The sequence below is a fragment of the Danio rerio genome, chromosome 3, assembly GCF_049306965.1.
Source record: "Danio rerio strain Tuebingen ecotype United States chromosome 3, GRCz12tu, whole genome shotgun sequence".
Lineage (NCBI taxonomy): Eukaryota > Metazoa > Chordata > Actinopteri > Cypriniformes > Danionidae > Danio > Danio rerio.
Window position 1 is genome coordinate 43,436,612 of NC_133178.1, and position 72,089 is coordinate 43,508,700.

The 72,089-nt window shown below is 34.4% G+C and overlaps 2 long non-coding RNA genes across 3 annotated transcripts; both read right to left on the reverse strand.

Moving 5' to 3' along the window:
* Nucleotides 1–42,734: 42,734 nt before the first annotated feature.
* LOC141381270 (uncharacterized) lies at nt 42,735–45,542 on the reverse strand. The gene is made up of 3 exons (XR_012401181.1): nt 45,437–45,542; nt 44,107–44,273; nt 42,735–43,107 (listed from the first exon to the last, which is right to left on the reverse strand). It is a non-coding gene; the product is annotated as an uncharacterized lncRNA (long non-coding RNA).
* A 3,674-nt stretch (nt 45,543–49,216) lies between these two features.
* On the reverse strand, nt 49,217–54,225 carry LOC137490744 (uncharacterized). Of its 2 annotated transcripts, none has more exons than XR_012401179.1 (6): nt 52,746–54,225; nt 52,386–52,441; nt 51,840–51,899; nt 50,928–51,042; nt 50,552–50,663; nt 49,217–49,450 (listed from the first exon to the last, which is right to left on the reverse strand). It is a non-coding gene; the product is annotated as an uncharacterized lncRNA (long non-coding RNA). The 2 variants fall into 2 exon arrangements; XR_012401180.1 differs by lacking the exon at nt 52,746–54,225 and adding an exon at nt 52,540–52,627.
* Between the last annotated feature and the right edge of the window lie 17,864 nt (nt 54,226–72,089).

Sequence of the window (72,089 nt, forward strand, 5' to 3'; positions counted from 1 at the left end):
AGTACCTGTTTCTACCGGCAGGTGGGAGTGTCACTGTTGTCACTGTTGTCACATGGTGTTAAAAAAATCCCGCACTACACTGTCTTCATTCATTATTTTGAGGAGCTGTAGCTAATGAGGTAATAACACTACAACTGTTTCAAATAACTGAATAGTACTCATGAAGCTTAATATTTGTTTTCACAGTATAAAATGTGTGTAGTTTTGGTGAAATAAAATAACTGTAATCAATAAATGTGTGTCATATAAATGTAAATACATGCAAATTAGTCAGAAAAACGCAAATTGTACTAGCTTTCTAGATACAGATATCTAGACATATTTATCTAGATATGATATAGAGATATCTAGACATATTTATCTAGATATGATATAGCCCCTTATCCCTTTCGACCCTAGCAGCGCTCCTGCATCGTGTACTTTAAGATTTAAAAAGAGCTGTTACACACTGCATTAAATTAAATTTTCCACAATTCATAATAGAGGCAATTCAAGTTTTAATTGCTTACTGACCCTTTTAGTATTGTAAAACAAAGGTTGACAACATCTTAAACGGTTCTTAAAGACATTAAAAGACAAAATCAAGCAAAAAATAACATTCAGTATTGATAATGTATTGGTGCTTTTTGAATAAGGGATTCATAAAGATAAACAACAAAATCATAAATCCAAGGCACTCGAAATGTAGTGAAAACATTAAAAAGCCTCTGTAGAATTAACATGGCTATTAGGGTGACCTGACGAAGGCAATTTTGCTGAAACCCATATAGGTTCAGTGCACAAAACTGCCCTTTTTAAAATAATAGACATGTCAATAAATACTTTCCCATTTTTTCACATACTTCTTAAGTGATTTGGATTTATGATTTTGTTGTTAACATTTAAATACAGTCCAGAGTAATTCATTAGGGAGTTAAACAGAAATAGTTGCTCAGTGGAAAGAATGTGGATAACAGAATTAAACTTGCACAAGAATTAGAATTAAACAAAAACCTGCATAAAAAAGTTGTTTCAGACTAAATGCAATTTATTGTCTTTTAGTTGTTATAATAAATCTTCTGCCTTGTTTTGCTTATCTTATAAGCTTTCTTATTAAGCTTATTTTGATTGGTCTCCAGCCAAATGACAAACCATTCATTATTGAAGGAGAGATTTTAGAAAAAGGCCCCATTTTTACAAGACCGTTATGACTTGTTTAACAGTCATCAAAGTTTGTAATATTTAGATGTAAAAAAAAAAAAAGTATGTATAACTACATGCATTTACGTATGTACTTTAAGAAATTTGCATAAAATTACAAAAAAATTCATCACTGATTGTGCAAGGTGTTTCCAATGCAGCATCTATAAGGGAGGACACTAAATGGCTGCCATTATCAGTCTCAAACATTTTTTATTTCTCTTGACAACATCATTGTGTTTTTTTATTATTATTATTTCAGCAAATGGGATTGTAAAAAAAAAAATAATAATAAAATAATTGTCATGCTCTCCCATTCACTGTGCTTTAAGTTTACCCAACTATGACAACTTTCTACGGAGAAACCCAGAAGAGGGTCTATCAGCTTGCTAAGTGTGACGTCACGTGGAGCGGTTTATAAACGTTTACAAAGCGATTTAATACTTTCCAATGGCCATATACTAAATATCCAATGGCCAGAAAGTGATTCATTGTTTTATAAATTGTTAAAACTTTGGTATTTGTTATGCAGCAAGCCCAGAGATTGTTGTGTACACTATGAGTTTATGTAAAATTAACTTTAATGTGTGATAGGAATAAAACGTGATCATAAAGAAATGATTTCTCCACTCAAATGAATGGCGGCTTGGACCCGGAAACAGTATTACATACGTCACAAACACGTCACCACTTAACAAGCGGATAGTAGGTTTTTGGTCTTGTGGTTTAAGTTTGATGTGTTCTGTTGTGTCATAAAATAATTATTTCATTCGATAAATCAAAATGGCAGCTGTACAAAAGTATACAGTACAGTAGACAGGAATGTTCGCACAATTATTCACATCTTATTTGTGATGCCCCTGGAATAGGTCCGGTACCACAGGAAAATGTGATCAAGACATGGATTCTGCTTTTAATAACTGTGTGAACATTGCCTCTGTTGCCTTCTGCCTCTGTTGACAACAATCACTCAATGAAATGACAAATCCCAGCTCTAGATCATCACCTATCATAAACACACTGAATGAAATGAAATATCCTCCTCAACAATCGCAGATGTTTTCTTTCTGGTAGACACCCACTTGCTATGACTATTTCATTAATTGGCTGTGGTAAAAATGGTAGTACTTCTCCAGCATAAATCTTTTATTCTCATAGATCTTGTCCTGAGTGCAAAGCACGTCTGTGGCCTTTTTTATCTGCCCTTTCCAACAAGGTCTTCACAACATAGTCCTTCACAACCCAGGGGCATGAGACGAATGAAGTTCTTCTGCCCACGTTTTCTACTGCGATGCAGCTCATATGTGCCACGCGCTTCCACGGTTTTCTTCTAAAGCTTTCTTCATTATGAAAATAGCCATTGTTTAAATCTTTTATTTTCTCTGCGCACTCAGCGCTGTTCATTGACTGTGGCACATAGTGAATCAATACTGTTTATTATTAATGGCTGTCTTCACAGTGCTGCTGAGGATTATTTCATATGAAGCGGTTTCCTGGAGTCTGTGCTCAATAATTCAGGGCTCGATTCTAATGGGTGGCCAGCTCAAACATCAATTAAACACACACATACTTGTATATGTGGCTTACGAGGACCATATGCATAATGTGTTTTATTAATTAAATACTGCCTATTGTGGTCTTTTACCCCTAAATAACACCCTCACAGAAAATGTGTCAAAATCTGAATGTCAAAAGACTTCAAGTATGATTTTTAAGCATTTTGATTTACGGGGACACATGTATGTCCTCATAAACCAACTTAACAAAGTAACCCCAAGCTTAAACCCATATCATTATACAATGTTGTGTCCTTGTAAAACACAAACATATGAACAGACACACACTGCTACAAAGCACTGGGATGCAACTATGGCGTGTTCATTAGGCTCCACTCTAAACTAACAAGCACAGCACATGTTCAAGCGGACTTCAAAACTAAATCTCTCTGATCTCTAATGAAACATCCTGTGGTTAAATCTCCAGCATTGATATTCGTCACTGCCTAATCTTTAGAGATGGAAGGCCTGACCTCAGCTCGTGGACGACTCATGGTTGATAGCCATGGATAAAAGCATGGTCATTGTAATACTCTGTTGATCTGTTTGAAATGCAATTAAAGCTTCAGAGTGTGTGTGTTTTTTGTGTTTAACCACAGCACATTATCTGTGGGGAAATTAAGAGGGCCAATTTTTAATTGCATTTGCTTTCTAGTTTGTTCCTCTAACTAACCAATTAATGCTTGTAATCATTCAAATTAACCCTGAAATGCATACTATCGATTTCTTGTTATATTTTTCACAGGAAGTGATGCTTTCATCTAGTAATCTAGGAACTGCTCAAGGCATCTTTAATCATGTGTTGACATTTATATGAAATTAATTTATAATTAATGTTTTGTGTGTGTGTGTGTGCTTGTGCTGACCTCCCATTAGTTTTGAAAGTATTCCTTATGTTGTTACAGTTTACTTGTGTCCCCACACAAGTAAGGCTGCGCAGAGCAAGTAGCTAGAGCAGTCGAAAACATTTACTTAATACTTAATCGTAAAAGATTCTCAATGCCTCGTTTCTGTTGCACGGAACAAAACTGCTGCAACTAAACATTGTTACGCCACCTGTAAGCCAGTTTAAAGTTCCGAGCTTATACACCACGGCTAATACGCGCAAACACTGAACTAAATATTTCAGTGGGCCATTTACATATTGCGCCTTTTCCACACTCGAGTTTGTTATTTTCAATGTAGGAAAATATGCCAATATGTCGGCTCAAATGAAGCAATGCGCTCACTCCTTCCAGACGCTCTGAGTAGAAAACATTTCATGCCCTAGTGGTAAAAGTTGTGCGTGGCTTCCAGTGCAATGTAAACAAAAGATATGTCTTCCTCCAGCTTGCAAAAGTAACTCCCGTATTGATTCAGGAGTTTAAAAAGTTTCAATTCAGCATTTGATTTTGCCGCGACCGTGACAGTCTTGTGTGCATGTGTCATGAACGTGCAATGCTCATCTAGGCGTGCACTCGCTACGCTTATGGCAGATATTCGTGAACAGAGATGCAAGCCCAAATCTGCATTTGTTGACAGACAGTTTGAGCTACTTATCGGAATTATGGGAGATGTCAGCACGACAATATTTAATTGGATGAACATTTTTTAGTTTTATGCCTTATCTAGAACATAAAAATATTATTAATCGCACAACCAAAATCTATAATCGTTGCATCCCTAATAGTTATGCAGTTCAAAACATAACACATGAACGTGTCTGAATGTAAAAGAAGCCTACTCAAGCAATGCACTGCTTTTGTTGTACAACATTTGAATGTTTGTAAAAATCCTATTGTACAATGTACTGATATTATGTAGTTTCAAAAGACAATTTAATAACATTTCAATGTAGAAAGATACAACGTGGGAGTCTTAAGGAGCAAAAATACAACATACAGGCTCTTATATTGCTGTATCTCCGGCCCCTCATTTGGGACGCTTTTCATGAACTGGCATCATGACAAAGTAATTAAATAGCCCTGCTTTATCCAGTAAAAAATAAAAATAAAACTACGTTTATGGGAAGTCGCCATAAAAAATAGCTGCACAAGTGTGTCTCTATGTGCATGTGTAACAGGTGGCTCTTTGTCCTGGACAAAAATTGCTGGCTTATCAGACAAATAAACACAGGTAAGAAACCACAGGTTGCTGAAGGAGCTTTTGATAAAAAAAAAAAAATAATAATAATAATAATAATAATAATAATAAAAAATAAATAATAATAATGATAATAATAATAATAATAATTGCATTCACTCCATCATGTACTGTGGCTTTACATGTAAAAACACCTTACATCCAAATTAATTTTGATTTGATCAATTTTATGTTTCAAATATTTTATTGGCTTGGCCATTCTCCACATTGATTTCCTTTCTCTGAAAGCCTTTGAGAGTTTTCTCGGCTGTGTTTTGGGTCATTGTCTTGCTTGAATGTCCACCTTGGTTTTATCTTTATCCTCCTGATAATGTAAATATTGTACAAGAGCAGCTAATATTAAATTTACAATGATAATGGACAGAGGGTTGCTGAATAACTACTGAGAGATTTCAGGTGCTGTCTGAGCTTTTCATTCCTTTTTATATATGCCTTCCTTCATGTGTTCAACACTTTTCCCTGTGTTCATTTCATTATACATCACTTAATTTGTTAACTAATTAATTTAGCTATTTTTAAAATATATGGATTTGTTTGGCTGTTATCAACATCTGGTGAACATTTCAAATCAACAGCACATTTAAAATGTTTTCTGAGGAAAATGGTGACATGTTCAATACTTATTTCTCTCACTGTATGGACTAAGTAATGACCTCAAAGTGCAGGAAAGTTAGTGTATATTATTTATTCATTTTCTTTTCGGCTTAGTCCCTTTATTAATCTGTGATCGCCACAGCAGAATGAACCGCCAACCTATCCAGCATATGATTTACTCAGCAGATGCCCTTCCAGCTACAAACCATCACTGGGAAACATCCATACTCATTCACACACACACACACACACACACACACACACACACACACACACACACACACACACACACACACACACACACACACATACACACTATGGACAATTTAACTTACCCAATTTACCTATACTATGTTTTTGGACTTGTGGGGGTAACCAGAGCACCCTGAGGAAACCCATGTGAACACAAGCAGAACATGCAAACTCCACACAGAAATGCCAACTGACCCAGCCGAGGCTTTAACCAGCAACCTTCTTGCTAAGAGAGGAACGTGCAAACCACTGCGCCACCGTACAGCCAGTATACATTATATTAAATGAAAAAAAAAAAAGATTAATAAATCACGATTTATTCAAAATCATGTTTTTAACTTTTACTTTTCTGTGGTTGACACTTTTGTTGTCTGTTAATTATAGTGATATTTTACGATGAATGATGTGTCCTCATTTATAAGTAAACATGTAAATGTGTTTCTAACCTCAGGTTACTCCAGTGGGAGTGCAATGTTGTAATAAGTACTCTGTAAATTGTTTTAGATAAAAGCATCTGCTTAATGGCAGCTTGCTATTCAACTTCTCATAAATAGGAATCTGAATATGAACACAGTATTTACCGTTGCCTTTATAATTACATAAAGAGAAAGCTGACCAAAACTAACATTATAAAATGAGAGCTTATTTTAAAGTGGTGTCACTTTTTTATTCATTTGTTTGCTTATTTTTAATTTCCCATTAATTTATATAGCTTTTTGTACGCTGCTCATTTTTATCTGAGCCTGCAAACTGAACCCTCACACCAGCCATTCGGCATTTTTAGATTTTCATTAAAGAAATAAATAATTTAGCATATTTATTATGCTTTTGTCTTCACTGGGACTGTAGGCCAGACCCCAGAATGAAAACAACCGGAAATGTCCACCTTTCCACCTACAAACACTCAATATAAAGATCCCTGTTTATTTTCATCAACTAAACAAGGTTTATTATTATTATATAAAAGCACAAAAAAGAAGTGTCTATGCTATATTCTTGGGGGTAAATGTAGCGGTGTGTTCTAGGGTTAAGTATCCTATTAAAAGGCCTGATACTGAATTCTTTTGAAAAGTACACGGGAGAGCACTTGGTATCAGCTACAATTACTGTAGGTTCATTTTCCCCAGCACTGAGCGCCTCAAAGGAAACCTGTTAAATAGCGCAGCACATACTAATTCTGTGTAATAGACACACCCTGCACAAAACAAATGAGAAGAGATTGCTTTGTGAATATGCAATTTTCTGAGTGCAACGTGTTTTCAGCTTGAATGCTTCAGTGGCAACATGTCACATATCTCATTTGTAAATCATCTAATAGCAGAAAAACATGCTAGAATAAACATAAACATAGCCATGGTATGGTAATAGCTTATTGTGTGGATGGCTAGTTCTTGGAAGTGGACTTTTTCCCCACATATTCTATCACATGTTCATGTTAATGCGTTTTTTTTTTTTTGCCCTGTTTGCAGTTTGACAAATAACTGTTGACACATGCTGACAATGTTGACATGATCACATGATCTCGTCTAGTTGAGTGGAGAAGTATTGGCCATCAGCACTGTAGATCTAAAGCGGAACAACAGGGATTGTCATTGATTGGCTTAGAGCTGTATAATTTCATTAGCTCTGGAAAATCAATGGCAGTCGCTTCAGACTGCTTAGGTGCTAGGATAAAATAAATACCTGCTCGTGGATTCATTTTGTGGTTCTGCTGCCAGTCTGGTTGAAATGGAAGCCAGGGCTAAATCGCTTATGTGCAGGTGCTGCTATTTTTTATTTTTGTTCATTTATGTATTTCACAGCAGGGTGCTAAGTAATGTTTTTAAATAATTTGTTTCTTTGAACCCGTGCCAGATTGGACCGGTAATGTCTAGTGGCTGCCAGTGGCTAGCGGGGTTGACCATATCAAACATGAATGGCAAAAAACCTGCTGAATATTTTAATACTATTTTAAATGTTGTGAATCTACTGCAGGATATGAATCAATTAAATGCAACATGACATGAATGAAAACAAAAAAGAATGAATAAATGAGTCATGTTAACCTGTATGCCCACAAGTCTGCTATATCTGGTAATGTTAAATATTTTCATTTTAGAGACAGTATTTGAAGAGTTCAGATGCAAAAATCTCTAGGTGCCATCAGAAATTGTCAATAAATCAAATTTTTCTCAGCCTTCTTTGTTTATGTTAAGTTATTTAACTTTAAACACAATGAAAATAAGTTATTCTTTGCCATTAAAGTGAAATTACTGAACCTACATACAGGAGCCTAAAAAAAACTGCTCATTCAAAAAGAAAAATCCAGACAGCATTTACAGGCTTTTGCATCAGAACTCCTCATTTCTTGCTAATTTACACATTTTTTGCTCTAAACTGTTCAAAACCAGAGTATAGGCAAGTTTGGCTCTGAAAAGTCAGAGTCCTGCAGATCTTTAATTTAGTCTTGATTAAAAAAAAAAAAAAAAAAAAAAAAAACATGCCTGCAACTTTCTAGAAACACGCAGACCTTGATTCGAATTTAACCATTTGAAAGACAATTTACAGTCTATGCAGGTTATAAATTTAACAATGCTTGAACATGATAGTTGTACTAGTATAATTCAGCCCAGACTAATTGGAAATATGTGGCTCAACCTTTAGCAAAATGTAAAATCTGCTGTGTTGTTGCACATTTCAGATGTCAAATCCACTAGTGGGCGCCGTTTGCATTTTTGCAAATCTGATGTGTTACTAGGGGTACATTTTGCTGTACGTTTTAGATCTTTGTTGAATATATTTAGTGTTGTAGAAAGAAACACTGCACAGAAATATATATTTTTTAATAATGTCACTGTTGATATTGTTAGTGTGAAAAGGAACAAAAGATTTTGTCATCATTTTCCTAGAAAATGCATGTTCAATTAAATTTGTTTTTGCAGTTTCACAAAAAAAAAAGCATAAATAAATAAAAATAGCTGAAGAGCATTTTCAATGATTTGCATAATGGAATGCTCTAAATCATGCTGCACAAATCCATAATGGTATGTAGATGAAAGTGCACAATTTATTATGTCTTACTTGAAACAGGGGAACTAGTTTAGCACAGACCCCTATAGGTTATCTTTCATGAAAATGATTAATGACCTTTACGGTCATATAGGCTGGAGTAGAGGTTGATCTGGTGTGTTCTGTTTTAGAACTCATGTTGGATTTCTTTTCTGTGCAGTAGCAGTTTCCTTTGTTCCCACTGGGAATTTGTTTCTATGGTTACTAATTGGTAAATTATTATGCTCACCTATGTCTGGTTTGGTTCCTCATTTAGCAGTGTATTTAAGCTGGTAAATGGACGTGGGTTTGAATAACCTTTTTTGTCTTTATAGATCCTCTTTTTCTTTCCTGCATCATTATAGTTCCTCAATAATCTTTATTTTATCCATTTCAGATATATTTTTAAAGAGTACGTGTTTAACAGTTGAATTTTCATGAAACTACACTTATTCTACAATACATGTGTGATTTTTACAGTTATATCATTCAGAGAAATACAGTATATTTTCCAACTAACTGTTTAAATATAGCTATCAGTAATTAGTGAATCACTGACTCTTAATTAAGATATTGTTTTATTCCTAAACTAGTCAATAGGGGCTTTCACATATGGTAGTTTAGGTACTTAGTTATAGGAGCCAACCACCTAGCCCTAAGAATTAAAAATGTTCTCCAAAGCTTTTTGCCTGGTTGCAGTCGCACAAAGACAAGGAACTTTGAAGTAAATTAAAAGAGATGGGGTGTACGTTATGATTTAAAAGAGGGCTGAGAGAAGAAATCACCTACAATGACAGTTATCGCTGAGGCTGGGAACATAAGAACATAACACCTCGGACTCTGTGACATTGCTTTCTGTAGGTTTATGTCTTATAACATTGTAAAATGCTGTGCCAGGGTTTCTTATAGCTTTCACATTGGCCAGTCGGTGTTATGTGCTAATTTAGGGTGTACTCACACTATGTACAGTTGTCTTGAACCAGGCCAAAGCACGCTTGTCCCCTCTCCGGTCTCCCCCTCACATTATATTCGGGCCTGGGCACGCTTACGTCATCGATGCTGTGCTGTTCAGTAAGCGCTTTCACTCAGCACAGTGGAGATTACTTTAGTTATATCGTTTAAGCCGTTTGATATGCAGTGACACGCAGTCAAATGTTTTCGCCAAACAGACACTTTTGATGCTCATAAACAATTATAAAGTCCTCGTGCAGCAGGAATTATGAGGTTTGCTGAAGGTGCGTAGCTGTCGTGCACTGAGCGGTTTGCATCTTTAATAATCTACAACAGTTTCCGTTCACTGAACAGTAAGAATGATCAATTAATCCATATGAAACAGACTCTTAAAAGTCACGTCTCACTTTCAGTTTCGGGCTTAGGCACATTTTACACTCACACACAAGCGTACCACTCCAAAGCCAGAGAACCGCGCTCAGGCACACCTCATCCAACCGAGCCAGGGCCGGCAAAGTGAACCAATTCAGAGCACTCACACTTCTCAAAAAATCTGGAAAATGGGCCTGGGCACTGTTCGGATAGCATAGTGTGAGTAGGCCCTTAGTTTCTACAGAATAACAAAAAGAGTTTATATTAATAAAATCAGTGCAAATATGCTAAAAAAAGTCACATCCTAATTTAACATGTGAAAAACTGATTTCAGTATGATTTATGTAATACAAAAACTGTCCTTATTTACATATCATACTCATGAAAATAGCATTCAAAATATAACTTTTTAATATCCACAATAAATGTTTATATGTGGATTCTAAAGTTACTTGCATGGTTTAATATTCATCCATTAATTTTCTTTTTGTCTTAGTCCCTTTATTAATCTGTGGTTGTCACAGCGGAATGAACTGCCAATTTATCTAGCATATGTTTTACACAGCGGATGCCATTCCATCTGCACCCCATCACTGGGAAACATCTAGACACACCCATTCACCATGGACAATTTAGCATAACCAATCCACCTACAGCGCATGTCTTTGGACTTGTGGACTTGAAAATGCACATTGAAAATCGATAAAATCATGTCACAACATAATAGTAGCACAAAATCCACTTAATCTACTGGAATCAAACTATAAGAACCAAATCAAACTTTACATAGTGTTGAGCTTGAGAGCTCTTTACAACGGGCCGGTCTGGATACAGACTAGAGACCAGAGACATTTCGTCCTTCTTTTTAACAACCCAGGCTCATTCTGAAAATGTTTTTGTTTTCACCAATCCACTAAAGGCCACTGTGTATGCTTTTTGAGATCTCAAATTTCTTGTGAGTCCCATTTGTGCCTGCTGTTCTCGCATAAACCCACCAGAGGCCGCTATTGACTGACTGAATGACTGACTGACTGACTGACCAATCAACTGGCCCACACTCCTCCTTCCCTAAACCCAACCAATTTTCTTGATTGACCCGCACACCCACTTTCCAAATCCCAACCAACAATTTTCAAAAGTAATCCAGAAAAAAAGTCCTCGTCAGATTTTTACCACATTTTTAGATCTTACCACCATTATTTATTTATTTATCTAGTTTATTTTTTGGATTCTGTTTTTGTCTTACCTGCTTTCTGGAACCATTTTTCACCAGACTCAAACCCCATCATCATGGTCAACTCCTCTCTGCATTTCAAGTCCTGTGACCTACAACTCAAGCTCACAGACAAACTGGTTACAGTGGGAAAGCTGTTCAGACAGAGATGAGCGGTCAGCTGGTGAGCACGAAAAGGAACAGTGTCATACCGCCCTGTAGCTTTGTTTAAAAAATTAAATGCAGCCATACGTACCCTTAGCTTCATAATTTGCGGTCTTCAGAAACGTATATAGGACTACGTTTTCAGAATAAGCCTATGTTGCTTTTTAAATACCCTGTGAGAGCAATGAATGGTTCTTTTGTCAAAGTTAACCAGAGACAAAGATTTACTCATCTGTTGGAATTTAATCAAAATTTATAAAAGATAATGAATAAAAAAATTGTGTCACCAGTCACATCTGAGTATTTATCAATACCAGAGAGAAAGGAAAGTTCAAGAAAGAGGGCAAAAGGTGTCAAAGTCTAGCCTGGGCCTTTTTTTCAGACTCCAGAGCTTTTTTTTTTTTTTTTTGCTTTATTACATGGCTCATTTAAGTCTGAGTGAAATTCATCCCTACATTCCGTTACATCTATTTGCTTTTCATTTTAAAAAAAAATTTCAGAGTTTATCAAAGTCACCAATTAGACTTAAAGGGTTAATATAATTTGCGTTGAATTTGTTGAAACGCGAAAGGCACCTGGTTGTTTTCTATTTGCTTGCTGGTGGTGTGAAAGGCACAGTGGGCAGATCTTCATGATGAGGTCCCAACTTCAAGAGGCACAAATCAATTTGTGTTCTGACAGTTTGAAGAATAGCAGCTGGCTGTGACCTTAAAATTACCTCAGGTCTGTTCTTCTCCAATCGATCTGCAGTTATCTGTGTAGAATATTTAATTGGCCATGCACATTCCCAGCAGAGAGCTGCATGTGTAAAATCCTTAATTTTGAGCCAGCTTCCAACCATGAGATCATTAAACGCTATGGAGGCTTTTTTCTCTCTCACTTTTTTGATGGACAACCCTGATACCTGACAGCTGTATGCATACATATTATTAATTTAGTGTGAGAATAATGGCTCAGTGTTTACTGACCCCTTGTATAAAACCAATACCATTTTGTGCCAAACGTGCACAGCTCTAATTTTGGGCTTTGGGGTCTTGTGTAAGCACCTGAATAATTTAAATGCAAAACCATTTGATGAAGTGCCATAGGTCATTATAGCACATGGTGCAATGGCACTCAGGACTGGAGCAAACAAATGGGGAAACAATATAAACTGACTGTGAATATTCAGCAGATTAACAAGCTCTATGCTGATGTATGTCCTCTACGCTCTACATCCACACACTAGTTGCATTATGTATCTTGATTATACATCTTAATTAAGGTTGCAAAGGGGATAGAATTTTCCAGTAAATTTGATTTACTGAAAAAAACTTTCTTCCACAAGAATTTCTGGGGAATTTATGTAAATATACAGGAATGTATTGGTAATGCATGCCAATGGTGTCAATAGATACATTTTGTTTGGTCATACAGCAAGTTATAAATATTTTCTGCATCTGTATTTGGTTCTCCATTTTCAATAAAACATATTCAGGCTTAATGATCATAAATGTGTCCACACATCTGTCGAGTACTGTACTTCATTATTATATAACAGTAAACTCCATAAAAAAAAAAGAAAATAAAAAAAAAAAACATTGTTAACTCTTTTGAAGTTAAAACATTGCCATGGTGGTATTGTGCTGCCTAAAATTTTACACTCTAAGTGAAGTTTGAGAGGATCACATGATGTGATTGATCACGACTGGCCTCCTGTCCGTAATTAGTAAGCTCATTAGTAAGCTAATCAGATTAATCCAAACTCACTATAAATAGCCCATCTAGTATTACTCCCTTATCTTTGTTTTTTGAAGAATGCCCTCATCCACCCCATCTCCCCTCTTTTCCTCTTTTACCAGGGGGAGCTCTCGAGAACTACCTGTTCTTGTACCCCATTACATGCTCATCGACCAGGCGGGAGCCCTGGGCTCAATTGTTTCCAAGCTCAGGGTTCTCTCCCGGGACAGCATGCCAGACCTGCTAATATTATCAAGCAATATCTAAGAGCAAACCCTTGATAAAATTATGTTTGCTGTTTGTTCAGACTCTCTAAATCAGCTGAAACAACACAAATGGGGATTTTTTTTTTATCACAACTTATTTTTTTTATATTTGATCCACTTAAATTTGTAAAAACTAACAAATTAACTTAATTCCTTTATATCGTCCCAACACAAATCAATTTTGTGGAACCCAACTTTTTTTGCAGTGTACGCTGAAAACAATGCTGAGTTTCGAACAATTATTATCTGATCCCAACACAAATAGATTAGTTTCACTTTATTGTTTTTACAAGCTAAGGGGATTGAACATAACACAATTAAGTGTTCCCAAAAAACCTTAAACAATGTGTTGTATCAACTCATTTTAAATGAGTAAATTACTGTGAATTTTTAATTGGTCTCTTACCTTTTTCATATCTTTCTGCACTGCATTAGACAAAGTAGTTGTCATAGTGTCAACATATTGTTTGTTGCTTGATTACTTCAATTGTCCTCATTTGTAAGTCACTTTGGATAAAAGTGATGATTGATTATAGATGCACTTTTTTAAGAGACAATATTGTTTTCAAAAGCTTGCACTTTCAAATCTATTGTCAAAACTTACACTGAAAAAATTATTAATTGGATTTACAAAAAAAAAAAAATAAATAAATAAATAAATAATAATAATAATAATAATAAGTAATAATGATAATAATTAATAATAAGGTAAGTGGTAGCAAACACTTTACACGGGCTGAATTTAAACAACAAATAATTAAGTTAAACATTACTAAATTTAATTTGTCTGTTCAAATTCAGCCCATATAAATTGTTTGCAACCATTCATTTAATCATTTTTCTTCGGCTTAGTCCCTTCATTCATCAGGGATTGCCACAGCAGATTGAACCGCCAACTATTCCAGCATTTGTTTTACACAGCAGATGCTCTTCCAGCTACAACCCAGTACTGGGTAACATCCACACACACTCTAATTCACACACATACACTACAGCCAATTTAGTTTATTCAATTCACCTATAGCGCATGTCTTTGGACTGTGGGGGAAACCGGAGCACTCGGAGGAAACTCACACGAACCCGCACGATGATCTTGTTGTGAGGTAGCAGTGATAACCCCTGAGCTACCATGTCAACCTGTTTGTAACCAGTTACGTTTAAAAAATGTAAATCTAAAGAATATTTGTTTTTATCTGTGTATCATTAAAACCTGTGAGGAAATCAGATGTCATGGTTTATGGGTCTGTGTGTTCTTCCTGTATGTTATGTGTTATGATGTGTGTTGTGGTGTGCGAGTGTGTGTGTCTTTTTACCTTTTCATAGTAGTGTGCGTTCTTATCAGCTGACCTAATCAGAGGCTTTCAGCTCATGCCTGTTTTGCAGGCTATACAAACTGTCCGTGTTACACTGCTGGTTATCAGTCCGTTGTTGTTTTCATGTTCCTGTCTGAGTAATGTCTAGGTTTTCTCTTTAGTCTAGACCATCAGATGACATATTCATTTGGACCTGTAGAAGCTCTCTGTTCTGGACATTCTGCTAGTCTCTCTATTCTTTTAGCACTTTAAGACTTAAATTCACTGTTACACTTTATTAAACTGTTCTTCACTCGCAGTTGGATTCTCCCTGTTTCATTCTTGAAGTAAACTCGACTTGACTCTATATGTCTGCTAAATGTAATGTAGTCTGAGTGTCTACTAAAACACTAAACCGAATCCTAAAACCGAATGTGACAGTCATATTTGGTCATTTTCTGATTGATCTTGGATAAGTTGGCTGAAGATAGATTCAATATATGCAAATGTTCTATCTTTAACGAACAACCGGCAGAAATACCAAACTATAAGTTAATCGTATCAAGAACTATTCAGACAGTCACAGTTACACCACTGTAATAAATCACAATGATTGTTGAAAATGACACCAATGGAAGAATTTACTAGCAAGCGTAGGTATTAAAGGAGTTCATAAATCAAGCATATGAAGCTTTGTGCTGATGTGGAAAGTGACGCTTTCAATACCTTTTTGTTAACTGTGTAGAGCTGGATATTTGTACATTTGTACGTTTGTATATTTGTACATTTTCAGAGCTGTGTGATCATGCTGTCCAAGGATGAAAGTGGGAGACAGCATCTATTCCCAGAGCCGGAGAACAGGAAAAAAAATAGTGATGTTTTAGGATAATTAAATGTCAGAGCAAATCTTACAGGAGAAAGAATATATACAAGATGAATTTCTGTCTGTTTTGGTGCAATTCTCTGTCTCAAAAAAAAAAAAAAAAAAGTTTATGAAACTAATTTCACTTACATAAGGCTAGTTATTTGTCAAAGCTACCTAGAAGGAAATGGCAAATAGAAACACAATAAACATGAAATGTTGATCAATTGAAATTATTATATATATATATATATATATATATATATATATATATATATATATATATATATATATATATATATATATATATATATATATATATATATATATACCCAGCTTCATCACTCTGTGTCCTCTCCACCAATAGACTGGTGTGTGGTGTGCGGTCTGGCACAATATGGCTGCTATTGTGTCATTCAAGTGAATGCTGCACACTGGTGGTGGATGAGGAGATTCCCCCCAATGTGTAAAGCACTTTGAGTGTTCGGAAAAGCCTTACATAAATGTAAATAATCATTATTATTATTATTATTATTATTATTATTATTATTATTATTATTATTAATATTATATTATTATTATTATTATTATTATTATTAGTTGTTCATATTTACTTAATGTACTTTCTTTGTGTTAAAATATGATTTAGTAGAATTTTGTGTGTGTAGCAGCATTTACATTCAGAGACATTTATAAAAGATTAACAACCTCCTGTACAAATTGAATTGTGCTTTTAAGCCTTCCCAAGCCAATACATCCTTATTTTTATGTCAGCCAATGGCTTTGGAAGATTACATCATATTTGAAAGCTCTTCATTCTTTTCTTGTTATTAACATCGGATTATTGTTTTTCTAATATTTCCTACTGTATAAGGTACCCGTGTAAATCTAGTCTAACTGAATGTGAAAGGAATGGCGCCACTGTTCCTTTCTTAGCCATAAAAGCAATGACTAATTGCCCAGCATTTGTTCAGTACCGCTACATCATTTGTTCAATGCTGTAATAAAAATAAAATAAATAAAAAAATAAAATAAAAAAAATTGCTAAATTAATAGAGACAAATGCATGTAAAAAAATAAAAACACATGGCAGACTACTAAGAAATGACAGCAACAATGGGGAAAAAAAAAAAAAAAAAAAACAAGCCATTAAAAAAACACTCGGATGTCCCTCCCAGCGGATGCTGGTGCTATCAGCTGTAATGACATGGCCTGTACTGAGGCGGACACTGGGAATATTCAATCTGAAGGCCATAAAAGACCATTGTCAACTCTGTTAACAGCCAGCTCCTAAAAGCAATGTCTGGTAACATGTTAAGAGTTTGCGGCTGAAAAAGCTTGCTCTGTGCACTCCATCTACCCCAAGGAGATTTAGTGTGAAGATAATGCGGCTGGAAAAATGTCATAAATAGTCAGAACGCTCGCTTTTTGCCCTGCTCCTTCTCTCTAGGCACCTTTACAAGGTGTAGTGATGAGTTGGCGTGAGATGTAATACACACAGACTCAAGGCTTCTGCTGCACATTGTTTCAGAACAAAATGTATTGTAAGGACACAGGAGTTTCATGGCGCATTAAAAGGGCAAGGTGAAAGAGAGAGAGGAGCGGACGCTGCTGACTTGCTCATTCCTGATATACCAACAACGACAACAACAAAGTCCTGCCCAGTGTATTCCCGGGGAGCAAAGATAGACTGATTTACAAGGATAGAGCGGATTTAAAGGTCTTTAACTGGCTGGATGCCTGACGTGTCAAAAGAAAGTCTTTAAATCGGTTTGAAATGTCTACTGGCACAATAAATGAATAAAAGTGTCTAAATTGTTTCATTGTATTTGACAATTTCCCAGAGATGGGTTGCGGCTGGAAGGGCATCCGCTACGTAAAAACTTGCTGGATAAGTTGGCAGTTCATTCCGCTGTGGCGACCCCGGATTAATAAAGGGACTAAGCCGACAAGAAAATGAAGGAATAAATGAATGTATTTGACAAATCATACACTGTAAAACCTGATAAGTTATCAAACTCTTTGAGTCATATGCAGTATGCATATATTATATATGTATATTATAGAGTATTCGTAACTTTTAAGTTCAGTTATCAAATCATTATGAGTCCAAACAACTAGCTACTTAAAAGGTTTGATATTGCTTCTAGCATTTGAGTTAAGTTAAATAAAATATATAACTAATTTACTCATAACTAATTTGGGTTTAAGTTCTGATTAATATTATTATTTTATGAGTTACCATAACTCTTATCATTAAGTCCAAGTAACTTAAAAAAAAACAATAAGTACTTTTAGACTTTTACTTTTAGATTTTTTTTTACTGTTTTACTGTGTATTGTTGTGATAATAATTTGATATGCCTGATTATATAAACAAACTTGACCTCATGGAATCAACTAAAATCATAAAACAATGTCACTATTTTAAAGATATTTATAAAAAATAATAAATTAAATTTTGTACAAATAAATACAATTTCAATTATATAATAATGTACAATTTTTAAAAGATGGCATGGTCCCAAACCCCACCCCTAAACACAGCTTTCACTGATGGGTGAGCAAATTGTACTAAAATCTAGAAATGAGATTGTACAAATTTATACACATAATGTAATTAAAATTACATACTACACTGTAAAAAAAAAAAAAAAAAATCAGTAATTTTACAGGCAGCTGGGGTGCCTTGAAAAAAAAAAAGACATCTGTTAAATTACAGAAATTTACCGTAAACAATTACATTTACATTTAGTCATTTAGCAGATGCTTTTATCCAAAGCAACTTACAAATGAGGACAAGGAAGCAATTTACACAACTATAAAAGCAACAATGAATTAGTACTTTAGTTTCAGGTATGCAAAGAAAGTGTAAGAAGCAAAACAGTATAGTGATTTTTTTTTTTTTTTTATGTAGTTAGTGGAAGGGTCAGAAGGGGAATTGCAGATCAGTAAGGAATTGCAGATTAGTAAGGAAAGTAAAATAACAGACATCAAATTACAGAAATTTCCTTAAATTTAAATTTCTGGTAAATTGCTGTAATTCAATCTCTGTTATTTTACAGTAATTTTTTGTAATTTAACGGCCGTTATTTTCCTTTTTGTTTTTTTTTGTTTTTTCTGGCACCCCAGCTGCCACAGAATTACAGATTTTTTTTTACACTAAATCAAATTAGCCACTAAATCTAAAATTTAGAAATTGCTTTGAGGTTGTGTTGAAATATTATACGTTTTATTATATTCTGAATGTTTCAAAACTTAATCAAAGCGGTCAATTTTTTAAAGTTCGATTTTTTTAAAGCAATATGAAAGATATTAAGACAAGAACAATGATGATGTCTTTTGATGAACGTTAATTTAATTAAAGTTAATTAAATTTTTATTAATTAAGATGGACTATGTGAGGTAAATTGTGCTATTTTGCCCATATTATTATGATTTTCATGACACAAAAAACAAGTTTTGATATTTTCCTTTACATTTTTCATGTTTCTTTTTGCTCCATTGTGTAAACTTACTGAAAAATTTAACTATTTACATAAAGTCATGCACTACAATATTTTGTTAGACCACCTTTAGTATATGATCGTTGTGACATCATTTCAACATGCTTCTGTACTTTTATTCCCATCCAGAGTAAACAAAATACAGAGTTGCAGCAATTAATCTTGTATTGATTAAGAGTTGGGCCGCTGTGCAAGGCCTTCTTCAGCACATCCCAAAAATTCTCAACTATGTTAAGGTCATAAATCTGTGGTGGCCAATCCATTTATTAAAATTATGTATTTATGATTTGGTACAAAAGCAGTATACAAGAAATCTCTAGTCTTTTAGGAGCAAAGATGGGCCAAGGATCACCAGTTTGCCAACAAATACATGAGAAAACTTTTGAAATTTTTAAAATCAATGTTCCTCAGAGAAAGATGGGAAGACATTTGGATATTTCACCTTTATCAGTGCATAATATAATTAAAAGATTCAAGGAATCTGGAGGAACTTCAGTGCATTAATAATAAGGGCACAAGCCTAAGCTGAGAAACCATGACTTTCAATTCTTCAGGCAGCACTACATCAAGAATAGTCACACATCTATAATATCACCATATCATGGCTAGGACTGCTTCGGCAAACATTTATCAAGTGCCACATTACGTAGATACAATCAAAAAATGCCAGTTTAAACTGTACTGTGCCAAAATGAAGCCCTATGTTAACAATGTCCAGAACTGTCAATTTGTCTTGGCTCGGAGGCATCTGATTTTAGGTTTTTTTTGGGGAGAAATGGACGTGTGAACCGGACAAAAAAAAAAAAAAAAAGATTATCCAGACTGTTACCAGCAACCAGTCCAGAAGAGTTTGTCATAGTATGGGGTTGTTTCAGTGCCCTTGGCAAAGGTAACTTGCACTTCTGTAATGGCATCATTAAAGACATCTTTTCTAGAAACACCCATGCATATTTCAACAAAACACCACAAAACCACTTTCTGCACACATTGCAGTCCTGGCTGTGGACGAAAAGGACACAGGTACTTGACTGGCCTGCCTTCTGTCCCGACCCTGTGCTGTTGGCCACCAGAAAGAAAGAATGGGTTAAAATTACATCTGAAACACTACATCACTGTGTCTTCGGCCCCTAAATGTTTTGTGAAAAAGAATGGCAATATTACAAAGTGGTAAATGCTTTCCTGATCCAACATTTTGCTTGTAGGCATTAAGCACGATGGTCCATCACTTGATCAGCTGCTCTTTTTCCCCTTAAGTGCCCATTATTCTGGAGCAGGGTAAATCTAGACTTACCAAAGACAGAATCATTGCTTATTGTTTTACAGTTGCTTTTTTAACAATTTGATTTCATCAGACATTTCTGACCACGTTTCTTACTCAAAGATGATGATTACTCACTCTCTTTCCAATTTATTAACGTGCAGTAAACAGTTCTTGACCCAATTTTAGAAGTTTAATCAGTCTCCTTACCTGTTTTTTTATTGTTTTTTTTTGAGGCATGATAATAATTTTATCCTTTTTGATGACCACAGGATGTCTTCCTACATGGTTGTTTAGGAAATAAGAAGCTACTCTTTGCTCTCTGCATCAGTTAGGCATTACTCATTTACTCATTGCCAGCTATCCAATAGTAGGCTCTTAAGTAAATCCATTTTTAAATTGATTTGTTTATTTATTTTTGGTTGAAAATAGAGGATGTAACTTGTATTTTATTTATTTATTTAAAATGCAGTGTCAATTAATGAATTAATTGTTCAGGATTCTTTCTGCGTTTATTTACCTCAGCTTTTAGGATATTTGTTGTATTTTATCCTATTCCTTGGACGTCCAAATACAGTACACAAAAAACTGTGCACCTTTAGTTTTTATATTTGGTCCCTCTAAACATTTTTTGTCTTATTTTCCTGGAACCGATGTGCTTAAAATGAGTCACTGATTGTCCTTTTGTGTGATTGTAATGGAATGTGCTTTTGTAACATTTAAGCGCTGTCAATATTTTACATGTGCAATTTCACATCTCAAGTGCCTTTTCCAAGCAATCACAAATGATTAAACAAAAACAAACAGACTCAACATCCTCTCTTTCTTTCTTCCTCTGTTTATTTATTTTTTGCTTCTTTTTTTCTCAGTTGGTTTGTTTATTAGAGCGCCGCGTTGTTAACAGGACTCTTGCAGTGCAATCGTCCTGAAGCAGTAGTTTATAGTCGAACGTTAACAGTTTGCGTTCCCTCCGTACTGTAAGTCACCCTCTTGACCTTGCTTGAGTGAGCCTGGTAAAAAGCCATAAGTGGAGATTGAAATGTACTTTTCTTGACAGGGTTATTTCACGTGGTCGCGGGGGAAATGTGGATGTCAGCGCTCTGTTGTCAGGCAAAAATGTAAACAGATATTTTACATGCTGTCAGACGGGGCTAACGCCACTAGCCCACTAGAGAGCAATGGCAGCCGCTGCGGGATCACAAGTGCTCTAATATTAGATGCAGAGCAGAAGCGCTCGGAGGACTGGAGACCTGTCACTGAACCATCAGACCTCCAGACTTCATTCAGGGTCACCAGACAGCCATTAATGTTAACAAATTACACCAACGACACCATCTGATGTGTTGACATGCGTATTTGATGGATTGACAGCGCATGTGGTCGGGGAAATGGAGATAGTTAGAGAGATATTAGACTCATGGTATGATGCTCGTTGCAGGCCATTCTGTGGAAGTAAAGGATAGTTAAAGTTGAAGAATCTATTGGATATGTCTGATGAACTATTATGTAGCCCCTCTTGATCTTTCAATATCACTTTTTCTACTAAAATCAAACATTTTTTTTTTAACAGAAACGGTTTGTATTTAGTCTTTTATCATGAAAGATTTCATTAGTAAACTACTCATTCAATTATTCATCTATTCAGTTATGTGATTTATAGATGGGTTATATTGTGGTGGAATTGTGCACTGCATTGTGTTTAGTAATAACCCTCTATGGCATGGTGTTGCCAAACCACTTTTTTTGACAAACAAATCACCCCATTAATTTTTTAAAGTAAAACATCACAAAAAAGTGGGCAGCACGGTGGCGCAGTGAGTAGTGCTCACCTCACAGCAAGAAGGTCGTTGGTTCAAGACTTAGCTGGGTCAGTTGGCATTTCTGTGTGGAGTTTGCATGTTCTCCCCGTGTTCGCGTGGGTTTCCTCCAGGTGCTCCAGCTCAAGTCCAAAGGCATGCGGTATAGGTGAATTGGGTGAACTATAATTGTTTGTTGTGTATGTGTGTGAATGAGAGTGTATAGGTGTTTTCCAGTGATCAGTTGCAGCTGGAAGGGCATCCGCAGAGTAAAAAAATATGCTGGATAAGTTGGCGGTTCATTCCGCTGTGGGTACTCCAGATTGATGAAGGGACTTAGCCGAAAATGAATGAATGAACGAATAACAAAAAAGTGTAACAATAAGTTGGTGACCAATACAGTTTGAGGTGTGTGTGTGTGTTTGATATTTCTTCCAGGGCAAAAGAGACATTTTTTGGACCATAGCCTGCTTGAGCACACTAGAGCAGAATGTAAGATAACTTTTTTTTTTTTTTTTTTACTTTTTAACTTATTTAAATATCTTTATATTAAACATATGTGTGATGTGCATGGATACGGTATGTGAAGAAACATATTTGATAGATAATATTTTTGTTATTATCTATGTACTAAAATTGTATTATTTTTAATTTGTTGCCTCAGGGCAACATTGTGCAGTCACAATGCTTGTGCACTTTAGTTAAAACAATAAAATAACTTTATTTTGATGGTCCTTTAGTGCATTTCATTAAATTTAAGTTCCATTGCATCTACATGCCAACTAATTCTCAATAGATTTATAAGTAGACTCTTAGTTTGGGGTTAGGGATAGTGTAAGTTGACATGTATACTTGCAATCAGTTTAATGTCTGTTGAAGGAGCAGTATCAGCAGATATTAAGCAGACAGTCTACTAATACTCAAATGGAAGTAATTGGCATGTACTGTAGTTGCGATGCAACTTTTTGTCAACAAAATGTGCAACAGGAACCATCAAAACAAAGTCAATAACAGCTTATGTCCTCATAATTTACGGTTCATATCTTAACAGATAATTATGAATATGCTTTTTTTTTTTTTACCATTTTTTTACTTGTTTGTGTATTTATTTTAACAATGTTTTAATTTGATTCATTATTTTGTATATTCAAATATAATTAGTACAGTTTATTTGAACTTGGTTGATTGTAAAGACATGTATGATGCTGCAAAAAACTGTGTTTTAATTAAATCCTCTTTATTTAAACTTTGTTCAAATAAGAAATGTGTAATTGTTTCCAGAAAAATGTTAAGCAATTCAACTAGTTGCAGCATTGATAATAAAAAGAAAAGTTTCTTTCTCAAAAAAATCATCAGATTAGAACTCTTAAAGGTTGTTTGATCATAAGTAATGATGCTGATAATTCTACTTCATCAACAACAACAACAACAACAACAACAACAACCACAACAACAACAATAATAATAATAATAATAATAATAACAATAATAATAGTAATAAAATAATTATAACAATAATGAGCAAAATAGTTGCTGGTTCGAGTCCTGCCTGGGTCAGTTGGCATTTCTCTGTAGAGTTTGCATGATTTCCCTGTGTTTACATGGGTTTCCTCGAGGTACTCCAGTTTTTTTCACAGTTTAAAGACATGCGGTATAGGTAAATTGAATAAACTAAATTGGCCGTAGTGAATAAGTGAGAGTGAATGAGTGTGTATGTACTGGATTGCAGCTGGAAGGGCATTCCACTGTGGTGACCTCTGAAATAGAGACTAAGCCAGTAGAAATTAAATCAATGAATAGTAACTAACTAACTAATTAACTAAACAAACAACCAACCAAACAAACAAATAAATAAATAAATAAGAAAACAGTACGTTTTAAAGCAATTAGCAAGATCACAAACTTTACTGTACATTAGATTATACAGAAATGCAGCTCTTTATACAAAAAGCATATTACTAAATTAGCCTCACCGCATCAAGTCAGATCTACATTGCATCTAATACTGGTCAAGATGTTCACTTAGACACAGTTTTGCATGGTTATACTCCAAAAATGAACCATAATGAAAACTAATCTTTATTCTAAACAATGGCGCAGCACAGTCTGCAGAAGTCTGAGGTGTTCATGCCAGTGGCAGGGCTTCAGCAGCAGGGAGCAGAGTGTCTCAATGGATTGGCACTTCTGAAGGCCGTTTGGTTGCTATCCAGCAAGTTGTTGAGTGAAAGGAATGTGGAAAGTTGATTGAAGCTTTACTACAGTCAGGCTTACTGTGGGTGTCTGTGGGCGAACTGTCTGAGGCTCAGACCAGAGACATATTGCTTTGAGATATTACTGCTAAAAATAAAACATATCAACTAGATTTATAACAAAAAAAAAAAACATATTGTTTGTTGTTCAGAGATCTGTATTTTAGATGGTTATAACATGAGGTTGAATAAATGTTTTGCTTTAATTTGCCAGGTGCATCATTTTTTTAAATTTATTTATTTATTTATTTTAATATACTTGCTTGCTTTGCTATAAAAATCAACAAAAGTTTTTGCGCCATACATGGCCATTCAAGTCTTTAAAGATCTTGACTGTATAGTAGGGTAATTTTGAGATGATGATGTTTCAAATAGGTTATATTTAAACTGCGGGGTTTAGTCACATTTACGACAATTAAAGTTATCTCATTCTCAGGATTTAAGTTGACATTACAAGTGAACAGTTTTAAAATGGTGATTAAAAAGTAATATAACGGCACATAAACTAGACATGAATATGCAATTAGTGGAATTTAAGAGGCAATGTGAGACAAAAAGTTGCAAACACAATAAAAACAGTTGCAATTATGTGAAATACAGATGGAATTTTTAGGAAATAATTATTAATTACAAAAAAATATGCACAACAGCATATATTTAAATGTATTTGTACTCACAATTTGAATATTAAAACGTCACACTATGAGAAAAAGCATGAAAAAAAGTTGTATTGACATATACACTCATCCGCCACTTTTAGGTTCTATCAGGTAGACCTGTCCAACTGCTTGTTAAAGCAAATTTCTAACCAGTCAATCACATTGCAGCAACTCAATGCATTTAGGCATGTAAAAGAATTGTGATTTAAGTTAAGATTAGAAAAGTGTTGCCTGGTCTGATGAGTCTCGATTTCTGCTGCGACGTATAAATGGTAGGGTCAGAATTTGGCATAAAAAAATATAAAAGCATGGAACCATCTTGTCTTGTATCAATGGTTTAGGCTGGTGGTGATGGTGTATTGATGTGGGAGATATTTTCTTGACACACTTTGGGCCCATTACAACCATCTGAGCATTGTGTCAATGCCACAGCTTACTTGAGAATTGTTGCTGACCATGTCCATCCCTTTTTGACCACAGTGTAACCATCTTCTGATGGCTACTTCCAGCAGAAGAATGCCCCATGTAGTAAAGCGTGAATAATCTCAGACTGGTTACTTGAACATGACAATGAGTTCACTGTTTTCAAATGGCCTCCACAGTCACCAGAACTTAATCCAACAAAGCACCTTCTTGGATGAGCAGCCGAAAAATCTACAACAACTGAGCGATGCTATCATGTCATTATGTACCAGAATCTTTGCAGAATATTTTCAGTATCTTCTTGAATCTATGCCACAAAGGATTAAGGCAATTCTAAAGGCAAAAATGGGTCCAACTCGGTACTAGTAAGGTGTACCTAAAAAGTGGCCAGTGAGTGTAAATTAACCATAATAATCAAATCTTAAAATAAGATGCAAAGTTGTAAACACAAAACATGTTAGGAATTATTAACAATCACATTTTCATACATATAACATATAAGGGCACATTTTGAGTTATGGTAACAGTTAGAAGATTACAAAGATGTAATTAACAAATATAAAGTTACCCCCCCCCCCCCCCCATTACATAGTGTTTTTGAAAGAAAAAAAAAAACTTTAAAATCAGTTTGACATTAAGTAGCTGGTGTCTTCCATTAAAACCCTTTGTAAATTTATTATTGTAACAGAACCTACCTTTTTATTAGTAATATGCTTTGCTAGTGCTAAAACTAATTACGACAATTTTAAAGGATTTCCTCAATGTTTCGCTTTTTTTTTCTGAACACCCAGATTCCAGATTTTTAAACAGTTGCACCTCAGAAAAATATTGTATTCTAACAAGCCATAAATCAACAGAAATCTTATTTATTTATTCAGCTTTTGGGTGATGTGTAAATATCAATTAAATACTCTTTGTGGATTACTCTTGACATTGTTGTTTGCTCTTGCTTTGACCCCTTGCCTGTCTGAACATTCAACAATAAAAGCTGCATTTTCAAACTCCTCCTCTGTTTTAGGTTAAGACACTAGGAATTGTACTCTCATTTCAGCATAATAATCAAGAAACATTGATGGCTGAAGTTGATGCAATCATAACACACAGCACCTGGAAATAGTTGAACTTCAATGGTGACAGGCAATACTATAGGCCTGTTATTATAATTTAACAATCGTTGTAGTTGCTAAATCTCAACTGTTTAACCTATAGCCTATTTTATTGTGTTTTCTTTAAAAGTGGGTTGTTCTTATAACATGTGTTCTTAATATAATGTGTTACACTGTTCATATGCATACAAAATGTTTCAAGAATCAAAACTTTTTCGTTTAGTACAAGAGTGTTATATAACATGAAAACAGCCTTTTTAATTATGTGAACAAATCTGAGCTCAGAACTTAATCTGTTCAGGTTACATTTCTCACGTATACATGATCTCCCACTGAATTTAATAGGGACAGATATATGGACCATGTAAAACTCCCCACCTTGTACACCCATGCACTTTGTTTACAATTCCCATGCACTGCTTGAATTTCAAAACTCACCGTGTTCTTTCTAGTGAGCCCCCGTATTCAGACTCCAGGGGTTAAGTAGTGCCTGTGGCTCTGTTTAATCATTCAGCCCATGTTCTCGGCACATGAGTGTGCATGCAGGAGTATCTTCTCTTGTTTGTATCTCTAAATATCGTCTCTCACTGCCCACAAATTAAGTATTCCAATAGACTGGCCTGTTGTGCTCTACTGTGACGTGTTGCGAGTACTAAATATGACAGTGTGCCCCTCGTGCCCCTCGCTCTTGTTCCCCGGATTCATTACTATCAGAACTGTCACCGCATCTGACTGTTTTATATGAAGTAAGTGAATACATACAGTAGTTTTTTTTCTTTCTTTCTTTTTTCCACCATGACGAACAAGTAGCCAACCAATATATTTATTTATTTCTTGGAAAGAGGTCATTGTAAGGCACTGCCTCGGCTGCTTTGAGGTGACAAACAAGCAGAAAACAAAGCAAGGACACAATATTATCTTTTCTAAACCTTGACAGACCTTAAATCATTTGATTTGCCAGTACCTTTGCAGAAAAAGGAACCGAACATTGACATCAGAAATGGCAGACAGTGTGTGCAAAAAGTATATGGTATTATGTTTTGTATTTTTTTAAATATATGTAGAGTTTTTGTAATATAATTAGGGGTAACACTTTATTTTGATGGTTCATTTGTGTAGACTGTCTGCTTAATATCTGTTGATACTGCTCCTTCAACAATCATTTAATTAACTAAGAAAATTTGCAAGAGTATGTTAACATACACTAACCCTGACCCCAACCCTAATCTAAAAGTCTACTTATAATCTAATGAGAATTGGTTGCAATGTAACTTGGATACAACAAACGGACCATCAAAATAAAGTGTGACCTAATTAGGACCCAAGCACTGATAATGCAAGGGCCTTCTTTAAAGTGTTTTCTTTTTCATTTTTTTAAGCATCAACCATTTTGTTGGCCTAAAAGTAGCTTTAAAACTGTCCTTGCATATCAGAATTGGCCAATTATTAATATTTTTTTGTGTTCAGTGTAAAAAAAAGAATGAATAGTTCCACCAAAAGATTTCAATGAATTGCCCTTCTCTCAATGTGCCTGTATGAAATTCAATAGACATGTGCACTGCAATTTCCCATTCTTAATATTGCACTTACAAACCTTCAATAGATACAAATAAGGTTTCAGAAGGGGTTTAGACTGAACACGTATCCGCTCAAGGCAAACTTATTAGCCCTCCCATAAAAATAGTTTTCTTTTTTAAATGTTTCCCAAGTGATTTTTAAAAGAGCAAGAACATTTTCACGTTATTTCCTGTAGTTCCACCCCCCCCCCCCTTTCTATTATTAGCACCCCTTAAGAATTATAGATATCTTTTCTATAGAAGAAACCACAGTCACACTTTATTTTGATGGTCCGTTTGTTGAATTTAAGGTACATCACATCTACATGCCAACTAATTCTCATTAGATTATAAGTAGACTCTTAGGTTGGGGTTAGGGTACTTTGACATGTACTTGCAAAGTCTTTTTATAGTCAGTTAAATGTCTGTTGAAGAAGCAGTATCATCAGATATTAAGCAGACAGTCTACTAATACTCAAATGGACCATCAAAATAAAGTGTTACCGAAACCACTTCGCCTAATTAACCTATCACTGGTTCAATCATGTCAGTGTGGAGTTTGCATGTTCTCCCCTTATTCACGTGGGTTTCCTCAGGGTGCTCCAGATTCCCTCACAGTTCAAAGACTTGCATTACAGGTGAACTGAATAAACTAAATGGGCCGTGGTGCATGTGTATGAATGTGTAAATGTATGGGTGTTTTCTAGTACTGTAATTGCCTGGGCATCTGCTGCATTAAACATAAACCATATAAGTTGGCGGTTCATTCCAGTGATAAATAAAGGGACTCAGCTGAAAGAAAATGAACGAATTAAATATATTGCAAAATAACTGACTAATTGACCCCTCTTTTATTGAATTAGTAAGGAATAAACAACAAGTTGCTGTATGTTATATTGTATGCTACTATTTGTATTATACTGTATGTTACTATTTTAAATGCAGGATATATAGGCAAAGAACCAAGTAAAAATAATAAATAAATAAATAAATAAATAAATAAATAAATAAATAAATAAATAAATAAATAAATAAATAAATAAATAAATAAACTTGTATTGGCCTATGCAGCACAATATTTTATCAAATAGATTAAAATTATGATATTTTTATCATTTACACCATATCAGATATGTGCACTTTGGATCAGACACAGACTGACAGAAAGAGATGGAGAGAGAGTGATATATTACTTGAGTATATCTAATAGATCATAATAAAATGTTGTCTGCCTCTATGTCAATATTTTTGAGCATATTGCCGAATTGGTTAATCCCCATCAGGTTCCAGCTAAAAAACACTGTAGTCCACATTACACTGAAAAATAAATGCTCCAAAATTTTATTTTGGATACTTCTAATATTGGCAGCATGGTGGCGCAGTAGGTAGCGCTCTCGCCTCAAAGCAAAAAGGTCACTGGTTCGAGCCTCGGCTGGGTCAGTTGGCATTTCTGTATGGAATTTGCATGTTCTCCCAGTGTTCATGTGGGTTTCTTCTGGGTGCTCCGGTTTTCCCCACAAGTCAAAAGATATGTGCTATAGGTGAATTGGGTGAGCTAAATTGTCCATAGTCTATGTGTGTTAATGAGAGTGTATTGGGTGTTTAACAGTGATGGGTTGTAGCTGGAAGGGTATCCGCTGTGTAAAACATATGCTGGATAAGTTGGAGGTTTATTCCTCTGTGACGACCCCAGATTAAAAAAGGGAGTAAGCCGAAAAGAAAATGGATGAATGAATGAACTTCTAATGTTTGAGGGAAGCACACTTATTTAGAACTATTAATTATTTAAAACCTGTACATTTTATTGCACACTTTCCAGCCAATCATAATCAAGTATTTCAACAGACCGTTGAATAATTACAAAATAATGCACACCATGCATTGTGTTTACATCACCCCCTCAGGAATATCTTTAAATAACTATACAGCGCTTTGATAATTATTCCTTACCAAACAGATCCAGTAGTTGTAATTCAAGCATACAGTGTCCAGTTTATTCAACACGCATGTTAATGTTATTCTGTAAATGTATGACATTCCTGATTCATTAAAATTCATTATGAGAAGGATGGTAGTGAATGATAACTGTAATGCCATGCCAGCAGAGGGAGCCCTCGGCTGCTCACTCTATGGCTACTTTCTGTTAGGCAGCCATTTAAGCATGTCTTTACCAAACAGTCAGTGCAAAGTGTTGCCAGTCCACCTGCTTACTAAGCATTCATTTCATTGTCTGAATTGCCTTGTGTGTGAACTTTTGCCTGACTTTTCAGATCTCTGATTTTGGAATTCCCCTTTGGATTTGTTGCTTGTCTGGACTCTTTATTTTTGAGTTTGACCTTTTTGCCTGAATATCTACAGCTGCCTCTTGATTATCCCTTGGTTTTGTCTACTGCTTGGACTGCTTTCTCGTTTTTTTGACCCTGAGCTTGCTTATACAGTAATTGACTGAGGATTGCCGTTTTATTATTATTTTTTATTTTTATTATTAAAACCTTTGCTATGGATTCTACACCGGCTTCTGCTTCCTCCTTATACAACCCCATATTATCTTTAACCACTTCAGGTTAATGAGCTTCAAAATAAAGTTTCCAGCATATTGCAACAATAACAATGACTTTGATGAATGCCACAATAAGCACAATCCAATCCATCAAAATGAAATTTCCATTAGAATTAGGAGCTCAATACTTTCATTTCCAGGAAGTAAGAGGACGTATTTTCAAGCTCAAGCAGAAATGTCAGCAGAGAAATGAAGATCTATGCACTAGAGGAGTCTTGTATCATCTATAGCTCCCCCAACTAACCTCATAAGAGTCACAAAAACTATACACATTCTTTTATTTTTAAACGTTTCTCACACTTGCCAAATAGTTAAATGCAAATTTATGTAAGAGCTGTAAAATATATGAGACTGTCTATTATGTCTCTCAGGGCTTTTTTTCGAGTCAGTTATATGATGCTAATGAGGGCCATGGTGAGGCTCTTGTTAAAAGAGTTCACATTGAGCAAATGAGAGTGAGCCACTGAGTAAATGCATGAATACAACAAGTAGAATGTCCATAGTTTTCCTTCAGAAAGAAAAGTAATGTCTGCAAAGGACAACTTTACACACTTGTTGAAACCCCTGTTTGACCTAGGGTGTATTCACAAAACATCTTAAGCTTGAGAGTAGCTCCTAACTTAAAGATTTAGGAGAAATGATAACAAATAGGCATACAAATAGTGAGCATAATTCCTACATTTAGATCTTCAACATTTTTGTATTTCCTAAAATGTGATTTACACTTCTGCATTGAGTGTTCGCTGTACCCCAGAGCTCATAACCTGCACGTAGCCTTCGTTGTGAGCAGTTATACTTCTGTGCTCTCTCTGTGCCGCTTTTCCAATAGCACTTTCAAAACGTTAGTAGAAAGTGGGAGAGTATGGGATCAATTTCCTGCCTATAGTATTGCTGTCGCGAATAGACAAATAATGTGCGTAAATCAAATATTAACATTGCATGTGAAATTAAACCACGCAAAAGCAAGAAATAAACACAGAATAAGAAATAACTAAATTTTGTACCTTTCCCAGATATGTGTTGCCGCTGGAAGGGCATCCGCTTCGTAAAACCGTACTGGATTAGTTGGCGGTTCATTCCGCTGTGGTGACCCCAGATTAATAAACAGACTAAGCCAATGAATAAATGAAAAATTTTGTACCAAAAGATCATCGTTTTCTTGTCAGCTTAGTCCCTTTATTAATACGGGGTCACCGTATTAACCGCCAACTTATCCAGCAAGTTTTTACGCAGTGGATGCCCTTCCAGCCGCAACCCATCTCTGGGAAACATCCACACACAAACACACACACACACAATTTAGCCAACTCAATTCACCTGTACCGCATGTCTTTGGACTGTGGGGGAAACCGGAGCACCCGGAGGAAACCCAAGTGAAGGTAGGGAGAACATGCAAACACAGAAACGCCAACTGAGACGAGGTTCGAACCAGCGACCCAGCAACCTTCTTGTTGTGAGGCGACAGCACTACCTACTGCGCCACTGCTTTGCCCGTACCAAAAGATGGTGAACGTAAATCAAAAAATAATAATGTGTTTAGACAAAATCAGTTTTCAGTCTCATATTTGATTGTTTTGTGTGCTGCTTACAGCGTTTTCCCCTTTGCTCTTGTTCCCACATTCTGCGATTGCGCGTTTCCAAAATATGCAATTCATCACTTAATTTTTTCACCATAAACAATTGAAATGTCATTTCACCACTGTCATTTCCATCACCACAAACATAATATATATATATATATATATATATATATATATATATATATATATATATATATATATATATATTTTTTTTTTTTTTTTTTTTTTTTTTAAAAGTTCTCATCACACATTAAAAGTGCATTCACAATGTATAAGTTTATGATCTATTTAATATACGATTTCAGTTTGTTTTTTTTCTAATAAACTCTTAACCAAATGAATAATACATTTTAGAGTGTGACAGGTGTACAATTCAGCATACAACTAATTTATTTAATTAACAAATGTAAAATTATTATAAATATTGTGGAAAAACTGGTTAAACTAGGTACAAAATTGATTTTAGACAATGTTTGCCTGCCATAATTTACTTCATTTTAAAATTAGCTGTATATTGAGATGTGGTGGAATTGATATTTGTTTAGTTGATGTTCAGACACCTGTCCACATTTATACCATATCGAACACAGCCTGTTTGTGATTGCAGGGTTGATCTACTGGCTGTGTCATAATATATATGCAATATATTTCCATAACGAAACATCAGATAAGATGGTGTTGTAACGGATGGTTTCATTATACGCAGCTCTCTTGCTGTTAGTTTGAGAATCTTTAAAAGAACACATGTATGACAGCCAGATGGACATACAGGTGTCAGAAGTTACAGTACAGTATATAATATTGATCTGAAAGCCCTGCAATCACAGACAGTGATTTATAGAAAAGCCCTGCAATCACAGTGTCTGAAATTATAATATAGTATTTATATAAAACCTATGCAGTCACAAGTTATCTGAAGTTACAGTATATAGTATTTATATGAAACTCCTATGATCACGGACAGGTGTCTGAAGTTACAGTATAATATTTATATAAACCCCTGCGGTCAGTGACAGATGTCTATATTATTTGAAATTAAAACACATCTCCGCCTGTCACAATGAGCAGCCACAAGTTGCATTGGAGTGTTGTCAACTCCCTCTTGGTCTGATTGGCTAGAGAAGCAACTGTCAATTTCGACTAGTGGACCAATGTTAATGCTGAAGCCCACCCGTGATTTAACTGAAACTTGCATTGCATGTTTTGGAAACATAAATGCAGGCGGGAATCCCATAGGAGATGGATCTGGATGCAGACCTGGTGCAGATGCAATCTTCATGCAACGCCTTTTTAATGCCCACATCTAACCCCACCCTTAACCATACAGTACCTCCTACAGTGACATTACTATTGCTACATTGAGTGCATTGTGTCTGACATTGCATAATCAAGGCTGCATCCAGATACTATTGGAAAATGGCGTTTCTGCACTCCATTGTGTCATTGTGTCGTATGATGCTACTGTAGAACTCAAACTCAAACTTATGATTGCATGATTTCATCCTTTGGCTGTCGATTGGATCATTATAACATGGGCGTGGTTAAAAAATGAAGGAAGACTGATGATTGGACAAATACAGTGCAAAAATTAAACATGCATTCCTTGTGATGAAAGGTGATGAAAAGTTGTTTCGAGAAGGAGGGAAAGTTATGGTATTTGATTAAAGATTATGAAGGCAATTTATATATATATATATATATATATATATATATATATATATATATATATATATACATATATATATATATATATATATATATATATATATATATATATACATATATATATATATATATATATATATATATATATATATATATATATATATATATATATATATATATATATATATACATATATATATATATATATATATATATATATATATATATATATATATATATATATATATATATATATATATATATATATATATATATATAATACCAGCATACATAAATTGTTTAGTCCAAGCAGCTATTTTAAGACTTTAGGATATCTCTCTACTTATTAGTAAGCAGTTTTGCTAATAGGGTTTAAAAGAAAACTCTAAAATGCTTAGATAAAAACTTTTACTTTTACAATTTAGTAAGATAAAGGTTTTGTGATAAAGGCCCTGATCTTAAAAAAATCACAACACAGTGTTTGTAGCATTGGGAAAATCCTTAAACCTGGTTTATAAACCACCTCTTTCTTGCTTACAGCAAGAGGTGGAATCAACACTTGATGAAATAAATTGTTAGGTGCACAGACAATCACATCTGATTTTGTGGTAATGTAGCATGTGACTTGTGTATCAATCAACTGGTGCAAGAAACGCTCTGGTTTCAATCTCCTGGGTATATCTGCTTTATTAGCCACATGATGGTTGAAAACACCTAACTTAGATGTGACAAATTTTCAGCATTTACTCTGAAGCAGTTAATGGGTATTTTAGTTTAGTGGTTGAAAACCTCCCACAGTTCATAGCAGGGTTATGAACAATAGCATTTGTCGTTTGCAATTTTATGAGTAAACAACGACTCTAGGCATATGTGTTAATTCAAATCTAAGTTTGGGTAAAAATAATTCAACAAATGTTGGCATGACAAACTGTTGCAAATGCTGAAAAAGAGGTCTCTGAAAAGCAAAGTATGAAGGTCAAATAGGTTTTTGTGTAGTGTGAATGCAGGCACTTCAAAGATACAGTGTGAAGGTTGTGAAGTTTGATGTTGCAACCAAGTGATAGTTGCTAGGCAATAGGACAGAGACAGTAGATAATCTATACAGTAGATCAATAGATAGACAGACAGAAAGACAGACACATGGATGAATGGATGGATGGATAGATAAATAGATGAACAAATAAAACACGCAGGTGGACGGACAGACATACAGAGAGAGAGAGGCAGACAGAGAGAGACAGATATATATATATATATATATATATATATATATATATATATATATATATATATATATATATATATATATATATATATATATATATGTATAGATAGACAGACAGACAGACAGACAGACAGACAGACAGACAGACAGACAGACAGACAGACAGACAGACAGACAGACAGACAGACAGACAGACAGACAGATAGATAGATAGATAGATAGATAGATAGATAGATAGATAGATAGATAGATAGATAGATAGATAGATAGATAGATAGATAGATAGATGGATGGATGCCCTGACAGATGGATGGATGGATGGGGCATGCACAAATGAATGGAAAGATGGACAGACAGACAGACAGACATACATACAGAAAGATAGATAAATAGATGAACGAGCAAAATATGGATAGATAGATAGATAGATAGATAGATAGATAGATAGATAGATAGATAGATAGAGATAGATAGATAGATAGATAGATAGATAGATAGATAGATAGATAGATAGATAGATAGATAGATAGATAGATAGATAGATAGATAGATGGTCGGACAGACAGACGGACAGATAGAGGTACTGACAGATGGATGGAAAGATGAGCAGGTGGACAGACGGACATACAGAGAGACGGACAGACATACAGAGATACAGACAGACATACAGAGAGACAGACAGACAAATAGACAGACAGACAGACATACAGAGAGACAGACAGACAGACAGGCAGGCAGACAGACAGACAAATAGATGTGACCCAAAAGATTGTTAGTCCATCTTTATAGCAGTCTTGCATGAGATGTACAGATCTTGCGTTTACATATGCAAATGTAAAGGCTTTATGAATTTTCCACAGTTCTCCACCCACGCAATCATGCAGCACTCAATGTTCAGTCATAACAACAGACGACTGAAGAGCATTTCTGTCACTACTTCAAACCTATGGAGAGGTACACAGTAAACACTTTTGTGTGAAAGGTACCCACGGTGTTGTATAACTTCATGTCCTCTGTGGTGATGCTTTATGTATACAGAAATCAATCCAGAGAGCCCTCCTGATGAATGCTGATCATTTTAAGTATTCTCCTTTTTCAAAAAATAAAAAAACTAAATAAAAATAAATAAATTACTGCATGACCAAACAATATCTGCACTGCAGGGAATCATGTTTACAGCTTTAAACAAGTCAACGTGGCTTCTATCGGAACTTAACCAAACAACTGATTAAACCATCTCTTTTGTGATCTGAATGTTTCCAAGTCAAGTCATACCCTCTTTTGAAGAGCAAAACATTATTCAGATCAGAGCTCTTTCAGCATCCACTCTGTAGACTCCTGCTCTTAGAGAGACCAGACTATGGCTGCATACAAATAACCCTGTTGAGGAACATTGACTGAGATGGGTGAAAAAAAATACCTTGCATAATCATAGTCTGTAAAACGTGGTGTGTTCGTTTGTGTGAAATACATCATATATAAAATTGATTAAGCCGAGTGCCTGTTACTGCAGTCGTATTGATTTTGGAGTCATGTACTCTTAAATACGCAAAATCACTTTAAAACATTGATGCGTTTGAGTGAGTGTCTGAACCCTCTAACGAACACGGTGTCTGCTCAATGATCTTTAAAAGCCATATTAAACAAGGTGGGATGTTACACCCAAACAAGGGCGATTAAATTTGATTGGTATCGTAATTTTCATGGCTATGAGATTTATATGTTATTGTGTTTTCATTTATGATAGCATAAATTTCACATGGCTAATAGAAGCAGTGTGTAAATGTTTAATAGACCTACTACCTGGTATGTGCTGAGTACTGGGTTGGACACAGAAACGCATAAATTCTTCATGGTGTAGTTTCAACAAAGTGCCGCTAATTCTCCTTAGAGATTTTGGTCCATATGGACATGACAGTATACCCCCGACCACTGAACCATCGATAAGGAACCCATTGTATCAAATGTCCTAACAGTTTTGCTTACACATTTGTTATGTAGTTAAACATATACAGTAAAATCCACAATTATTATAACCCATGACAAATTCTGACTTAATGTTCTGACTTAAAGTCAACCAGCAAGTTTGTTTGTTTGTTTGTTTGTTTGTTTGACCAGAAATAACACTTTTTTCCCTAAATAGTGAGATAATGAGACGATGTACAGTACAAGAGAAAAAAAATATATAAATATAAAAAAATATATATATTTTTTTATTTTTTCTTGTACTGTACATCGTCTCATTATCTCACTATTTAGGGAAAAAGGTGTTATTATATATATATATATATATATATATATATATATATATATATATATATATATATATATATATATATATATATATATATATATATACACACACACACACACACACACACACACATAATTACATACATACACACACAACCTCAAATCAGGAAAGATTGGGACAGTATGGAAAACACAAATAAAAGAAAAGTGATTGTATTTCATTGCGGACAATACAACAGCAAATTATTTATGTAAAGTGTTATTTATGTGAATTTATGAAGTGTTTCAGGTGTAATTTTGTTCTATTCTTCTTGAAAACAAGTCTTAGGATAGGCAACAGTACAACATATGCGTTGTTGTGCTTTAAAATGCACCACACATTTTCTGTTGGAAACAGGTCGGGACTGCAGACAGGCCAGTACAGTCCCTGTTTCCTCTTCCTCCACAGCCAGGGCTTTGTAATGTGTGCGGAACGTAGTTTTACATTGTGTTGTCGAAATATGCATGGACCTCCTTAAAAAAGAAGGTGGCATATTGTGCTTCAAGATCTCTATGTACTTTTCAGCATTTATTTCTGCCATCACAGAAGTGCAAGTTACCTTTGCCGAAGAGAAGTAAATGAGGCTTCTGTACTCTGTTAACAAAGGTTTTTCTAAGCCCATGTGGTGATATCGCCTATAAACGAATGTCGATTTTTACTGCAGTGTCACGCGAGGGATCGGAGATTCAGCTAAGGCTACCGCTGTTGTCGCTTACGAACCCACATTTCCGCAGATTCCTTTAATCTTCTAATTGTGTTGTGCATTGTTCAAGGTAAAAAAAAAAAAAAAAAAAAATTAAAATGTACTACTATCTTTGGGGAACAAAACAATAATTTAGCTTTTTTCAATGATTTTCTCACATTTGTGTTGGCAAATTGGTATCCTCTGTCTATCTGTGCTCCTAAAGGATTAGGACTTTTTTAAATGCTGCTTTTGTACCAATTTATAATTACAATCACTTGTTGACATCTCCTGTTTCGAGTCACATACTCATTTAACCAATTTACCCAATTACTAGCCCTGACTTGCTCCTGTCCCAACTACTTTTGGAATGTGTTGCAGGTCTGAATGAAAGGAAAGGATTTATAGTTATAAATTAAATTAGGTTGAAATATTTTGTGTTTGTATTGTCTGCAATGAAATACAAGTCAAAGTAAATTTAGAAATCATTATTTTCTTCTTTTATTTGTGTTTTCTATACTGTGCCAACTTTTTCTGACTTGGGGTTGTATATATTTTTCAGCTTTTATTAACATTTGAACAAAAACGTTTCAAAAGTTACCAGGGGTATGAATAATTTTGAGCTTGACTGTATTTTTTGTAATGAAATTACATCAGCAATAAATTTTACTGAAAGTGTCCTGTTAAAAGTATAAACAAATTAATAATAATAATAATGAATGAATTGATGGATCTGTATTGAAAACTTACAAAATACATTAAGAAACACACACACACACACACACACATATTGCTCAGAGTTGAACTAATCCTGAAACATAACCTAACCCTCATGTTTATAAAGTAAGTTGCTATGGCAGCTTACTGTACATGTCCTGAAAGAAACTTTAGTTTAAAAAAAAACAAAAGCTGAAGTTATCCACTAACTTATCCAGGTATATCACATAACTTTCTTTCTGGAATAACCCAGCTCATTTATAAAACATTCCTTTCTGAAAGAATTGGTGGAATGAGTTCAGTTTAAAGACCACCACTTTCACCACCACCTACTGTGATAAAGACACAAATCTAAACGGCAAATTCTACTGCAGGTCTGAAATAATAACTGTATTTAAGGATTAATAGCTTCAGTGCTCATATTTTATTTTGCAGACATAAAGCAGTGAGATGTAGAAATGAAGACACAGTAAATGTGGGTGTGTTTTGTGTGTTAGAACACTTCTTAAACTCATGCAAGCTGTTTTTTTTTATTTATACAGTAAACTACTGTAGGTAAAGGTACTGTAAACTGATTATATTGGCTACTACTAATCAATATTAAATCACATCACAATATAACTCCAAATAAAGTTTGACATTTCAGTGTACAGTGTAATTCACAGTTTATGTAGTTATTTAGGGGGATGTGTTGGCATAGTAGGTAGTGCTGTCGCCTCACAGCAAGAAGGTCGCTGGTTCGAGCCTCGGCTGGGTCAGTTGGCGTTTTTGTATGGAGTTTGCATGTTCCACCTGCGTTTGCTTGGGTTTCCTCTGGGTGCTTCGGTTTCCCCCACAGTCAGTGCGGTACAAGGTGAATTTGGGTAGGCTAAATTGTCCTTAGTGTACGAGTGTGAATGAGTGTGTATGGATGTTTCCCAGAGATGAGTTGCTGCTGGAAGGGCATCCTCTGCGTAGAACATATGCTGGATAAGTTGGCGGTTCAATCCGCTGTAGTGAATCCCAGATTGATGAAGGGACTAAACCAAAGGGAAAATGAATTACTAAATGAATGAATGTAGTTATTAAACAATTCATGCATTGGTGTTTACTCATGTGGAATCTTTAAGGATCATACTAAATAAAAATAATGTTTTTTAGATATTATTAACAGTTAGTTAGTCTTAAAGAGCCCCTAATCTGGGTTTTTGAAAATGACCTTCCATTCTAAGTAAAGTAAAATATACAGGCTTAAATCTGAAAGCGCAGTGTTTAAAACTATTGATTTATTAATAAAAGAGTCGACTCATAGTGTTTCAAATGCATCGTCTTGATACAAATCGTCAATACAAAACTTGAGCCCTCAGGACAATTGAAAACTGCTGGGTTTCATACATTCATTAATTTTCTTGACGGCTTAGTCTCTTTATTAATCCAGGGTTGCCACAGCAGAATGAACCTCCAACTTATCCAGCACATTTTTACGCAGCGGATGCCTTTCAGCCGCAACCCATCTCTGGGAAACATCCACACACACTCATTCACAACAGACAATTTAGCTTACCCAATTCACCTGTATGACTGTGGGGGAAACCGGAGCACCCGGAGGAAACCCACGCGAACACAGGGAGAACATGCAAACTCCACACAGAAACACCAACTGAGCCGAGGATCGAACCAGCGACCTTCTTGCTGTGAGGCAACAGCTCTACCTACTGCGCCACTGCTGGGTTTTCTTGGGATAAATAACAAAACAGAAGGGTGGTGGGAGATGGGTCTGAAATGTGGGAGGCTCCCAGGCAAAACAGGAATGTTGGCAGTTATGCTCACACGTACACTTTGCACTCTGACTTCAATATTATTGATAATGGTGGTCATCGGTCATGGTCATCGGTCCAATCGATGCAGATTAGCTTTGCACTAAGGAGGGGTTTCGGAACAAATTAATTGCTGAACGAATCATATGGGAGTCACTAGTGAAAATAAAGGCATATTTTAGGCCATGAAAGTGTTTTTTGACCTTGCATGCATATCAGCCTGTTGTCGGAGACCCTTAAAACCAAAATATGACCCTTTTTGATGTATAATAGGGGCTCTTTAAGGATCTCTATAAGCTAGTGCTTTTAAAACGATGACAACATTTATGGGGAATCTAAGGGGAGAGAAGACCAGTGTGACCGCAGCCAAGTAACATGTAACAAAAAACAGACAAAGACATGAGGAAAGCGAGCACAATATAAACAGAGGAAAAAACAGAAGGACCACGTGTAGACATTAAGATTAACAAGAACTAGATGAGGACTAAACAAGACGGCATGGCAACTGTAAACAAGGAGAGAGGAACAGAGGAGCACATGGTGAACACAAACACAGGCCGAGCCTTGTGCTTAGAGTCAAGATAAACATAGATACATAGAACATAGATAACGCATTATTGACAACCATTTAATATGGTAAGTATTATTTCAGTCAACACATAACCAATATTAATGGATGCAGCCTTTATGATGCAAGCTTAGATTGCATCTATCAGCTGCGCAGTGTCAGACACAATGCACTCAATGGAGTGAGTGACGTCACTTTGACGGTTAGAGGTTGGGTTAGGTGAACGCATTAAAAGGCGTTGGATGCTGCTCAGATTGCGCTGCACCGGGTCTGCATCCAGACCCCTCTCCACATAACAGCGGACGTCTCACACGACAGCAAAATTACCTTTCATACCTAAAAGTTAAATAGCAATTGATTTGAATTGACATGTAATATAAAATAATTAATTAGCATATTCATTCATTCATTCATTCATTCATTCATTTTCTTTTCGGATTAGTCCCTTTATTAATCTGGGGTCACCACAGTGGTATGAACCACCAACTTATCCAGCATATGATTTATGCAGCGGATGCCCTTCCAGCTGCAACCCATCACTATAGGAAACATCCATACATATTCACTCATACACTACAGACAGTTTAGCTTATCCAATTTACTTAAACCACATATCTTTGGATTTGTGGGGGGAAACCAGAGCACCTGAAGCAAACCCCCGCCAAAATGGGTAATTATCATATTATTATTACAAAATAAATAATAAATAGATTATTTTCTAATAACTTCACATTATTTGTATAGTATTATTATGCATTATTCTTGTGACTACTGCAATATGGCCTTTTTTCTTTGCATGACTTTTTGTTGTCTGGGCAACCTAACTGCATAAATTAGGATAAAAATATTAATTATTATTCTAATCACTACATTAAATTACCTCCCTCGCTCAAACTTCTGAGCAAGCAGCACACAATGGATTTACATTATTAGTGTGAATGTTTGACTGCAGTGTGGCCTTTTTTCTTTGCATAAGTTTATGTTGTCTGGGTAACCTAATTGCATATATTAAAATAAAAATATTAATTATTATTCTAATCAATACATACAATTACCTCCCTCACCCACACTTCCGAGTAAACAGCTCGCAATAAATTAATGGAGTAGATAATTATGTGTGCTATTATAAGGCAAGAGGTTTTACCTTTATAGGAATTTGCATTACAAAAGCTTCAAGACCCAGATTTTTACACTTTTTAAAATATATATTTATTTATTTTTTTATTTTTTATTTTTTTGTGAGACAAACCTCAGTGTTGTTTCAATCATCTCAGGATCCACACCATGTATACCTTTTTTGTGAGCCGACTTTTCCAAACTGACAGGCAAGTTTGCATCAGCTTTTGACAAGTTATAGAAAACTAAAGTTGCTATGCTAACTATGCATGCTTGTATTTGCATATAATTCTTTGCATTTGGCATTGTGTTTTCCCTGGTGTCTGTGACCCTGTCAGAACAAACCAGCGGCTGAGAATCGCTACATTAGAAAACAGTCCAAACACACTAAAAGCACATTTACATTTATTCACTAGGCAGAAGTGAAGCTTTTATCTAAAATGATTTGCAGAGTGTACATTTGATCAGTATGCATATTCCCCGTTGGCACAGAGATATATTCTATATAAAAAAAAATGGCCTGCCATGTGACAGTTCTGTCCTGATAATATTTTGCTTCAATTATCACATTCAGTACTGTTTTTCCTCCTAATTAATACTTTTTTTTTAAAACTTAGAATGGGTGAATATTATTATTGCAGGTGCAGTGATACTGTTAAACTCCGTGGGGAAATCCCGTTTTACTTTCACGGCTGACACATTTTTTTTTTTTCTTTGTTTTCACTCATTCGGATGTGTTATCCTTGTGTTCGATCTGCTACATCTGCAAAAGCAAATCTGATAATGAGAAGCACTTTTATGTGAAAAAAAATGCAAATGTGTCTAAAAAATAAAGTTGTCAGTTTTCTGAATAATGATTTGGCTGCTGAGTGATGTCAATTTAAAAACAACATACTCCAATAAAAAATAAAAGTTGAAAAAAAAATGTAACTTTAGTGAAAAATAAATACTTGCAGATAACAAATGAACTTCAAAGGAAATATTTACAGAATTATTATTATGAAATGTAAGACTAGCAAACACAAAGACTGATAAAAACCAGCACTATTGTAAATATTGTTTAAAATGCAATTAACTACATTCTATTTCCTGTTTAACAATATGTTAAAATGCAGTTTATTTCAATGATTCAATGATCTTCATTGTTATGGAATCCTCTAGTGCTCATATACTAAATAGCAACTGATATAGCAATATCACATGAGTAATAGTGCGATATGGCGGTATATTGGCTCTGGTGGGAGGCATGCGTTGGCTCGAGGCCACAGGCCGAGTGCCTTAGTGTCCCACCAGTGACAATACAGAGCCACATCGCACTACTATGAGTGTGATATTGTATTTATAGAATAGTCCGATGACATCATGTGTATATAAAAAGAAAATCAAACATGGATAGTCTAAAAACTTTTGTATCAGGAACCACTTTCTTCTGTCATTCATTCGCATCTGCAGCTGACTTCAGAACAGCAGAAACTGTTGCTAGTTTACCAATGTCCCTTTAGAGCTAGTATTTGAATAATTCTCTAGCGTAATGTCTAAACTGATGACTAAACAAGTGACTTTGCTCACATTTTAGGATTATAAGGCTGAACTGCATGAAATGCCATCAGTCTGGAGAGATTTCCTGGTGTTTCTCTGTTTCAATCGGAATATCACAATGATTTACCACGAAAAAGAAAAAAACAAAGCAAACGCTACCAGATAACTATGGTATAAATATAACAAAGAAAAGAGAGAGAGATCGACTTAGAATGACACTTACCTGTTCTGTAATGATTTGTTCAGCTGTAGTTTGAAACATATGCTGGGGAAATGCTGTTTTTCTCCCCTTAAGCCTTATTATGTGGTCTCTGTTGCCATCTTGTGGTGGAACGTCAACCGTCTTTGCTCTGCTCAGTATGACAGGTTGACGGCTGAAGCGAAGCATCTCTGAAATGATAAATATTTAAAATAGACATTATCCTTATAAATAAACTGCATAGGAGCAATCACGCATAGTAAACCACTACATTCTCACCTAAAAATCCTCAAAAGTATGTTGTGTTGTTCAACATTATTCAATATATGAATATACAGTTGATTTCAGAATTATTAGCCCCCCTTCGATTTATTTATTTATTTTTTTATATTTTCCAAATTATGTTTCAGCCGAGCAGGAATTTTTTTACAGTATGTCTGATAATATTTTTCCGTCCAAGGAAAGTCTTATTTGTTTTATTTTAGCTAGAATAGCAATTTAGAATTTAGAATTTTTAAAGCCATTTTAATTTTACAACTGTCTACAGAACAAAACAACATTATACTATAACTTGCCTAATTATCCTAACCTGCCTAGTTAACCTAATTAACCAAGTTAAGCCTTTAAAATGTCACTTTAGGCTGTATAGAAGTGTCTTGAAAAAGATCTAGTCAAATATTATTTACTGTCATCATAAAATAAATCAGTTAATAGAAATTAGTAATTAAAACTATAATGATTAGAAACGCGTTTAAAAAAAAAAAAAAAAAAAAAAAACTCTGCTCTCAGTTTAACAGAAATTGGGGGAAAAAATAAACAAGGGGGCTAATAATTTTGGGGAAAAACAAACAAACAAGGGGGCTAATAATTTTTACAAAGTTACGAAAATGAAGTCAAATATTTATTGGGGTTAGAATTCGGGAGCTGACAAGGCCAAAATAACGAACTAAATTTTTTTTATGTTGAATCTCTAACTTACCTGATCAAAAAACAAAAGGAAATAAAGTGCAATTTACAACCCTTACCAACTAACACAAAAACAGAGGTCAAAAGGTTTTACAAATAAAATGGCATCAAACTCCTTACTATCCCAATATATATATATATATATATATATATATATATATATATATATATATATACACACACACACACACACACACACACTACTTACAAACTATTTACAAAACAGGCAACCATATTAAAAGGACAATCCAAAAATCTATGTCAGCAGGCAACTAAGGTCAAACAAGCCGGCAGAACAAAGTATCATAAACAAAGCAAACACTAAAACAAAAAGTACTCACAAATTTCAATAGAAACTCAGTGGTCACGCAAAGAAAACAGTACTTACCAATCTCCAAAAATATTCACAGTCCTAACACATTTAAAAACTCTGCACTATACCACATACAAAAGTTTCAATAAGCACAAAGCAAGTGACCAAAAACAAGATGGCTGCCAAGGAAGTTGTGTCATGACTTTCAAAACACTGTAGGCCAATCAGGAACAAGCAAGCTGGAAGTGGTCAATTAGATGTGCTCTATAGGTAAAAAAAAAAACAGATGAAACAAGACAAACAAAGGGATGTAACAAAACAAACAAACAAATACTTTGTAAGTCGATAGTTACAGCTTTCAGCCATTTTCAAAATATCTTTGTTTGTGTTCAACAGAATAAAGAGACTCAACGAAAACAGGTAAAGGGTGAGTAAATGATGACTGAATTTTAATTGTTGGATAAAAAATACCTCTCTAAATGTATTTATTTATTTATTTCATTTTACTTTATCCAGTGTTCTGTCTCCATTGAGTAGTGATGCACTCTAAAATATCTCAGGTGTTCTATTATTAATTCCCAAACATAATGCTTCACGCCTTGCATTGTCATAAATCATCCAATTTTGTCTCATGGAACATAAACGAGAGTAATTAATGAATTATTAATCTTATTAATGGACCACACAAGCAGCCAGACCGACAGTCTGCAACTGTGAGTTAACAGTTTGACAACAGCAATGCATCTCGTCTGTGTAATTCGCCAACTCACTGCACATAAACACTCAACACATATCAGTCTGGAACAGCACTGACTGCTGCTCTTTTACTCGAAGAAGGCGTATCAGGTGACTCACACCATAAGATCTTAATAAGTATGCTAATAAGGCTTATGTATGTGTTCAATTTATCATATCATAGAATTCATAATTAGTTTAGAAATGTATGAGTAAATAATGACTGAATAAATCATTCCACATTGGTCCAGTCCAGTAGGAGATGCATATAAGCTAATAATTTTGAAATATGAACACTAATGATAATAGTACTAATTAGGCCAGTGTTATGTATTTCAACGAATATGTTTAAAGGGCAGCTCTTCAAAAACGAGTTCTTAAAGCGACAGTGCCTGTAACTGTTGAGTCACATTTTGTGAATCACCAAATACCACAATTTTAATTATTTTTAAGTAAGTTCTGCTCAAAAAAAAAAAAAAAAAAAAAAAAAATAGAAAAAATAATACAATTTATTAAACTTTAATATATAATAAAGCTGATCTTTTCCACACAATGGAAGTAAATGGCGCTCAAGACTTGGGGAAAAAAGTGTAAATCTTAATCACATGTAGTATGTATTTGTAGTGTATGTCAAATTATGAATCACCAAATAAAGTAAAAGTATTTTCTGCTTATAAAAATAATGATTATTTTTTATATATATAATATTATAGTAACCAGGCTGCTCTATGAAAGTAAATGGTGCCCAAGATTGTCATTTTGAAACAGTGTTTAATTATAGTTATTGTAGTATGTACTGTATTTGTATTGTATTTTAAATCTATACTTAAAGACAATTAAATGTTAAAGTGTACTTACAGAAAGGGCACTTCTATGAGGTATGTTTCTGAGCACGCTTAAGACAAGCAAAATGCTATACAATACCATAAAATTAACTTTTTATGCATCTCAGAGTATCAAATGAGATTGTCATAAAAAATAAATAACAATAGTTATTCATTTAGCATTTTATTTCTTTAGTATTATAATGGAAATGGTGCCCAACACTTTCATTGAGAAAAAAAGAGTAAGTCTTAAACATAGAATAGTATGTAGTTGTTGTGTATGCCAAATTATGAATCACCAAATACCACATTTCAACTAAAAGTATTTTCTGCTTTGAAAAAGAATTTAATAAAGATGTTTTTTTTTTTTTTTTCCTTTATTATAGTAACCAGGCTGCTTTATGAAAGTAATGGCACCCAAGATTGTCATTTTAAAGGATTGTTTAGGTATTGGAGTATGTATTTGTATTGTATTTCAAATTTATACTTGAAGACAATGTTAAAGCGCACTAACAGAGAGGGCACTTCTATGAGGTATGCTTCTGAGCACACTTAAGACTAGTAATATAATAAAAAATACTATAAAAATAACTTTGAAAAAAAATGTTTAACAATAGTTAATCATTTAGCATTTTTTTCTGTAGTATTATAATCACACACAGTGAAAAACTATAAAAAATAAAAATAAATCTTAATTATAGTTAGTATGTATTTGTACTATATTTCAAATTACAAATCACGAAATACCATGTTTCAATGAAAATTATTTTCTGCTTATAAATAAATGAATAAATGATGTTGCTTCCCTTTAATATTGTAGTAGCCAATCTGTTTTTGAAGCTAAAAGCTCTCTTAGCACACTTAGAACTAATAATATAATATAATATAATATAATATAATATAATATAATATAATATAATATACATTAAAAATAAGATTATTATGTTCCTATCAACTTAGTTTTTCATAAATTAAAAACAGGTTTAAGAATAGGTAATTGTTTAACCTTTTTTGTATAATTAAATTAAGCTGTACTCTAAATTTTAACATTTAAAATATATTTTAAAAATAATGTTTTAATTATTAAAAATTATTATAATTCTCAATTTATTTAAAACTGATTTAGAATGAAAAAAATTACAATTATTAGCCCCCTGGTTTATTTTTTTTCCCCAATTTCTGTTTAGCGGAGAGAAGATTTTCTCAACACAATTCTAAACATAGTTTTAATTATTCATTTCTAATATCGGATTTCTTTTGCCATGATGACAGTAATTAATATTTCACCAGAGATTTTTCAAAACACTTCTATACAGCTTAAAGTGACATTTAAAGGATTAACTAGGTTAATTAGGCCAACTATGCAGGTTAGGGTAATTAGACAACTTATTGTATAACTATGGTTTGATCTGTAGACCATCTAAAAAAATGTGAAGCTTAAAAGGGCTAATAATATTGACCTTAAAATGATTTTTAAAAAATCTAAAACTGTTTTTATTCTAGGGAAAATAAAACAAATAAGACTTTCCCCAGAAGAAAATTAAAATGTCCTTGCTCTGTTAAACATCATTTAAGGTAAATATATATATATATATATATATATATATATATATATATATATATATATATATATATATATTAAAAGGGGGCTAATACTTCTGACTTCAACTGTATATATAATTCCTTTTGTAATTACTAAGTATTCATATTTATCTCTTTTTCTAATTTGTGTTCAGATTTGAATGAGCATTTAGAGCACCTGAGACATTCTGCTAAATATTATATATATATATATGTATATATATATATATATATATATATATATATATATATATATATATATATATATATATATATATATATATATATATATGTATACACTGTAAACGATTTCTTGTTAAATCAACAGTAAGTTACTGGCAACAATTATCCAGTAGCTGCTGTATTTCATAAAACGGTAACATTACTGTAATACTAATTACATTAGTATTACATTTACTGTAAAATGTAATACATCATTTTACTGTTGTTGATTTTTACTGTAACACCAATTACAGTAGTGATACACATACTGCAAAACTGAAAACAGTATTTTATTGTACATTTTTACCATGAAGAACTACGGTATTTTAACGTTACTTTTATTATTACTGTATAGTATTTTACAGTTATTAAATGTTATTTTATTTTATTTAATAGTGCTACTTTATAATGGGTAAAAATGTTCAAAAATTGCACAAGTGTCATTTTAACTGTTCAAGAAATACAAGAAAAATAAAGAAACAGAAACTTTAACTTCACAATAAAGGTTTATTGTGTAAACCATGCTAAAACAGTAGCAATAATTCAATATAACAAAGCAACAGAACACTAATAAACAATTGATCATTAAAACCAGTCAACAATTAATGCATCAAAAATTATTACAATTTTAAAAACAGGTAAAAATACTGCTACAAGACAGGAAATGATGAAGGCCAAATGATGTGGAAAGGGACAGTGAAAAAGGGCAGCAGCACTTTTGATGATCCTGCAAAAATGACAGGCAAAATCAATCACTGACGTAAAAACTAATCATCCCTCAAACCATTTAATTCATTCAGAAACGAAACACTGCACTGTTGTTTTTTGATACATATATATATATATATATATATATATATATATATATATATATATATATATATATATATATATATATATATATATATAAATATATATAACAGTTATAATATATATAACAGTTTTTTAAATTGTTTTTGTTGGTGAAATACAGTTTGTTGTCAATTCACAATTACACTAACGTTAATGGGGAAAAGATCAGCGGGCATTGTTCTTAAAGATTGCTATTCAGGTGTCCACACAAGTGTGTAAAAAATAAAGTCTCATCTTAACTTAATGTCCGACTCTGTATAGCTCGAATATCTGATTCCATGATCACACTACTAGTGCTTCCACGAATTTAAGAGGGGTGAACACAGTTCATTCTCACTTTAAGAGGCTACATATTTAAAATTAAATAAATAAAAATAATCTAATTTAACGTGACTAATGTTAATTAAATACTTTTAGGCTTTTAACACGTATAAATCCACTTCTAACTTACAGATAAGATTGCGTTAGAGAACATGAAAGCCGTGGGTGATTTTTTAAAATAATGCTAATGATGAGTTACTGATATTTGGTTTGCATAAAACAAAGTAATCATTAAGTATTCATTTTTGGCAAAATCTGCAGAGAGGCTCAGTGACACGAGGAAATGTGTTAAAGTTGAGTAGAGAACTAAAGAGCAGTCTAGCCTACTTAATGAAATGTTTGTGGTAATATTCTGCGGTCAATTCGTATTACTGTATTTTAATATGCAGCAGTGATGGCATGTCAGCGAGACAAATAAACATTTTATCGAGTCATTTCATACAATTTATTTATTTATTTATTTTTTATACAAACCCTCTAGTGACATTTCCTCAAACTAAATCATCATAACGTTACTGTGCACAGCATCAGTAAAACGTTGAGAATAATTTAAATACTTAATTTTTTAAAACAGTCACTGCTGATTACAAACTAACATTAAAGCTAAGCTTACAGAAATCCTGTATGCATGACTATATAAATATGTATTACTCACTGATGTCGAAGCACTTCCAGGTCATCAGAGATGTAGACAGGACAGAATGTGTGCTATCAAATGAGTTCTTGTGCAGCCTTTGTTGGACATCCAGGTAGTATGTTCACCCACACTGTAAGAAACAAAAACAGAAACAATTTATTAAAATGTGAGGGATAGTAAACATGTTTGGTCTACAGAAAGAAGAAAATGTTTACTTTAAGCATTGATCCTAATGAATCTATTTCTAAACTACATTTAACCTTATCACGGAAACAGCATTTTTGAGCTTTTAGACCAGGGGTGCTCAACCTTGTTTGCTTTAAATTAGAATTAAAACAATAAATCTCTATGTCAAATAAAATACTTCAGATCTAAATAAAGCAGGTGTTTTTACCTAAAGGTTCCTTCCCTCCAGTAAGTTTGGCTGCAAATCCCTCCACATCTGTGCTTTATTCGGTTCTTGTCTTAAGAGTAACTGGTGTCGCATTCCAGGTCCATCACAATCTGGGCTAGAAGGACAATATGACAAAAGACAAGACACATATAAATAAAAGTCTCAGAATAAAATATTTATAGGAATAGTTTACTATTTTGCCACTATTTACTCCACGTGTTTTAAACTAGTTTGAATTTCTGTTAAACACTGAAGCAGATATTTTGAAGAATGTTAGTAACCAGTAACTATTGACATCCATATTTGAACCAAATTTCTTTAAAAAATACGAGTTTGTGTTCAACGGAACAAATTAAATATATAACTATTTTGAAACAAGTGGAGGATGCCAAAGATGCTATTATTTTCATTTTGGGGTGAACTGTCCCTTCAATTCAAGTGTCAAGCAATAGTCATAAAAACTGATGTGTCGCTTAAGGAAAACTAAATCAAGTACCTTCTTTGAACAAGCAGAATCATTATGCCATTGTATTCAGTGATTCTCTTACATTTTCTCACTATAAAACGATAGCTTCAACATGCAATCCATGTTAAGACAAAAATGAATAGCATAAAAAAACATATTGAACTAAACTTACAGTTTCCAGGCTGTTTGAAAAAAAACAAACACATATGCCCAGTAAAATTGCTAATAAACACAGACAACAGTTATAGAAAAAAATGTTTGTCTAATATTTACTCAGCACTTGGTAGGCAAATAGCATAGCCGTGGCTGTTTTAACACCAGATTTTTTTTATCTTAGGAACTGCTGGAAGAAGAAAAAGAGGTTGTACATGAAACTCCTCACAACAAATCTGTGAACAACTTGACATTTAAAAATCGAATCAAAATGAGGAAGACATCGACATTACCTTGAATAATCAAGTGAGGAGTGATTGGTAGCATCAGTTTTTCAACATCAATTATTGTAGCTGAAAAACAGATAAATATAATAAGAGTAAAATAAGACTTAACATTAATTAATCTAAATCTATGGTACAACCATACCAATCTGTATGGGGTTAAAATACATTTGTACACAAATCATTCCCTGAACCCATCAATTTCTCTTAGATTAGGATGGATATGACTTTGGCTTATATCTGTGTACTCAGAACGTACACTCACCTCAGCCAAAAATTACACCTGAACACCAAAAATTAAATGTACAATTAATGACACACTATACATCAAGCTCATTAACATTATTGAGAAATAGACAATTAATATGTATTTTGTTAATATTAACGTTAGCTTAAAATAATTCAACTGCATTTAATTTTCAGCTCCATTTAATAAAACAGTTAAGACTCATTTCATTATGAGTTTAGTTTAAATAACTAACTTACAGTTGAAAAATTTTACCATAATGATAGCTTAGTCATAATGACTAACGTTATGTGAAGACCAGAGCTTACCTTAACGGTAAACGTTTAACTTTTCATGGTGACTTCGCCTTCATCTCAGTGTTGTGCTGAAATAGAGAATTCATTAATGCAGTTACAATAAGTTGAAGTTATGTTTTTCAGGTAACTTAACGTATGGTCAAAAACTCACTCAAGCTAAACTTACTGTACAATACCTCGCAAACACTACAATGACCGCCTGGCGTCTGTTATTTCTTGTTTAAAATACCGTTTGTTAACGGATAGCGTGACATAACATAAGAACCTACAACTAATGTCACTTGGTTAATTCTTTTAAATTACACACACAATACACAGAAATACTTATAAAACAACCCTTTAACGGACAAAATTTGACTTTAAAACACTTACCGAGGATGAATTCGCTGGATGAAAGACGACAGGTGAATTTCAAATTAGGAGAGCCGTTGCCTGCAGGTCGAGTCGTGTCCGTTCGGTTCTATGAATCGGCTCCTTAGTGAACAGTAAAGAATCGAATCCGCCTAAAACAGATTCCTTTTTGTATATGATTCATTACTATTTCGTTATACTGCTTGGCCACGCGCATTTATACACTAATTATACACTAATTGCATATTGCTGAATGTGCTTGTGAACACGTGTGATCAAATAATTCCCGAGCAAACGGTTCAATTCGGTTCAATACGATTCAGAGTCGCTCGAGTGCTGAACCGAACCAGTGCAAACGTGATATTGATTACAATATTTTAACATTGTTTTATATTCACTTTACCAGCGAAATTATTACATATATCTGACCTTGACAATACAAATAAAGTTCGTTTGAAGTGTTTTGAGAATTAATATTTTTTTCTCCCAGAATTCATTTCACATCAACAAGCAAATGGTAATGGCGGATGAGAAAGCCCAGCTAATATTATAAATATTGCGTTTAATATGTCACGAAATGAAATTTTAACAGTGTTTCATGCGAGAATGTAGTTCTTACAAACTTAAATCTGTGGTTTATTTATAGATATCATGTGTAAATTGTAAGCGTGCTTTGCCGATAGCGGAGATTCTGACCTCCAGGGTGTCCATCATCACTCATGTATCCGGCGAAACGAGGTTATAATCGGCTAGACATGTGAGACTTGCCCCGGTCTTAGATGGCTCTATAATGAATGTGTTATGAAATTTAGTTTTAACCGTTTTTCATGCGGGAATGTAGTTGTTTTAAACTCAAGTCTGTGGTTTATTTATAGAGATGGTGGGTATTTTAAAATATTGTTTTGAAAATGCGGAGATATGTGACCTCCATGGTGATGACGGGTGCCCTAACCTCATGAATCCGTCTAAAGCAGGCTGGTCATTATGACATTTAAGCTAACTTTGGTTTCATGAATCAATTACTTTTTTTCCAGTTTACGTTTTGGTTAAGCACAAATTTATGTTGTTTAAAAATGATTTAATATTTTCATGTTAACCTTATAAAATTAAGGTGCAGTACACCCAAATATGGAAAACCAGGGGACAGCTTTATGCACTTAACAGTCTGAAGAAATAGGTTATTTTATTTTTCTTCACAAAATACTTTGTCAAAAAAAATAAATAAACATAATAATAATATAAAGTGTGTGTAGAGTTTTTCATGGTCATTTGCAGTACTGTATTTAGATGCACAGTAACTGATTTTTTCCCAAAATTCATTGTAAAATCTGCAGTAGCATACTGTTAATCATGTTCACAGTATGGAAATGTTGAGAATACATTATCATGCTGTGAAAACAGCAATATATACAGTAACACACTGTGCACAGCTTATACAGTAAACAACTGTTGAGAAATGCAGTATAATACCGTGAAAACAACAGAAATCGTTTACAGTGTATATATATATATATATATATATATATATATATATTTCTTTCACAAAATAAAGAAATGACACAAGGAAGAATACATAAAAACAGATTTTTTGGGGGGATTGGATGAGCTGTCTCTTTAAATCATTACACCGCAGAATGTGGCACCCTGAACGTCAGGAATTGCTGTGTGCTCGGCTGAAGCAGAGGTGTCAAACACCCTTGACCTGAGCGTAGGAGAGGGGGACAGTGTGATGATGGGCTGCTCAGGCTTGAGTGAAGGCCTTGTTAAGCGGCCCGCCGTCAAGTGTAGCACAAACCGCCACTGGAGAACACAGAGACAGGGGCTGTGTCAATCCCACACCACTCAACTGATCTCTCAGGACAATTTGCCATACCAGATGCACAGCAATCAGACCCCTAAAAAACAAAACAAAAAACAATTGAACGTATTTTCCAGTGCCTCCAGGGTTTTCTGATTTGAGATGACAGATTTTAACAACCCAGGCTTATTGGAAATACATGCTTCGGGATGCATTTGTGTGCAAAATGTAAAATACTTTGCTCTGGGTACGTTTTGTTGCTTGTTTGAGATGGCAAATTCACTAGAGGGGCGAAGCAGTGGTGCAGTAGGTAGTGCTGTTGCCTCACAGCAAGAAAGTCGCTGGGTCGCTGGTTCGAGCCTCGGCTCTGTTGGCGTTTCTGTGTGGAGTTTGCATGTTCTCCCTGCGTTCGCGTGGGTGTGCTCCGGTTTCCCCTACAGTCCAAAGACATGCGGTACAGGTGCATTGGGTTGGCTAAAGTGTCCGTAGTGTATGAGCGTGTGTATGGATTTTTTCCAGAGATGGTTGCGGCTGGAAGAGCGCAAAAAACTTGCTGGATAAGTTGGCGGTTCATTCCACTGTGGCGACCCCGGATTAATAAAGGGACTAAGCAGACAAGAAAATGAATTAATAAAAATTCACAAGAGGTCAGTGTCTACATTTTTGTGAATCTGAAATATGTTACCTAAGGTACTTTTTTTTTGAAGGTTTCAGATAGATATTTCAGATATTTCAGTGTGCACATCTACATGATGGGGTTTTGTTCAGACTGATCTCATGAGAAAAGGTAACTATTTTACGTTTTGTCAGTTTAGTGGCTAATTTTTAGTTCAGTCATACGTAAATGTTAAATTTTTAATAAGAGGCATGGCACCCAACCTCACCCCTAAACCCAATCATCATTGGGGGATAACCAAGGCGTACTAAATTGCAAGAATGAGGTTGTATGACTTCATACATATTTGGCACTAAATCTAAAAATTACAAATTGTCTCGAGAAAGCATTGGTTTTATCCTGAAGATCACCAACCTTAATCCTTCCCTAGACATAAACAAAAGTGTTTTTAAAAGCAATCATTAGTAAAAACACCATGTAACCACGTAATTTAGCCTTGATATTTGTATTGCTTTTCTCTCTTTTGTGGAACTATGTTATTTAAAAAAAACATATTCGATTACAATTTGTAGACATCGTTATGTTGTTTTGTGGTATCTATTTGGTGTTGAACTGCAAGAAACAAATTTTTATTTGTCGATAATATGTCTTAGTAACTATCACTAGTGTGAAAAAAGAACAAACGTTGGCTTCAAACTGCCCTGTAGTGTTAATTTTAGCTAGAAACTGCAGTCAAAAGTACTCTGTGGTGAAAAAAAAAAAAAAAAAAGCTGAAGCACAAATTTCCAATGAGCGTGTGTTGGATTTTAAAGCAAGCAAATATTGCAAAATTCAGAGGACTTTTTTTTTTAATTGCTGCAGATATTGGACAGCTCTAGATGCATCATTTAATGTTTTTGTAACATGAAAGCCCACTTGGAATTACGTGCATGGAATCGATTGCTAAACAGTCACTACCATTTACAACCACTACAAACTTTATATGTAAGTGCACATGCTTTCTCCTTCTCTCACTTTTCATCAACCAGTTATGTTTCACTTAAACATTTTAAACTGGATTAAATCATGCAAGAAAGGAGTGTTATGATTCTTTATAATATAGCTGATACTATACATAAAACATTTAATAGCCAATGTGAATATATGCGGGAGGGTGTAAGTAAAACACTTTTTCTTTTCATTTTGGTAAATATAGCAGCTTAGAGCACTAATTATTTGCGTGGACACAAATGTAAATCAATTAAATTTCCAAAATAGTTTAGTTTGCATAAAATGCATAAACATTTAATGTTTTGCTCTAAACCTCCAAGTAATCTGTACCTAGTAAGATGACATTTAAGTGTTGAGGTTGCGTCCAAAATGAGAGGGTGCTCTCTGCAGAGCCATTTGAGAAGAGCTGAGCTCCAGCGAGGGGGAGCATGAGCTCTCGCTCCTCCTCCTGTAAGCTGTTTTAATGCGTACACCAACCCCACCCCTAACCCTACCCTCAGTGACATCATTCGTAGAAGAAGTGCAAAAAAGGTGGAGCTCAAGCTCAAGCTCCCCCTCGCTGGAGCTCAGCTCGCCCAAATGGCTCTGCAGCGAGCACCACTTTTCCAAAATCGCATTCTTCCACACTAATAATTTGCTAAAAACAGTATGCGAGAAGTATCACTATGACTACTTCCAACGAGATTCTTAAGTGTGGATCCACTGAATGCTACCCTATCCCATGATGCACTGCAATAGAATTCACCAATGGGACTGATACCACGCAACTGATTCAGGTAGGTCACGTGATGATGACAAAATGGTGGATCTAGTTCGTCCGAGTTCAATTCATACTACTTACATTCATACTGTACAGAACGTACTTTTCTAATGATCGAGTAGTAAATTCAAATGCAGTACCGACTGAGTAGTAGGCAATTTCGAATGCAATCTTAGTTTATGACAAAAAAACACATCAATGCAGTAAATCTATTGATCATATTATTATGGTATTTCTAATGCTAACAATTTTGCTGATTCAGAAAAGATTTTAAAAAGTTGTTTAATTTATGAAGCTGAGATGTAAACAATTTATGTCACTATTCTCCTCAGTATCTTTTTTTAATGTAAATTACACAGTCTACTTGAGGTGAAAAAGAAACAAATTTAAAAAAGAATGTTGTCTGTGAAATATTTTCCTTGCCTTAGCAATATTTACAATATATTACAACATTCTCTGTTTGTTTGTGAGTCTAAGTAAGATTAAGCAAACAAACTGAACTGATAGAATTTTAGCAGATATAAGAAGAAAAAAAATGTAAGTAAAAGTAAAAAAAATAAATAAAAAGAGAAGTGATGGGAAAAAGTGGGAAGAACTAGCAAAAATGCTATTTATATTAGTAATGAGAATTGAGTAGTGAGACACATTAATGCTGTCAATTCATTATAATATTAATCGTGATTAGTTTACTCATGATTAATCACAATTTAATCACACATTTTATCTGTTTTTATCTATTTTATCAAAATGTTCCTTGAATTCAAGAGTTCAGACTTAGCTGATGATTGATAATAAAGCTTGTTTGGCATGCTGTCCCGGGAGAGAGCCCTGAGCTCATAAGATCCTCGAGCCCGGGGCTCCCTTTTGTTCGCAAGGTGAGAGGGAGTTTGAGCTCAGATAGATCTTGAGAACTCCCCTGCAGTAGTACCTATTGAACATACAATGATTGCTTTTAAGAGATAACTACTTACTAGGAGCATGTCTATGATGCCAATTTGGATTAGTCAATTAAACGAAGTTGTATGTTTTTGGATGGTGGGAGGACACCGGGGAACTCGGGGGAAACCCAAGTGAGCACGGGGGGGGGACGTGTAAACTCTGCACAGAAATGTCAGCTGGCTTGATAAGGACTAGAACTTATCAATGGCATGGGGGGGGGGGGGGGGGGGGACGTGTAAACTCTGCACAGAAATGTCAGCTGGCTTGATAAGGACTAGAACCAGTGACGTTCTTGCTGTGAGGCAACAGGGCTAACCACGGGGCTACCGTGCCACCCATTTAGGAAAGAAGGAAGAGTAGGGGTGGAAGGGGGGATTCTTCAAAACGAAGATGGCTGTCATATGGAACTTAGGGTATTTAGAGTGCCTTAGGAATTGTCTGAATGGTGAATCATAAATTGAATAATGCGGGACTGGCCACAAGCAATCATAAGCAGGTGATCCTCTCGGAATTAGTTTATAAATAAACTTCACTTAATAAAATGCTGCATTTTAAAAACTGCATAACAACAACATCAGGGACCTCAGAACACACAATAAAAAATAACTAAAACATTACATTAAAACATTTACATGGACATATACATGCACACTCATACACTACCTGACAAACGTCTTGTCGTCGATCTTAGTTGAAAGAGCAACAAATAATAACTTGACTTCTAGTTGATCATTTGGAAAAATGGCAGAAGGTACAGTAGATTGTTCAGATGAATCTATAGCACTCCTCATACTTTAGCCTCCACATCAAAGTTCCCGAAAGCAAATAAAGTCAAGGTGCTCCAAGATTGGCCAGCCCAGTCACCAGAAATGAACATTATGTCTGCACGTCTGTGGTAAGATGAAGGAAGAGGCATGAAGAAGATCTAAATCCAAATCCAATCTTGGAAGTCCTGCAAGAGCGCTTTCGTTGCCATTCCACCTTACTTATTTAATATGTTATTTGAGTCATTGCAGAGATGTATAGATGCAGTCCTCCAAGCTCATGGGAGTCATACACAATATTAATTCTCTTTCCACTGCACGATGATTTTATATTCTACATTATTTCTATTTAGTGACAAGACATTTGTCTAAGCAAAGTCAGACCTTTGTGTAGTGTCCTAATTAAATAAAAAAAATCAAGGGATGATCATATTTTATTTTGGTAAAATAAGCATAATTTAGAGGCCTTCATATAAGCCACTTCAGATACCAAATGATCAACTTAGAAGTCAAGTTAATATTTGTTGTTCCTAAAACTTGGATAGGTGACAAGACTTTTATTAGGTAGTGTACATATATGCATGTATACATATACATGCATAAACATTCTGTAGTTAAGGTTGACTTTGATCCATCTGTTTGTTATTTTCCCTGCAAAAGACCATAAGAAATGCACAAAACTAAAAACTAATATTGCGAAAATCCAAAATTCGAAAACATGTTTCACTAAAAGCTTGGAGAGACTGAATTTCATCATTTTGAATCACCACATTCATTTTCCCTTTCCATTTTCCACACACTTGTTGATTGAAAAGCATCAATCCTTCATTTCCACCACACAAGTTTAAACAGATTTGCAAAAAGTTGTCTGTTTTTTTTTTTTTTTTTTTTTTTTGAGTGTGTTTGTGTTGGGTTATCCGGATCCAGTGCTCTGAAGTATTCAAGTCGGCCTTAACCTCTTTCCTCACCCTTTCTCTATTATGTAAATATGTCCAGGCCTCTATGTATGCAGAGTCTGATCAGACAGTCATTTTCTCTGGCCCTCTCCATCTACTGCTTTCATTGAAACAAATAGCCGCTGCTGCTGTAATGGAAAAACTGCCGGTTGCATAATGCTGTTAGCGATGCATCGCTCACAATCTCATATGTCAACGGTTGTGAGACTGTTTTTTTTTCTGATTTTATTTTCTACAAGACGTCGTATAAAACGTTTAACCCTCTGTCATTGTCTCGGAAATGGTTTGCTATCTGGTCTGTAAGCACAATGCAGATGCATGCAATGCTAGGTCACAGGCACATGGATGTGCAATGACCAACACACAGGGTGGACGAAGGCTCTTTAAGAGGTTTACAAAGCATGCTGTGATACTGACAAAAGGGATGAAGCAGAGAAATAACAAAAAGGACAAAAAGAAGGGCTTGATGCTTTTTCTTTATACTTAAATGCAGTTTAGTATGCTTTTATGACTGTATGAAATAATTAAATAAGAATAAGAAATAATTAAAATACTTCATTGTGAAATAAGTTCTTTTAAACATCTAAATGCAAATTATTTGTAATTTATTTACGATGCATCACAGTTGTATTTTATATTATTGGAGTTTGTTGAACTCATGAGTGGGACCTGAATTACTTATTATGTGAACTTTCTTAATTGCTTGTACTATTATTGCTCTGTGAAATATGGTTAAAGTGAAAGTGTATCCACAAATATGCTTGCAGGCATTTAATGTGTACTTAAATGTGCATTAATGTTGGTGTTTCACTTCATTGGTTTAGGTTGCACGATTGCATATTTAAATATAATTATAATTTATTTGTTTAAAAATAAAGTTGCAATTTAACACATGTAAAAGACAGTTTAATCCAGTGTAATGCATTGTAACCATGGTTAATAAATAGTCTGATAAAATAAAATGTATTCTGATTCTTTTAAATGCAAACTAGTTTAGCAATACAACACTGCATAAAGATGGCACCTTATTTACTCAAATGGAAAATGAGATGTTCATTTAAAAGTGCAGTGTAATATTATTGCACACTTAGATATTGTTTGACAAATGTTAGCAGGTTTGGCGTGCTGTCCTGGGAGTGAACCCTGAACTCGGAGATAATTGAGCCGAGGGCTCCTGCCTGGGCAATTGAGCATGTAAGGGGGGGGGGGGGGGGGGGGGGGGGGGGGGTTGGGGGGGGGTTCCTTCGGAAAACGAAGATAAGGGAGTAATTTTAGCTAGGCTACTTATGGTAAATTTGGATTAATCTGATTGGTTAACTAATGATTAATTGAGATGAGAGACCAGCTGCAGTCAATCACATCATGAGCTCCTCTTGAAATTAATTTGTGAAACTTAACTCAAAACCTAATATGTAATATTTTATGATATAATTTATTATATAAACATGGCTAATACAAGGTTATAATAGTTTATTTTATTTGCTTTTGACTTTTTGTTTTTAAATTCAGTTGTTAGTTCATTAGTTAATAGAGGCAAATTTACTAGTTTTTATTAGTTTTTATATTTTGAAATTGCTTAGTTTTAGATTAGTTTTATTAGTTTCAGGATTAGATTTTTATTATTATTATTTAATTTTTTATTTTTGGTAAGTTAGGATATTTGTTAGGTGTAAGATCTAAAATCATCAGAATAAATATTGTATAATAAAAACTCAACCAAAGATAGGCTATATTTTTGACACAAGTACACTACCATCTACCACTACCATCTACCCATCCTCAAATCCAAATACAACAGCCCACTCGATAGCAGCCTTAAGTAAAATATATGCTCAAGACTGCCTCTGAGATTAAATATACCATAGTTATGGGAGGTTCAGATCTTTAACAAACTGGATCTTGTGTTAGAATCTTCCCAAGTTTGGACTCAACATATTAAAAATATACAGTCAGCAATCATAATGCAATCATAAAATATCACTATGATCTGAAAAGTTTCTTACAATTACATTTTGCATTGTGAATTGTGAAGCACAATTCACGTTTAAATTCCATTACAACTTTCTGTTATAAAATTAACTTCATATCCACATCCTCGCCACATCCTTGTTTTACCCACGCTGCAGTTGTTCAGGTTTAGTTTAATCACAGCAGGCTGTCATGAACTGTTTGTGTTCGGTTCACTGAATCACGCATGCGCAGTATTATCGGTTCACCGCTCGCGTGCTGTTCTAATAACTGAATAACTCTGTATATATTGGTTTATTTTGAGTCAGAGGGGGGTGTTAGGCATGTTAAAAAGTAATGTGTTTGTGGATAAGGGCTTAATGTTTATGGAGAGGCAAACTGTTTCAAATGATTCAGTTCGATTTGGTGAACTAGTTCAGCCAGTTCACTTAGAAGATGCTGGAAGTGGTGTTAGTGAGGCCAGCAGGGGGTGCTCAACCTGTGGTCTGTGTGGGTCCTAACGTCCCAGTATATTGATGGGGACTCTATACTGCTCAGAGAGCGCTGTCTTTTGGATGAGACATTAAACCAAGGTCCAGACTCGTTGTGGTCGTTAAAAATCCCTTATGTCCTTCGAAAAAGAGTAAGGGTTTAACACTGGCATCCTGGCCATATTTGCCCACTGGCCTCTGTTCATCATGGCCTCCTAACCATCTTCATACCATAATTGGCTTTATCACTCTGTCTCCACCAATCAGCTGGTGTGTGGTGTGTGGTCTGGCACAATATGGCTGCTGTCGTGTCATCCAGGTGATGCAGCACACTGGTGGTGGATGAGGAAATTCCCCCAAAAAATGTGTAAAGTGTTTTGTGTGTCCAGAAAGGCGCGATATAAAATGTAAGAAATTATTATTATCATTATATTAATCATACTATATTAAACCATTATATTAACTACACATATGCACATACAGTTTTAAAAAGTACACATAAGTGTGTCATCAAAATGTCCTCTCTTTATGCTTAAGTGCCTTTAACGCCAGAATATTACATTATGCAAGTATATTTTAGAAAAAAAAGTGTACTTCCAAGGTTTAAAGCTCAATGAAAGTATACATTTAATGCAAATAAGCCCTCTTCTTTTGTCACAAGGGAATGCAGAGCAGCATTAAAGGCTTCTGTAAGGTTGAGGAAAACAACTGTTTTCTCGAACCCAGGGTTGCACATCTTTCCCCCTGGAGGAAAAGCGGAGAGCGGAGATTTACCTGAAAGGCAATAACAGAGAAGCTCATTTTATTCTAGTTAGGATCTTTCCACCACAATCAATTTGGCCTGTCACCATAAATAATGGGGGTCACTGAGAGCGGCGAGGTGCGCTGTATACACTGTTGACAATGCGGTTTTGCCAGGATTCACTCTTTTTTTCATTTTGCACAATAAATGTGTGTACATCAAATTTTGTTCATACTCATCATTTTTAAAGCGTCATCTCTTTTAAAACAGCACCCCGGCTTTATTCATTTGAAGACAGTGTGGTATAATTACATTAAAAATGCTTTAGCTGAAGGCTGTGCTGTGGTTCAGTATATGCTAAGCTCATTTGACTGGCTGGTCATCAGAGTTGTCACTGATTGCTCTGGGGGGAAGTTTTGCCAATGGCACTACACATTGATGTTAGCAATACAGTCATGTCTTTTTTCACACAGACACACTTAAGAGACCTTATACAAAAGGGTTTTTACTGAGTAAAAATAGCATCATTTAAGCTGTTTGTTTGCGAGTATTACATGTTTTTATGGATATTACCCATATTCCAATATTCATTTATTAATTTTCCTTCACTTAGTCTCAATTTCAGAGGTCAGCACAGCTGAATAAAGCACTTAATCCAATATTTTTGTGCTATATATATAGTAGTGCTTATTCATACAGTAACTGTCCTGTTCTCTTACATCATGGGGACATTACAAAGCTTCTACTAAATTAGTAAATGTTATGTGTATGTAAAATAAAGTTATGTGAAGTAAAAACACTTTTGTTGTATTTCTGTCACCGACTCGGTCCCAGTCATTCCCCTCGCTGACCAGCAGAGGTCACCATCTCCGGACTTCTAACCATTACGTCATCCTTTCCACTCAGATCCCAGCACACCTGTTCTCCATCTCACTAATGACCCACGTACCACTTATAAGCAGCTCACACACACACACTTCATTGCGAAGTCTTGTTTAGCCCCTGCCAGCATTTCTGAGCGTTCAATCCTGCCTGATTTCCCGTTGACCACTTCAGCCCGTTTCTCGACTCTGCTCTGTCTTCTGCCTGCCCTTGACCTAAAGCCTGATTACACGGACTCTGATTCTCGCTGCCTGCCCCTGACTAAAGCCTGTATTACGGACTCTGAACCACGCTGCCTGCCCTTGACTCAAGCCTGGTAATCACTCTGCCTCTGTTATCTGCTAATCATCGTTGAGTTGTATGTTGTATGTTCGCACAGCCGTGCGAGGTGTTGATGTTTAAGTGTGACTTAATAAATACTGCAAAATGGATCCCTCCGTGTCAGTCTCCCCGTTACAATTTCAGTGAATTATTATGTGTGAAAGCAGGAAGTTTGCTAATTGAGAAATGTGTACAAACACTGGATCAGCCAACACAATCTCACGGCAATTCGTAACTTTTTCATTTAGTAGCTAATTCGTATGAATTCGTACAATCTAATTCGTACAATTTAGTACGATTTGCTTATCCCCCAATGACGGTTGGGGTTAGGGGTGGGGTCAGGTGCCACGCCTCCTTTTTAAAATCGTACCATTTCGTACGACTGAACTCGTACGAATTCGTACGAATTAGCCACTAAACTGTCAAAACGTAAAATACTTAAGTTTTCTCGTGAGATCAGGGTGGATCAGCGTGTTTTAACAATGTAAAAAATGTTATGACAAAGTCATGACAGCAATTTTTTATTATGTTATTATAATTTTAATAAGGTAATAAGGTTTCAACTTTTTATTATTCATACAAGGTTTAGTTTAACATTTTAATCTGTTTGTTCATGTAAGTTAAGATTACTAGAAAAATAATTTATAATGCTACAGACACCAGCAGGGAAACAAACTGACTCATCTAAACACCAGCATCTTTCTGTACAGTGTCTAAACCAGTGATGGCCAAAGTATGACCCGCAGGCCAAAGTTGGCCCATTGTAACCTTTGATTTGTTTGGCCATCCCAACGGACAGTAAGATTGATGGAAAGGGTTGGGGTGGATACTTTTAACACAGAGATAATTTTTAATTTGACGTATCTTTTTTTTTTTTTTTGTTCACATATTTTGTAGCTCAGCAATAAAACAAACAGAAATAAAATGTTTCAATTAAATGTTGTACATGAATCTGTATTTTAAAAATACAAATACTGCCACTCAGCAGATAAAGAACTATGCAGAAGACATCGGTGAGCAAATCAAGGCAAAAATAGTGAAATTTGTGTAATTGTAAATGAGGTATTGTGTAAGTAGTAAGTCTATTATAAAATGTAAAAAAAAAAATATATATATATATTTATATTTATTTATATTTTATATATATATATATATATATATATATATATATATATATATATATATATATATATATATATATATATATATATATATTAGTTCATATAAAACATGTTTTCTAGTAATGTTTAATATTGTAAAATAAATAAGGAGGCAACTATAATTACCTTGGGCACTACCAGCCTCAATCAAGTTGGCCCTTCATAAGAACAAATGTTTGGGGACCCCTGGTCTAAACAGTGTTTAGCTAAGAGGGTACACATCACAAGTGTGCATTCAATGTAATTAAATAAAACCATCAAAAAAAAAAAAAAAATTCAGAAACGTGACTGTTATAGTTAAACTTAGCCATTTTGCTAACATTAACAATTCTTCTTGACTGTAATACTCACCATCCAAAGAGATGTCAGAGAACACAAAAGTACAAACTGATTGACGGACAACATTTCTGATGGGCTCAAAAAAGTGCTCCACTCACTTTTAGCTTAGGTTTGTTGCAGAAAACAGCTTAGGATACGAGTTTCAGTCACCTATCCAGTGAAAAGCACATTTTTTGTGACAATTTTGAAAAATCACTTAAAGTACACAAGCTAATTAGCAAATACCAAATGTCATAAAGTAATAATTAGACAGTTAAGTATGATTAACAAAACATGTCAGCATCAAATCATAATATAGATATAAAAATACAGTTATTACGCATGAATACAATAGGGCTGCATAGCAACATGAACAATGTTGCTCCAAAACTGGTAGCAAACATTTACTTTTTGCCCAACTCTGAAATTAATACATGTAAAGCAATATTGAGCTAGCCAACAGGCTAATCTGAGAAAGCTCTATATTTGAATGTTCAGACTTCCTTTTTGCACTTTCTGTTATTTAACTTAGTACCTATGCTAATATTACCCTGACATTTGTCTTGTAAAGTAGCTAACACCACAGCAAGGATCCTCTGAATTGTTTCTTTTCTCAATAGAGCAAGGTATGTGATGTCTCTGTGAAAAAAAATAAAAGAAAATAATTGTCATATTAGGAGACATCCCGGAATAGGACTTCTATATGCTTGAAAACTATTCAGCCTTTTTATTTGCTGTCTAATAATAAGACTATGGTAAAGCTGCAGTATGTGAGTTTTGCCTCTTTGTTGCCATCTCTGTTTAAAATTTGCAATTGCAGCTATTTGCAGACATTTAATGTGGGATGAGTGTCAGCGCAGATTAATCTGTCAATCACAGCACCGGTGTTGATACTGTACTTTGACATAGTATATCTTGACAGTTTGACCCAAATAAAAAATTTCACCGGAGTATGTCATCTCGAGTAAGAAACTTGCCTGCCACTTTTGTTCTGCTAACTGAAGAAAAATGTATTACCATATTTATAAAAAAATAAAAATCTAACAATTGTCAATTAGCTTATATCATATCAAACCATGCACATTTATTATCATTATATAAATTGTTAGTCTTAACATCAGGATTGCATGACTTATGAAATTAGTGTGCCTTTAGCATTATACATAGTTTTTATGTAAGTAAATGACTCTTTTAAAGAGACAATTCACTCCAAAATGGAAATGATGTTATTATTTGCTCACCCTTAATGAGTTTGTTTCTGTTAAACACAAAAGAAGACATTTGAACAAAGATGGAAACCTGTAACAATTGACTTGAAAAACTGAATTTGTTTTTTTTTATTCAATGGAAGTCAATGGTTACAAGTTTTCAGCTTTCTTCAAAATAACCTTGTTTGTGATGAAACTTATAAAGGTTTGAGTGTGAATAAATAGTTAGCACATTTTCATTTTTAGGTGAACTATCTCTTTAACGCATTAGGTAAATAGAAGCTCCTTACCCATGCTCATTTATAATCCCACATTTATTTCAGCTACTGTCATAACCCTTCAACTACCCCACCAAGGATAAAAAAAGAAATGTATATATATTGCATTTCCTAAGTCCTAATGTTGCTAGTTAACACACTCAATGGATTTTTTTCAGCACATCCCATAATTTCCAAAATATCAACCTCTACCAAACGGTTGATATGTCGGTTCATGGTAAAAGTACTGGAATTAATACATATACTAAATTTCAGAAGTTCATTTAACATATTTATTTTTATTTATGTATTTATTTTTATTTTTTTTACAATAAAACTATAATTAACTGTGGTAGTGCACCAGTATTATGTTTGTTTGATTATTTTGTAAACCAACAATGTGCTTAAAACATTATTTAAAGCAGTCATTGTTTAAATTACTTCAACAGTCATTATTTAAAACAGCAACATTTTTTGCAAACTCTACACAGAAATGCCAATTGACCCAGCCGAGGCTCGAACCAGCGACCTTCTTGCTGTGATGCAAGAGCACTACCTAGTGCGCCACTGCGTAGCCAGAGCAGCAATCAAAGCGGTAAAATGCTATAAAGATTCCACTAGAGGCACAATGCTTTAAGGTCACAAAGACAAACAGTGGACTATCCAAATTTTATTTTGGAAACTTTTACCAATACCATTTCAATCTTGAAACCTTTTTGCAAACTAACCAATTGTGTCTCGGACTACAATAAAGAGATATTTTGAACACTGGCTTGTTTTGTACATGGTTTATTATTATTATTATTATTATTATTATTATTATTATTATTATTATTATTATTTTATCGAAACATATTAAGGATGACAGCTTTTATGTTAGGGTTTATCCAAATATGAATATAAGTCATCATTTACAGTACCCTCTGGCATGTGGTTTAAAACCTTTGTGACCTTTTTTTTATTCCCTTGAACACAAAATAGGATATTTTGAAGAATGCTGTTTGCTGAGACCCATAAACTTCAATAGTAGAAAAAATAAATTGAGACAAAACAAAAATTCAGCATTAATATTTTAAGCAAACAGCATACATTTTGTATAAAAATTATTCGTGCTCTTAAAGAGAAAATCAATATCACACTATTTCTCGGACACGCACACATACACACGCTCAGAGTGAACTGTTAAATTATTATTCTGTGCAATGTTTTATTTATTTATTTATTTATTATTATTTTTTTATTCCATTCAGATTTTATTTTACCACTCTTCTTTTCCACCACACTGAACACAACAGGGAATAAAGTATACGTTTCTGTCGAAAACTCTCTCTCACAAGAAAGCTTACAGTTTGACATACTTATCTTACAGCACAAAGTATGCGTGAAGTACAAACAGAAAAGGGGTGAAGCTCTGTAACTTTACAGCTGAAAGAGCTTGACTTTTCTTTGTTATGTCTTTTGCTAGGTTTTTGGCTTTCTATTACTTCAGCATATATATATATATATATATATATATATATATATATATATATATATATATATATATATATATATATATATATATATATATATATATATAAAAGGGTCCAAGGGAGCCTGAACCTCTCAGAATGGCAAATGATGTTCATGCAGCGGCTTTCAACAGCTCTCAGTCTTCTCTAAACGAATGCTCTGTGTCAAGCTGTGTCAAAAAAATCTGTAGTTTCTCTTGATCGTAACTAATTGCTTGATCTGTCATGTCTTTCAGCAGTTCTTTGGCTTTCCAGCACCACACCAAAACTAGAAATGCTCCATGTAGATTCAGAAAAAGGAAAAGCTCGCGCAAATGAACTACTGGCATTTATTTAAAAACATTTTGCTCAATACATTTTCTTTAATACTTTGAACTTCAAATTTGTGGACACAATACAGTGATCTATCGATGTATTATAGAGGTAAGTGTATTGTTTTGTCAACTTTTCAATCCAAAAGTAAGTCATTTTATTAGGATTTTAATAATCTTTAATAACAATTTTAATAACTAATATTTAAATTAGTTTAGTGATCTGAAACACTAAAGTGTGACAAACATGCAAAAGCTATGAAATCAGTAAAGGAGCAAATACTTTTACACACACTGAACAAAAATATAAACACTTGTGTTTGTTTTCATTTTCCATGAGCTTAATTCAAAAATACATTTGTCTAAATTTGTGTTATTGAACACCTCCTCTGCAGAGATAATCCATCCAACTTACTGGTGTGGCATATCAAGACACTGATTAGACAAAATGATTATTGCACAGGTGTGCCTTAGGCTAGCCACAATAAACGGCCATTAAAAAGTGCAGTTTTATCACAGAGACCTATGCCACAGATGCTGCAAATTTAGAGGGAGTGTGCAACTGATATTCTGACTGCAGGAATGTCCACCAGAGCTTTTGTACATGAGTCAAATGATCATTTCTCTACCATAAGCTACCTCCAAAGGCATTTCAGAGAATTTTGCTGTACATCCAACCGACATCACAAACACAGACCGCGTTTAACTACTTCAGCCTAGGACCTCTACAACCAGCATCTTCTTCTTTGAGATCAGCCACTTGAAAATATGCTGCAACAATCAGTTTGCATAAACAAACGATTTCTGTCAGAAACAGGAAGGGATGCTCCTCTGCATGCTCATCATCCTCATCAGGGTCTCAACTCAACTACTATTTATCCAAACCAACTTAAGAGGGCAAATCCTCACATTTGATGCCGTCTGGCACTTTGGAGAGGTGTTCCTTTCATGGATGAATCCCAGTTTTTATTAAACAGGGCAGATGGCAGACAGCGTGTATGGTGTGGTGTGGGTGAGCTGTTCGCTGATGCCACTGTTGTGAATCGAGTGGCCCATTGTGGCGTTTGGGTTTTGGTAAGGCCAGGGATATGTTATGGACAACAAACATGGCTGCATCTTACTGATGGCATTTTGAATGCACAGCGATACCAACGCTGAGGCCCATTATTGTGCCATTCATCCCCAAACATCACCTCATTTTGCAGCATGATAATGTATGGCCTCATGTTAAGGATCTGTAAGCAACTGCTTGAAGCAGAAAACTTACAAGTTCTAATATAGCCTGCATACTCATAGAGCACGTCCCCCATTAAACATGTTTGGGATGCCCTTGATTGATGTATACTACCGTGTCTTCTAGTTGCTGCTAATATCCAGCAGCTTTGCACAATCAATGAAAAGGAGTAAACTGATTTTCTACAGTAAACAACCTGATTAACTATGTGAAGGAGATGCGTTGATACTGCATGATAGAGATGCTGAATGGTTTTCAGAAAGTGTAAAATTACTCTGTGTTCGTCTGAAAGAAGAAAGTCGTATACACCATGGGTGTTTAAATAACAGTAAATTATATAGTAATCTTTACAATAAGGTTCATTAGTTAATGGTAATTATTGCATTTACTAACATGAACAAACAGTGAACAATACATTTACTACTGTAATTGTTCATGTTAGTTAGCGTTAGTTAGCGTTAGTTAATGAAAATACATTAATTCATGTTAACTCATGGTGCATCAACTAATAACAAGCATGGACTTGGATGCTCTACATGTGTTAAATGCTCTACATTTGTTGTTCATGACTAGTTAATGTTAGTGAATGCATTACCTAATGAACCTTATTGTAAAGTGTTATCTATTATTTTGTGAAAAAAATAAAATTAAAATTAAAAATTAAGTGAGGAGCTATACTTTGTTCCCTGTTACTTTATGGTTTTAAAATGTCACTCAGTCTTGTAAGTCAGGATTGGGTGACTCTGGTCCTGAAGGGCCACAGTTTAGCTCCATCTTTAATCAGACACACCTGCCTGTAATTTTCAAGCAATCTTGAAGATGTAGGTTATAATTTTCAGCTGTGTTTGATTAGGGATGAACATGAACATGGCAGGACATTGGCCCTTCAGTACTAGATGTGCTCATTGATATGACCAAAACGTCTTGAAATTTAACTTGTCTTTGCTTAAGTGCATTTATTCGGAAGGCTATATGACCACAGTAAGCTACAAACGAAATTAAGTATCATCAGAAAGAAATCACTTTAAGCTTAACTATGGTCCATCTTAAAAGTTTCATGCTAAAAATATTAAAAAGTCATACATAATGAAGTAACGAGAAAGAAATCAGGTCATATCGTTATCAGATATATATATATATATATATATATATATATGTTATTTTTAATTTTATCATTATTGGTTTGTCGCCAAAATTAGGCTAAAATATCTTTAAGCTGATATTGACTGCCTTGCGCATGAGTGGGTCAAACTTGTTCATTGCGCTATAATGGAGCTTTTCTCACAATTTTCTTGCAAGAACGAGCATAGAAGCGCTGTCTGATACACACAGCACCTATATGTTTTCAAAAAAAAATCCAAAACGTCAAATAGGGCAAATTTATGGCACATGATCTAAAGTAATACTATGTGTATTTAGCTTTTCGCTTGTACACTGGGTCTGAACTGTCAAAAACACCTCTCAAAACTTGTTTTATTTCGGACATATGTTTGTATATACAGTTAAAGTCAGAATTGCTAGTCCCCTGAATTATTAGCCCCTCTGTTTATTTTTCCCCCAATTTCTGTTTAACGAAGAGCAGATTTTTTTTCAACACATTTCTAAACATAATAGTTTTAATGACTCATTTCGAATAACTGACTTTATCTTTGCAATGATGACAGCAAATAATATTTGACTAGATATGTTTCAAGATACTTCCATACAACTTAAAGTGACATTTGAAAACTTAAATTTGGTTAATTAAGTTAACTTGACAGGTTAGGGTAATTAGACAAGTTACTGTATACCTGTATACATTTGAGCTGGTTTCAGTCCTTAGATCTTTCATTTTCATTTTTTTTAAGATATATTTATTTAACTTGTTTGTTCATTAAATCCCATTTTGTTATTTAACCAACTATTTTTATGCAACAGTCAAGTTGAAAGTTAATTTGCTATGCGAAGAAAAGAAAATCATTTATTTTTTTGCATGCTGATTTATGTGAAATCGTGAATATATCATAATCACCTTGCAATTTGGAAATTGTTGCTTTTTTGCTTTGAGTAGGCTATTCAGTTAATAAGATCAGTTCAAACATTAATTTTTTTTTTTTTTATAAAAACTGTTTAAAAGTGTACTGTATAAAAATATAACTTAAAAAAAATATATATTTATCA